Source organism: Rutidosis leptorrhynchoides, chromosome 6, assembly GCF_046630445.1.
Source record: "Rutidosis leptorrhynchoides isolate AG116_Rl617_1_P2 chromosome 6, CSIRO_AGI_Rlap_v1, whole genome shotgun sequence".
NCBI lineage: Eukaryota > Viridiplantae > Streptophyta > Magnoliopsida > Asterales > Asteraceae > Rutidosis > Rutidosis leptorrhynchoides.
Window position 1 is genome coordinate 166,699,478 of NC_092338.1, and position 72,089 is coordinate 166,771,566.

At 34.0% G+C, this 72,089-nt stretch overlaps 1 non-coding gene across 1 annotated transcript; it reads left to right on the forward strand.

Moving 5' to 3' along the window:
* The first annotated feature begins 23,459 nt into the window (after nucleotides 1-23,459).
* LOC139856509 (small nucleolar RNA R71) lies at nucleotides 23,460-23,566 on the forward strand. Its single transcript, XR_011761986.1, has one exon. It is a non-coding gene; the product is annotated as a small nucleolar RNA R71 (small nucleolar RNA).
* The last annotated feature ends 48,523 nt before the right edge of the window (nucleotides 23,567-72,089 follow it).

Sequence of the window (72,089 nt, forward strand, 5' to 3'; positions counted from 1 at the left end):
ATTCTATTATTATTAGCTTCATATTTATATCTAAAATTATTATTGGATATGAATGATGTATAATAATTATTAAAAATTAATACAATTTATTATTATTATCAGTAATAATATACTTATTATAATTATTAATATCATTATAAATTATTATTATTATAATTATTATTATTAATTATAGAATTATAAATTATTTAGATTTATTATAAAATTATAATAGAAGCAAACAATTCGTACAATTTGTTATATGTAACGATCAAACTGTTGTTGATTGATAAATCTGACTCTAACTCAGTACCAATCAAGAACAATAACATCCAAAATCAGTTAAGAATCGTAATCGACTTTTAATTTGTTTTTTTATTTTATTCCCTGTTCGCATAGTATTTTCTATCTACTGTAAATCAATATAAAATTGATCAATTCACATAGTATGACATCTATTCGAATTTCCTTTCATTACCACTATCAATTACAACAAACCATTATTGTTAAATTAGTTATTTTAATTGAAATTTTTTAAAAACAGGAGCCGATGCCCTGTTCTTCAACTTTTGGGCCAACTCATGATTCTGCATCACATTTAAAAATCTGTAAATGTACGATTGTTATAAGTCCTTCATTCAAACTACCTGGAAAATCTCAGGTCTCAATTTTATCTATCGAGTAAGAATTTTGAAGTCAAAGATATTATTCAAAAAGTTAAACGTTTGGTTCATCCAAAAATTTGAATTCTGTGTGTTGTATTTGGATAAATTGGGAGTTCATAAAGTTTCTTTGGATGATTTAAAACCTTTTTCATGAAGGAATCATAGTCCATAATAGTATCTAAGATTGAGTTTGATTTTAAGTTCAAACGTTTTTCTTTCTTTTCTGTTACAGCAGGTTTATTTAAATTTCTTGTTGTTTAAATTAATGTAATTAATCCCTAATAGTTATGAGTCGTTTGCAAATCCTAAAAACTAAAACGTTATTAGTTAGGAGTGATTTTTGGTCGACTTCAGTGTAAAGGGAAGGAGATGAATGTATAATAAAAACAAAACGGGTTAAATAAATTAGAATGGAGGTTAAATCAGAAAAGGTAAACTGGTTCGATTGGTTATGGGTGTTAGCGAGTATCCGGGAGGTCATGGGTTCGAGTCCGTTTTCGGGCATTTATTTTTTCAAGCTAGCCATTAAGGTAGTTTTCATTTTCAAATTTATTATTATTATTTTTATTATTATTATGATTACAATTATTATTGGTATTATTGGTATTATTAAGTATTATTATTAGTACTATCATAATTATAAGTATTATAACCATTATTATTATTATTAGCCTTATAAGTATTATTAATATATTTATTATTATTAATTTTATCATTTAAGTATTATTATTATTATTATTATTATTATATTATTATTATTATTGTTATTATTATTATTATTATTATTATTATTATTATTATTATTATTATTATTATTATTATTATTACACTAATCATTATTGTTATTGTTATTATCATTAAGTATTAGAATTATTATTATTAGTATTATTATTAGTAAGCATTATGAATATTAGTTATTACTGTTATTATTACTAATATAAGTATTAGTTACCAATTATTATTATTGTTATTATAGCCCTAGTTACAATTATAATAATTATTATTATTATTTTTATTATTAATATTATTATCAATATAAGTATTATTATTAAGTAATATGATTATTAATATTATCATTATTAATATCAAAAACTACCTTTTTAAACAGATAAATATTTTGTATATACAATATATTTGTTACATATACTATAATTATATTAAAATTTCATATAACTAAATATATCAAACCTATTAATATTACTTATATAAATATATATATAAATAACAAACTATCGATTTTTAAATATAACATTAAACAAATATGCATATAAATATGGATATATTAATATAACTATATAAATACTAAACCATTATGAATATATACACAAATTAAACATACATAATATATAAATTTAAGATATAATAACTAAATTATTCAGTTAAGATTATATGTTTTAATATATATACAAATGTTATAGGTTCGTTAATCCGAGGCCAACCCGGCATTTTTCAGTTGTTCAATGTCGTCATATGTATTTTTACTACATAATACAATATAGTGAGTTCACTTGATTCCCTTTTACTCTTTACATTTTTGGGACTGAGAATACATGCGCTGTTTTTACAACTGCTTTATTAAATGCTTTTGAAATATATTTGAACTGTGAATACATGAAATGCTTTTATAAATGTTTGACAAGATAGACACAAGCAAAACATTCCTCGAATGAATTATTATGCAGACAGAAGTTCTGCGATTATTATTGAATTATGTGGACATGATAATTGCCACCGTTGAATTATGTGGACATGATAATTGTCACCATTGAATTATGTGGACATGATAATTGCCACCGTTGAATTATGTGGACATGATAATTGTCACCGTTGAATTATGTGGACATGATAATTTCCACCATTGAATTATGTGGACATGATAATTGCCACTAATTGATGAGAATGTTATGTATTGAGAGAATGATTTTTATACACAGGTTATGTGTATTAGTTTTTGTGCACGAGATATGTGTACGGTTACTAAGATTTATGAAAAATGGAATGCATACACGAGAAAGGTGTACTGTATTTAAAAGATATCGCATGTACATTACAGGTGGGTGTAGGATTTGGGCCCATTTGTACCATGCATCATTTAAATCTTGTGGTCTATCAAAATGATGAATTTTATTGTTTTAAGATAAACCTATGAACTCACCAACCTTTTGGTTGACACTTGAAAGCATGTTTATTCTCATGTATTAAGGAAATCTTCCGCTGTGCATTTGCTCATTTTAAAGATATTACTTGGAGTCATTCTTGGCATATTTCAAAAGACGTTGCATTCGAGTCATTAAGTTCATCAAAATTAATAAGAATCCGTTGATAGATTGATATATTAGGAAATGGTATGCATGCCTGTTTAACTTTCGATGAAATGAAAGTTTGTCTTTTAAAAAAGAATGCAATGTCTGTAAAATGTATCATATAGAGATCAAATACCTCGCGATGTAACCAAATGTAATGTATTCATCCAGATGGATTCGGACGGGTCCTTCAGACGGCGAGAACCCAATTTGATTCGATTTGGGTGATAGTTGATCGGTTGACGAAGAGTGCCTTGTTCATCAAGAAAGTGATATCAAGGCATGGGGTTCCTATATCTATTATTTCGGATCGAGATACTCGTTTTACATCTCGGTTTTGGGAAACGTTTCATGAAGATATGGGTACACAATTGAAATTGAGCACGGCGTACCATCCTCAAACGGACGGTCAAAACGAACGTACGAATCAAACATTGGAGGATATGTTACGGCCGTGTATTATCAATTTCGGTGGTAGTTGGGATGAGAACTTACCGTTGGTGGAATTCTCGTACAATAATAGTTATCATACTAGTATTGGAATGCCACCGTACGAGATGCTTTATGGGCATAGGTGTCGAACCCTTATTTGTTGGGGTGAGGTGGGTCAAAGAGAAAACGGGAGTACCGATTTGGTTTTAGAGATGAATAGCAAGATCGATATGATTCGGGCTCATTTGAAAAAGGCTCAAGATAGACAAAAGTCGTATGCCGACAAACGAAGGCGACCGATTGAGTTTCTAGAAGGCGACATGGTGATGCTTAAAGTTTCGCCATGGAAGGGTGTTATTCGGTTTCGAAAACGAGGAAAGTTAGCTCCTCAGTTTATTGGTCAGTTTAAGATTTTAGCTCGTGTTGGTGAAGTTGCGTATCTTTTGAAATTACCCGAAGAGCATGCGGGAATCCATAATACATTTTATGTTTCCCATCTTCCTAAGTGTCTTACAGATGATTCTTCATGGGTACCATTAGACGAGATCGAACTAAACAACAAGTTAGAGTATGTTGAGAAGCCGATTGCTATACTCGATGAGAAGGTAAAGAGGTTGAGGAATAAAGAGGTGAGGAGTTTTAAAGTTCAATGGAGTCGTAGTAAGGGTTTTGAGTTTACGTGGGAACCCGAAGAGTTTGTATTGGTGTATCTTCCGGCTAGTCATGCGGCTTGGATCGCGAGGACGCGCTCTGATTCAAGTGGGGGAGAGTTGTAACATCCCGTTTTCTTCATACGTGTCTTAAGGTACTTATTTAATCGTTAGAACGTTTATATTTCGGTTGTTTATGTGATTAAACGATTTAAAGTGTTAACTTGATGTAAACGAGATATATTCATATATTACGTTTGAGATTGGATGCATGTATAAGTATATGCATAGGTTTTGATAGTGTTAAGTCATGTGAGACTTAAAGACGAAGTTTAAACGAATATAGGAAAGCGTGAACGAGGTGTACAAGTCGAATAAATCATTGTTGATTTAAAATAGTCGAAATGGTCAGTTACAGGCCATTGCCGCGTCGCGAGGCTCTTGGGCGCGCCATGACCAGTAACACAAATCAAAGTCAGTAGGGGAAACAAGCAGCTCAAATTTTATGTGCATTGCCGGTCGTGACATATGGGGTCGCGCCGCGACCCACTGGGTGAACTGGTTCCGGTTTTAGCTTTTAAAAAGAGTGAATCAAGGGTATTTTCATCTTTTCGCGTGTAGATCTGATGGAGACTTTAAGTCTCAGCCACTTATCTCACTTATTCATTTTCTTTTCTCTTTTCTTCTTCTATTTACTCTCAAAACATAAAACCCATTTAAATTAAAAGTAAGATTCGAAGGTGAAGACTTGTGATTCGATCTTTAGAGCAAATAGGAAATTTGTTCTCCTCGTTCTTAGCGACGACTTGATAGTGTTGGTAAGTCTTAACTCCATGTTTTGAGTTTTAGTAATTTATGGCTAGGGTTTGGGTCATTTGAGGCTTGTAAGACCCATTTGGGGGTTAAATGGGTGAATTTGGGTAATATTGATGTAAGAAAACCCTAATAGCTATAATATAGGGTTTGGTCATGTAAATCGAGATTGTAAGTGTTAAGTTGTGTTGGTAGTCACTAATGCACTTGTAAATTGATGAAAGACTTTCTAATGGGTTCGTGTTTGACCAACTTTCGAGTCTAAGTGTTAAAATGGGTCAAAGGGGGTAATGTTGACCTAGTTGGGCAAAGATGGGTATGAAAATACCCTAAAAGGTGGTAGTTACTGTTATTAGACTATAATCACTAGTTTTTAGTGATTTATGATGAGTCTTGGCCATTAATAGGCGGTTTTGGAGTAAATGGGTCATTTAATGCAAATGGGTCATTAAATGCTTAAGTGATAAATGTTGGTGTCAAGTCCAACTAGTTTGGTGTATTGAAATTGTACTTATCGTATTAGGTACTTCACTTTGAAGCTTGCGGAGTTGTTAATTCATCGCCTAGTCTATAAGGTGAGTGGGGTAATTATACGTATGCATATATGACGTATTTATTTGTGAATGTTATGGTATGAACCATCGAGCCGGTAGTGCCATAACATGTACGTGACAAGTGTCGAAGTGTGAACCATCGAGCTGGTAGCACTATAAAATAAGGCGTGAACCATCGAGCCGGTAGCGCCGAAGTGTGAACCAAAGAGCCGGTAGCACTATAAAATCATGATGTGAACCATCGAGCCGGTAGCATCAAGTGTGAACCATCGAGCCGGTAGCACTATAAAACAAAGTGTGAACCACGAGCCGGTAGCACTATAAAATAGTATGACTCAAATGCGTATGGTGTGAACCATCGAGCTGGTAGCACCATAGCATTTATGGTTAACCATATGGGGGTTTGTTGATTGTTTAGCATATTATATATAGATTGTGTTGAGTATATGCTAATGCGGTTTTGTGATATTGTACAACTTGTTAGTATTACGAGTATGATGACATGCTATTTGAGTTAAAAGTTTGTATATGATATTGTGTAAGTGGTTGCAAGTAAGTAGGTTATATATGTATATGTATAACTATTGCACTCACTAAGCGTTAGCTTACCCTCTCGTTGTTTACATTTTTAGGTGCGAACACGAAGAAAGTAAAAGGGGTTATTGGGCATTAGATTCCCATGATGCTTGCTAGTTAAAGCTTTTGGAAGATGACCTAATGCTTTTGGGTAGTTTAGCCCCAAACCATGCTTGGGTGTAGTTTGGATTAAAACTATCATTTCCAATGGGTCGAACTTGTATTACATTTGATTAATGGCCTTAGTGCCTTTTGTAAACATTAAACTTGTTGTACGTTTTAATGGGTTGTATGGAATGGTTTAAATCATTCTAATGGCACGATAATGATCGTTACTATAAACAAAAATTTATCCGATTGAATACGGGTTGGGTTATTTCATGAGGGACGTGGACTATTGTTATGAGGGACGTTTCTCGACAGGGGATTCCTCTCGAAATCAATTTCAAGATCAACAACAAGAGGAGGCGATCCGTATTTACAAGAATTATTCTCAAACTTTATGAGAAACCATTTCGACCACATCGAGGCTATACGTCAAGAAGGACAAGATCTAAAAGAAATTTTAGCTAGTCAATAAGAAACCATCCAAAGTTAGAGAAGGTCGTGAGTTCCTTACTCCCATTGGTCGAAGACTTTGTATCCACCACCATTTCACCACCACCACACACGTAGTCTCCACTTCTCAGTCACAAAATTGGATCTTTTATGATGATGATGTAAGCTTTTATGCCAAGGCTGAATTGGTGGAGAGTACACAAGTACCCATATATTTGATAACCAATGGTGAAGAGAAGGATGAAGATGATGATAAAGATGATGGTAGTGATGAGGAAGATGATGAAGTGAGTGAAACTTTGCCAACACCTGAGGTTTTTAAAATCTAAGATAATCCACTTAGTGATGGCGATAGTGATGATGATTGTGAGAATGATAGTAATGATGAGGTTAAAGATAGCATAGCCGAAACTTTTAAATTGTACAACAATCCACTCGGGTATGGTAATGATGATATTGAGGAGGTTTTGCAACCCGAGGTTGATGTGAGTGAGTCACCAAAGGTCATTGAGAATCAGGCGATTGATATTGTGAAACCACTTGAGGTGTCACCTTCTCATGTGGAAATTGTATGTCCTCACAAGTTTAACATGTGTGATATGATGTATGATGATCCGTTTTGGTACGAGCCGATCAAGAAGATAAACCTTTTGTTTAAAACCGTATTTGGAAGAGAGTCTTTCATTGACTCTCGGGTTAGTTTAATCTTCTTCATCAAGAAGATTGTTCTTGCTTTCTTATACATCACCCGAGGGATTAATGATTGGCTCACTTTGTTAATTCGTGGAACTTTTTTCCACCGATTTCACATGCCGTCCAATAAAGTATGGAGGAGAACCACCCCGATGAGGAAATTGCGAAAACGGGGTCGAGTCAAGATAAAGACTCGATAATCAAATTCAAGAAGAAAGTTTGGCAATGCGGATATGTCAAGAGAATTTCATGCAATTTGACGAATACTTGTGAAAATGGCCTTTGTTCTCGGGTATCTTTGATTGTCCTATTTTTTTTTATTTTTTTTCCTCTCAAATTTATTATTTTATTTCAATTTCATGTAATGAGGGCATTATATGATCTCAAGTGTGGGGGGAGAGATAAATTCTCGTGGTCTAATTTTCATACAAAATTATGACCTAATTTTGAAATTTTTCCAAGTAAATTGTTGAATTGTTGAAAAGTTTAGATTATCATTAAGCCATAACTTACCTTGTTTTGATTGGTTAAAATTCCATTCAAGTGTGGGGGAAGTAAAGTCTTCCTCGTTTTAAAAATTGGGTGGTTAAAGTTCATCCTCTTATGTCTTTAAAGCAAACTCGAATGGTTAATTCACTAGGTGTAGAAGACTTCTTAATCTACACCATTTTACATTTAGCTATGCTAAGTGTTGAGGAAAGAGGAGTCTTGAGCTTCACAAAGTGTTGTCTTCTTTAGGAAGAGCAATGGCTTCGTGCTAGTGTTGCCTAGACAACACACGTCGTTGTCAAAAGCCATGGTATCCTTTTAAAATATGGAAATGTAGTATCTACTTCCTACATTTTCTCAAAAATAGCATAAAAGCTAGATGCGTGGGAAGTGGGGTCCAAGGACCTTAAATAAAACAAACCATGTGCTTGGAATTAAAATCTTCTAAGTTAAGTCGAGAATCAAATAGGCAAAAGCTTGAAAATAAAGTCTTTCAAGTGTCATGCACTAGACCCCCTGAAAAAATTCACACCCAAGGTAGTTGCTTTCCCATCGCTATCGAATCGGATAGTTTGCTACAGGATTGGCAATTACCCGTGCAGTTGTCCCAAAACCGGGATGGCTTTGAAAGCACATAGCCTTTTAAACTTAAATTTTCGAAAAACTAGTTTTGTGTAAAAACTTAACTTTTTTTCCCCGTTTTTAAAATGCAAAAATGGTTTTCTAAAGGTCTTATTTTTCCTAAGGCCAAATTTGTTTTCTTGGTTCCGCACATGGTTGTTCTTGATTCAGGGTATGAAGTTTTTGGGTAATCACAAATTTGAATGTTTGGAGGATTGAGTTCTATTGAAGGCTTGAACCTTGCACATGCTTGTTAAAGATTACACATTTGCGGTTACTCATGGTTGTATTAATGGTGTATCTTGTTTCTTATTATTGTTGAAGACGTTCCGGGTATGTTTACTCTTGCATTGGATTTTATTATTTTGGAGATAAGCTTACTTGAGGACAAGCAATGTTCAAGTGTAGGGGAATTTGATATTGCTTAAATATATATATTTTCAATCGCAATATCAGTTCCTACCATTGTGATTTCAAGTGGTTTTGAAGATCATTTGGTACGTATTTGATTAAAGTGACGATTTGGGAAAAAAAATTATGGTCGCAATAGTTTCAGCATCGCGATCACGAGTAGTTTTTTTTCAGTCGCAAGAGATGAAGAAAGTAAAGTAGTTATTAAACTAAATTGGGCTCGCCGTGTCAAAAGAAAAGTGTGGTTTCGTTGGTCGTAAATGTGTGAAGCTAAGATATTTTTCGAGCGCTTTCGTGAAGTTTTGTTGCGGTTAAGAGCGTATAACGACCCGGCCAAAACGTCATTGACGGCGTCGTTAACTTAGGTCCCCTTACGTGGTCATAGTCCCTATATGAGATGCGTTTGACCAAACTTATGTCGTATTCATTTGAAACGTACAAGACTTACAAAGTTTAGTTTACCGACGGTTTGGCATCAAGTTTAAGTTTACAAAAGTTATAAGGTATAATTGAAATAACTTGAGACATAATTAGTTTAAAATCACGGTTGCTATAAATAGCGTAAGTATGTATGCTTTAAGTTTGAATCCAAAGGTGCTATCACTAGCGTATGTATGTATGCTTGACTCCAAGCAAGTAATCAAAGTGTGCGGAAGCATGTATCAAGTAGCCAAGTATGAACCTGATAAACATATAGAAAACTGTCAACGAAAAACATTGGTGAAATCATAGGTGTATTTGTAAACGTTATTTTTGAGCCACAAGATTTTGTATTTCCATAAAGTTGATTATCCAAATCATTTGCATTCCAAAAGTTGTTATTCGCGAGCACCCAATTACCAAGGCTTAACATTTCTTTTACCCCATACACATAGTGTTAGAACCTACACTGTTTCTCAAAAATATATTTCATCCGCATAACGGTAGCGAACCGTCCGAATGAGGGTTTGTCAAACCCGTATGGCCACACAACATAAGTTCTCGCTTACACCCTGCAAGTGTAACTAATGATAATCGAATTGAGGCTTTTTGTTCTAACTCGCACGTGGAATGTTTGTTTTCGTACTTGTGTTCAAAGTATAAAAGTAAGTAGTACAAGATGTAAACAAGGTGTATGTTTCTCAGCCCACGATTTAAAAGAATAAAAGTTGTTGAAAAGGTAGGACTATGATCTCACCTCGAGTGCATGAGTATAAAGATACTTCACAAAGTAAATGTGTGCATGAAATTTGTTTAGCCTTGACCTAAACAAGTAAGTTGTATCAATACCGGGTAAGACACAAGGTCGGTCGAAATGCGTTCAATAAGTCCTATGGCTCGTTACGACTCGATTATGTAGCATGTGATTCACGTTGTCAAGTTTCATGCAAGATATAAGTGTAAACGAAAGGTGTAGTGACCCGAACTTTTCCATGTTTATATATATATTAAATCAAATTGTTATTTATATGATTAAGTATTTCCAGCATGTTAAGCAATCAAACTTGTTAAGACTTGATTAATTGAAATAGGTTTCATATAGACAATTGACCACCCAAGTTGACCGGTGATTCACGAACGTTAAAACTTGTAAAAACTATACGATGGCATATATATGGTTATATATATTGTTAACATGATTTTATTATAAGTATGTATCTCATTAGGCATTTTAACAATGAGTTATATACATAAAAATGAGACTATTAATTTAAGAAACTCGAAAACGATATATATAACGATTATCGTTATAACAACGTCTTACTAGGTACATATGAACCATATTAAGATATTGATACACTTGGTTAATTATGTTAAATGATAAGTAAATATATTATTAAGTGTATTAACAATGAAATACATATGTAAAAATAAGACTACTAACTTAATGATTTCGAAACGAGACATATATGTAACGATTATCGTTGTAACGACATTTAACTGTATATACATCATATTAAGATATATTATATATCATAATATCATAATAATATAATAATTTAACATCTCATTTGTTATAATAAACAATGGGTTAACAACATTCAACAAGATCGTTAACCTAAAGGTTTCAAAACAACATTTACATGTAACGACTAACGATGACTTAACGACTCAGTTAAAATGTATATACATGTAGTGTTTTAATATGTATTCAAACACTTTTGAAAGACTTCAAGACACTTATCAAAATAATTCTACATAACAAAAATGCTTACAATTACATCCTCGTTCAGTTTCATCAACAATTCTACTCGTATGCACCCGTATTCGTACTCGTACAATACACAGCTTTTAGATGTATGTACTATTGGTATATACACCGCAATGATTAGCTCTTAGCAGCCCATGTGAGTCACCTAACACATGTGGAACCATCATTTGGCAACTAGCATGAAATATCTCATAAAATTACAAAAATATGAGTAATCATTCATGACTTATTTACATGAAAACAAAATTACATATCCTTTATATCTAATCCATACACCAACGACCAAAAACACCTACAAACACTTTCATTCTTCAATTTTATTCATCTAATTGATCTCTCTCAAGTTCTATCTTCAAGTTCTAAGTGTTCTTCATAAATTCCAAAAGTTCTAGTTTCATAAAATCAAGAATACTTCCAAGATTGCAAGTTTACTTCCAAGTTTTCTAAATCCATTCCAAGTAATCATCCAAGATCAAGAAACCTTTGTTACTTACAGTAGGTTATCTTTCTAATACAAGGTAATAATCATATTCAAACTTTAATTCAATTTCTATAACTATAACAATCTTATTTCGAGTGGAAATCTTACTTGAAATTGTTTTCGTGTCATGATTCTACTTCAAGAACTTTCAAGCCATCCAAGGATCCTTTGAAGCTAGACCTATTTTTCTCATTTCCAGTAGGTTTATCCAAGGAACTTGAGGTAGTAATGATGTTCATAACATCATTCGATTCATACATATAAAGCTATCTTATTCGAAGGTTTAAACTTGTAATCACTAGAACATAGTTTAGTTAATTCTAAACTTGTTCGCAAATAAAAGTTAATCCTTCTAAATTGACTTTTAAAATCAACTAAACACATGTTCTATATCTATATGATATGCTAACTTAATGATTTAAAACCTGGAAACACGAAAAACACCGTAAAACCGGATTTACGCCGTCGTAGTAACACCGCGGGCTGTTTTGGGTTAGTTAATTAAAAACTATGATAAACTTTGATTTAAAAGTTGTTATTCTGAGAAAATGATTTTTATTATGAACATGAAACTATATCCAAAAATTATGGTTAAACTCAAAGTGGAAGTATGTTTTCTAAAATGGTCATCTAGACGTCGTTCTTTCGACTGAAATGACTACCTTTACAAAAATAACTTGTAACTTATTTTTCCCACTATAAACCTATACTTTTTCTGTTTAGATTCATAAAATAGAGTTCAATATGAAACCATAGCAATTTGATTCACTCAAAACGGATTTAAAATGAAGAAGTTATGGGTAAAACAAGATTGGATAATTTTTCTCATTTTAGCTACGTGAAAATTGGTAACAAATCTATTCCAACCATAACTTAATCAACTTGTATTGTATATTATGTAATCTTGAGATACCATAGACACGTATACAATGTTTCGACCTATCATGTCGACACATCTATATATATTTCGGAACAACCATAGACACTCTATATGTGAATGTTGGAGTTAGCTACACAGGGTTGAGGTTGATTCCAAAATATATATAGTTTGAGTTGTGATCAATACTGAGATACGTATACACTGGGTCGTGGATTGATTCAAGATAATATTTTTCGATTTATTTCTGTACATCTAACTGTGGACAGCTAGTTGTAGGTTACTAACGAGGACAGCTGACTTAATAAACTTAAAACATCAAAATATATTAAAAGTATTGTAAATATATTTTGAACATACTTTGATATATATGTATATATTGTTATAGGTTCGTGAATCAACCAGTGGCCAAGTCTTACTTCCCGACGAAGTAAAAATCTGTGAAAGTGAGTTATAGTCCCACTTTTAAAATCTAATATTTTTGGGATGAGAATACATGCAGGTTTTATAAATGATTTACAAAATAGACACAAGTACGTGAAACTACATTCTATGGTTGAATTATCGAAATCGAATATGCCCCTTTTTATTAAGTCTGGTAATCTAAGAATTAGGGAACAGACACCCTAATTGACACGAATCCTAAAGATAGATCTATTGGGCCTAACAAACCCCATCCAAAGTATCGGATGCTTTAGTACTTCGAAATTTATATCATATCCGAAGGGTGTCCTGAAATGATGGGGATATTCTTATATATGCATCTTGTTAATGTCGGTTACCAGGTGTTCACCATATGAATGATTTTTATCTCTATGTATGGGATGTGTATTGAAATATGAAATCTTGTGGTCTATTGTTACGATTTGATATATATAGGTTTAACCTATAACTCACCAACATTTTTGTTGACGTTTAAAGCATGTTTATTCTCAGGTGAATACTAAGAGCTTCCGCTGTTGCATACTAAAATAAGGACAAGATTTGGAGTCCATGTTTGTATGATATTGTGTAAAAACTGCATTCAAGAAACTGATTTCGATGTAACATATTTGTATTGTAAACCATTATGTAATGGTCGTGTGTAAACATGATATTTTAGATTATCATTATTTGATAATCTACGTAAAGTTTTTTAAACCTTTATTTATGAAATAAAGGTTATGGTTTGTTTTAAAAATGAATGCAGTCTTTGAAAAACGTCTCATATAGAGGTCAAAACCTCGCAACGAAATCAATTAATATGGAACATTTTTAATCAATAAGAACGGGACATTTAAGTTGGTATCCGAGCGTTGGTCTTAGAGAACTAGAAAATTTGCATTAGTGTGTCTTATCGAGTTTGTTAGGATGCATTAGTGAGTCTGGACTTCGACCGTGTTTTCTTTAAAAATGATTGCTTAAGATTTTTGTTGGAAACCATATATTATTAACATGTATATATTATGTGATATATTAATCTCTTAACATGTTTGATATTGTGTGATAGATGTCTACCTCTAGCACAAATCCCATTGACTCACCTAATAATAACGAAGAGTCGAATATATATTGGACTGATTCACAAGTTCCCGAAGAGGAACCGGAAGAAGAATCAGAACCAGAAGAAGAATCAGAACCGGAAGAGGAGGAACCGGAGGAGGAAATAGAACCGGTGGGGGAAATAATAAAACGGTTAGGTAAAAGAAAATCCTCAACCAACCGACCAAGGTTAATTATGGTCAATGGTGTTTTCGCCAAGGAAGCAAAATATTGGGAGGAATACCAATTCTCCGATGAATCGGATTCCGACGAGAATTCCGATGATGTTATAGAAATTACCCCAACTGAATTTAAAAAAGCAAAAGAAAATAATAAGGGAAAGGGCATAAAAATAGAGAAATCTAATTCTAACCCCGATGAACTTTATATGTATCGTCAACCCCCAAAGTCCTTAAGTTGTAACAATGACCCGGGAACCTCTAAACCACCAGGTTTTTCTAAACCGTTGTGGAAAACGACAGCTAGTATTAGGGGAACATCATATATCCCTAGAAACTTGGCAAAATGAACCAAAACCGAAGAAGAAGAAATGAGCGATTCGGAATAAGTGATGTAATGAAGATCGTGTCTTTTTATTTTGAACGGATTTAGATTGAATTTATTACACGAATTGGTTGTAATTATATGGCGTTTTTATGATTTCGGATTGATTTCACTCATATAGGCAACTTTGTCCTATCCGTATATTAATAGTTTATTTGGTAAATCCGGTTCGTTCCACAGGGAGGTTGAGTTTTCAAGGTTTTAATCGCTAAAAGATAAACTAATTAAAAGGGGAATTTTGAATTAGGGTTTACTACTTAATTGAATGGAATTTAAATTTAACTAAAACTAAATAACTAAATTAACGACAATAAAAATACAATTTAAACTAATTTATCAAAATAGAAGAAATAAGGTTTTTCATGGAAATATAGCAAAATAGCAAAAAATAATTAAAGTTTACGATATGGCAATAAGTGAAATTGAAGAGATTTAAAATAAGGTAAAGTAGTGGCTACTAAAATATGTCCCCTCTGGATTTATGGATTGTTTTTAAGTCCGATTATGATGTGTTAATATATATCCTTATATTTAATCTTCCGATTTATAAAGATTTAACTAACTAAAATTAAATCTAACTTTCGTTTCGATCTCGTTCTAGCGAATTAAATTATACCCCGACTATTCAAATTAAGATTTAATCCAGTTTTAATTTTCGTTAAAACCAAAATTATAACGGTCTTACCCTTTTTATAATTACACGATTATATAAATTATAATATTACCCAAACCACCGAATCACACTTCTAAATTGTTGTCAATAATTTGTCCATATGTCCGTCTAGGTCACTGAGGTGTTGAAGCATAATTTATGTAAATTTAATGCACTTTCGTTTATTAATTTAATAAATTATGTGATAGGGGTGAAAATATTAAATTATATAACAATGGGTCGGTGATTAAACTTAATATTAAAAATAGTTAAAGTTACATCATAACATTATAATATGGTTCAATCCATTTGTCCAGAGGTTCTACATTTTAATTACCACTATGAGTATTTAGTTGGACATTATAACGGCGTAAAAATATAAATTATATAAAATGGACATGGTAACAATAATAATAATAATAATAAACGATAACAATAATAAATAATAAATAACGATAATAACGACGATAATAATAAATATTACGATAACAATAATAAATAATAATAATAATGATAGTAATAACAACGATAATAATGATACGCGAAAATAAAGTTGGGACGTGGAGACTTACAGCGAGTTGGAACAGTAAAAAGTGATATAATTAGCGTAGTGGTACCCGGACAGAACTTCGACTAAAAACCCGTAAATTAAACGTTACAATAACCTTATTATTAAAATAAACTTAAATTAAAATTATAATTAAAATTATATATAAGTATTACAGAGGAAAAGAAAATATTGTACCTATAAAGCTCGAGCAAACTGGCTTTTTATAGATATTTGGCCTGCTACAGTAACCCATGCGATCGCATGGGTTTTATGCCTATTTCGCATGCGATCGCATGGCCGCCAGATCTAGCTCACAATTTTTTGGATTTTTACTTGTCGACATATTATAAAAATATATATAATATATAAATAATTTATATAATTATTTAAATATTATATTATATTCTTGTGCATAGTTGACTCATAATTTTGGCTCCGATGTCTCGTACATTTACGCCCGGTTTATGTCTCAGTCCCAGTTTCTCGAACGTCTTTTCGTACAATTTAATATCGTGTAATTTGCATTCCGCGACTTGCATTCTTGTCAATCTTTAGACATTTTTCTTCGATAATTTAAACCACTTGGAGTGTAACTTGTACGTTTGAGCATTTTGGACGTTTTCGCCTTTTAAATCTTCATTTTTGAGCGATCTTCGTCTTTCGTCTTCGCACTTATTTATTTAAACAATTACAACTAAAAATAAGGAAATTACAATTAAAAACATTACATTCTGGAATGATATTGCGACTAAATATTTGTTCGTTTGGAGCAATATCAATTATCCCTACACTTGAACGTTGCTTGTCCTCAAGCAATACCAAACTTGAAATAAACTTCACTCAAATCACTTCTTTATTCTCACACTTTATACATCAGTGATTTTGATATGGCAGTATGAACAATGATAGTAACGATGTGGTTTACAGTCCCACATGACTATGAAAATTTAGATCCTTAAGGAAATTGGATCTTTATGAAAACTTTTGATCTTTTGAAAATTCAAGCTAGATTTTACCCTAGACAAGTTTTTTGATTTAACCCTTTATCGGAGTTGCAAAATGTTTTTGTGGGTTTTGTGGGTTTCAGATTTTTAAATTTTAGCTCAAAACTTGCGGTTTTGTGTCACCCACTTGCTAACCTTGTATTAGGAAAGCACACATCCAGTATACTTGTCCCGTATATTACCTTTCAGTAAACTACCGTCCGGTTGTAAAGGAAAGCGATGAACAAGCAACTGTTAAGGCAATGTCTAATGACATGCATTTGATTATGGTCCACAACGTGTCGGATGCAATTACTATCCTTTGTAGGAGAAATAGTAAAGATCACCCTATAATTTTTTGGTCTGGCACAAGGTCCTGTCTTCGACCATGCTATGCAACCACCGTTCTTACGGTTGACACCCGATTTGGTTCAGGTGACCTAATGAATTCTTGATGAATTCTCAGGATTTTACGTTCAATGGTAATGAACGCATTGAAAATAGGTTTTCAGAAAACAAATCGGTTTTAATTTGATCAAAATATTTTCTCGTTCAAGCTCGAGTTTAGATATCATTGAATTCCATGAGTTTGTAATTCTCAATCTTTAAGGTCAATCTCAAGGATTGAGTAATATCAGGCTTAAAAGCTGATTTTTAATCTTTAAGGAGATTATCCTTTCTGGGGGTCTGACTCATTAGTCTTATCAAGCTAATTTGCACGGCGCCCTCCCCATTTTACAAGACAGATCCTCTCATGGTTAGGATAAGTCTGACCATATGGCGACCCTGTTTGATGTTGAGGTCCGTGGATTTTCAGCTGATTTTCGAGAAAACTTTTCAAGGTTTTTCGTAGACTCTACAACTGGTCTGGACGACAACTTCCTGACCTAAATCAAGAAGCGCGTTTCTTTTTCTGAAGACTTTACTTCATTTTAATGATAGAATTGATTCATCGTGTAGATCCATCTTTTCTTTCATTTATATTAAAATTTAATGGGTAAAACAAATTTATACAGCCCAAAACAAAAGTACCTGCAATAAACTTCGCACTAACATGTGATAACAGTTCATATATATTGACAAATCTCCCTACACTTGGCTTTTTTCATGCGTCTTTTTTAAAAAAAATTAAAAAATAAATTCAAGCGTTTTAGCTGTTTCTCAATTTATGTCATTTTTTTAGGGTAACAATAATTTCGGTACCCGCACCTAGTTTTATCGTTCATAAACATATTAAACAAGATTTAAATTCATTTAGTTAAAAATTTTTAAAATTTTTCACAAAATTTAGAAAATAAGCCTAGTGTAAATCCGAGAGAATTTATAATCCCTCCCCACACTTGAGATCATGCAATGCCCTCATTTGCAATGAAATCAAACAAGATTAAATTCACCAGGGCAATTATAATAGAAAGGGAGTTAAAACCTCTTTAGCTCAATAGCCTTAACTTGCGGGATTTCTGTTAATTCTGTTGATGTTGATTTGTCCGTCATTCGAAAATTTCCGTCATCTTTTCACATGTTTTGCCAAAAATTGGTTGCTTTTGCTGAACTTAATTTCAGTCTTTGAAAATGCGCCTTTTACCCTTGTTAGTACATAAAATAAAATACAAACATATATACATATTTTTGAAGTTGGGTATATTACCCCATATTCATATAATATTTTTGGCATACTTTAGATCAATAATATAAAAATAATGATAACAAAATTTTTCGCCCCTTCCTTGGGTAAAGTAATTTTGGTTCTACGACCTAGTTTTCAACTCACGACGAATTTTAGAAATCATTTTTTAAAACTTAATGAAATAAAGTAAATTTTGTTTTTAAATTCATACAAAATTTAAATTTAAAAAGCATATTAATTTCATACAAAACTAAAAAAATTCAGAATGGAGGGAGAAGACTAGTTCTTTAGTGTCTGCTAGTGGAAAAGACCAATCAGGCTCCACTCTTGAAATAATTTGAAATGTTTTAAGAAGGCGAGTGGTTAGCTAATATTACCCTGAATTTATTTGTCCTTAGGGTAGAATGTGATGTCATCTCTTTCAGTGTTGTTGAACCCTTCATAATAGAATTTAAGTCTGTGACCATTCACATTGAAAATACCACCATTCTTGTCATATAACTCTACGTATCCAGATGGAAATGCTTGTTTTACTTCATACGGTCCCCTCCATCGGGACTTAAGTTTCCCAGGTGAAAACTTAAAACGTGATTGAAAAACTAGAACTTTGTCTCCTGGTTCAAATGCTTTCTTCTCTTTTAAGCGAGCATCGTGCCATTTCTTAGTTCTCTCTTTGTAAGATCTCGAGTTTTCATATGCTTGAAGTCTTAGTTCATCTAATTCATGCAATTGTAAGAATCGATTTTCTCCGGCTTCCACAAGGTCTGTATTACATTCTTTTAGTGCCCAATACGCCTTGTGTTCAACTTCGACAGGTAGATGACACGCCTTACCATATATTAATCGGAAAGGAGTGGTACCAATGGGCGTTTTGAATGCAGTTCTAAATGCCCACAACGCATCATCAAGCTTTCGATGCCAGATTTTTGGAGTATTCTTAACCGTTCTTTCTAAAATTCGTTTAAGACCTCGATTTGTGTTTTTAACTTGGCCACTCGTTTGAGGGTGGTAAGAAGTTGAGAAACGATGATTAACTCCATACTTTTTAAGTACTTTCTCGAGTAATTGATTTGTAAAATGAGTTCCACGATCACTGATTAATGCCTTTGGAAGCCCGAATCGTGAGAATAGGTTTTTAAGAAAGCTGACAACAACTCGAGCATCGTTAGTGGGTAAAGCTTTTGCTTCAGCCCATTTAGAAACATAATCGACTGCTACGAGAATGTATTTGCATTTGTTAGAGGCGGGGAATGGACCCATGAAGTCAATACCCCAAATGTCAAATACTTCGCATACTAGGATGCTTTGTTGTGGCATTTCGTCTCTCTTGGAGATATTTCCAGATCTTTGACAAGCATCACAGGTTTTCACCATGTTGTAAGAATCTTTGAAAATAGTAGGCCAGTAAAAACCTGAGTCAAAGACCTTCTTAGCTGTATAGCTTGGTCCGAAATGTCCACCAGCTGGTCCTTGATGACAGTGCTCTAGAATTTGTTGAGCTTCTTTACCGTATACACATCGACGAATAACTTGATCTGCTCCTATACGAAAGAGATTAGGGCTTTCCCAGAAGTAAAACTTTAGATCAGCGAAAAATTTCTTCTTTTGCTGGTAAGTTTGATTTTTAACAAGAATTCCTGCGGCTAGATAATTGGCAAAGTCCGCAAACCATGGAATTTCTTCTTCCGTTTTAATTTTCATTAGGAACTCGTCTGGAAAAGTATCGTGAATAACAGATTCGTCGAGTGATTCTAAGTTAGGATTTTCAAGACGGGACAAGTGATCTGCAGCGAGATTTTCAGCACCCTTTTTATCCTTGATTTCAATGTCGAATTCTTGTAGGAGAAGAATCCAACGAATTAGTCTAGGCTTAGCATCTTGCTTCTTGAATAAGTACTTTAGGGCTGAATGATCGGTATAAACCATTGTTTTAGATAACACTAGGTAAGATCTAAACTTATCGAAAGCAAAAACTACTGCAAGAAGCTCCTTCTCAGTGGTTGTGTAATTCAACTGAGCTCTTGTAAGTGTTTTACTTGCGTAGTAGATTGGTTGAAATTTGTTATCTTGACGTTGACCTAAAACAGCTCCCAGCGCGAAATCACTTGCATCACACATTAGCTCGAAAGGTTTGGACCAGTCGGGTGATACCATAATGGGTGCATTCGTAAGTTTCTCTTTCAGAATGGAGAAAGCATTTAGACACTCTTCGTTGAAATCGAATGTACTGTCTTTCTCAAGAAGTTTAGTCATGGGTCGAGCGATTTTGGAAAAGTCCTTTATGAATCGCCGATAGAATCCCGCATGACCAAGGAAACTACGAATTCCTTTAACATTGGTTGGAGGAGGAAGTTTTGAAATAACGTCGACCTTAGCTTTGTCTACTTCCATTCCAGCTCGAGAAATATTGTGTCCTAAAACAATGCCTTCCTTCACCATGAAGTGGCATTTTTCCCAGTTTAAAACAAGATTTGATTCTTCACAACGAATTAGCATTCGTTCAAGGTTTGAGAGACATGAGTTGAAGGAGTCTCCAAAAACAGAGAAATCATCCATAAAGACTTCTATACTTTCTTCAATCATGTCATGAAAAATTGCCATCATACACCTTTGGAAGGTGCCTGGTGCGTTACATAATCCGAATGGCATTCGTCGGTAAGCAAAAGTACCAAATGGACAAGTAAATGTGGTCTTGTCTTGGTCTTTTGGATCAATTGGAATTTGAAAATAACCGGAGAATCCATCAAGGAAACAGTAGTAATCTTTTCCCGCCAAACGTTCTAGCATTTGGTCGATATATGGTAGCGGGAAATGATCTTTCCTTGTAGCGTCGTTTAGACGACGATAGTCTATACAGACTCTCCACCCAGTGACTGTTCTTGTAGGAACGAGTTCGTTCTTATCATTTAGAATAACAGTCGTACCTCCTTTCTTGGGTACTACTTGTACAGGACTTACCCACGGGCTATCGGATATAGGGTAAATTAACCCGGCATCAAGTAATTTGATAACCTCCTTTTTACCAACTTCTTTCATGTTAGGGTTTAACCTCCGTTGCCTTTGTACCACGGGTTTAAAATCTTCTTCCATTAGAATTTTGTGGGTACAATAAGCAGGGTTATTCCCTGGAATATCAGTTGTTTTCCAAGCAATTGCCTTTTTGTGGGTTTTTAAAATAGACATTAACCTACCCTTTTCGTCATCGGAAAGTTTTGATGAAATTATGATGGGTAATTGTGACGTTCCTTGGAGATAAGCATACTCTAAATGTTCCGGGAGTTCTTTAAGTTCCAAGGTGGGTGGTTCTTCCAAGGAAGATTTTATCCGGAACCTATTACCATCGGTAATTTCTTCAAAAGGTTCATCTTCCCCAGGAATTTCTTCTTCTACGTATTCTTCATTAGTGACTACCTTCAACATCTTGTCTAACTCTATATCGACATCAAAATCTTCACCTTCACCCATCGGGGTGAAATCTGAGGTGTCGACATTTAATAGTTCTTGTAGTTCCTTCTCAATACAACAATCAATAATGTCTATTTGGAAACATTCGTCATCAGGAGACATAGGGTGTTTCATAGCCTTATCTATGTTTAATATAATTCCATCCTCACCCACACCTAAGCTGAGATTTTTCTCTTTTACGCGCACAATTGCGTCAGCAGTATTTAGAAAGGGACGCCCTAGAATTAGGGGAACCTTACTATCTTCTTCCATTTCAAGAACAACGAAATCAGCAGGAAAGATTAAGTGATTTACTTTAACCGGTAGGTTTTCAGCAATGCCAATAGGATAGTTGTAAGTTCTATCAGCTAATCGTATACACATCCTAGTTGGTTTTAAATCACCTAAGTTCAATTTTAAGTACAAGGAGTGAGGCATAAGGTTAATGCTTGCTCCTAAATCAGCTAATGCATCGTACATTACTGAATCTCCCATCAGACAAGGAATGATGAAACTTCCAGGATCTCCAAGTTTTGGTGGCAAATTTTGCTTTTGTAAAATTGCCGAGCATTCCTCATTAAGGAATGTGGTTGAAACTTCTGCATATTTTCCTTTGTCTGCTATAAGATCCTTGATAAACCTTCCATAATTCGGCATACCCGCAAGAACATCTACAAGCGGTACATTTATACAAATTTGCTTAATCATGTCAGCAAACTTGTTGTATTGTGCTTGTAATTTATCTTTCTTCAAACGTTGCGGATATGGAATCAGAGGTTTGTATACCTTCAATGGTGGTTGATTTTGAGTCTTTGGTGCACTTGTGGTTGGCATCGTACTTTCTTCCACCACAGGTTCATTTTCTTGTGAAACATGAATAGGAGTGAGAGGCTTTGGAATCTCTGGGTTAATGGTTAACCCAGTTCGTGTAGTGATTGAATTAACTTGCGAAATATTACTTGAATTTTGAGTTTCCTTACCCTTAGGGTTTGGTTGCGTGTTGGATGGTAAAGTGCCCGATTGCCTTTCAGCAAGCAATTGGGATATTCTTCCCATATCTCTTTCAAGGTTTTGAATTGACGCTTGATGATTCCTTTGTACTTGCTCGTTTTCTGTTTGGGATTGATGAAGTTGTCTCTTCACTTGCTCATTCGTTTCTGATTGACTTTTGACAAAATTCATCATAACTTCTTCAAAGTTAGATTTCTTCTCTACTGGTTGCGTGTTATGATTTTGTTGTTGATATGGTAATTGAGGTAACGGTTGTTGTTGGAAATTTTGTTGAGGTGGAAATGGAGGTTGGTTTCTATTGAAAAAGCCAGGTGGTCCATTTCTTTGAAAAGCAAAATTCTTCGGGTTTTGATATCCTGGGTTTGCAGGTTGATAATTAGAATTTCCTCCTTGAAAATTTCCTTGTCTTTGATTGGCCATAAAATTAACTTGTGCTACTGAGTTCATTGGCCGATCATTGATATCACAATCTTTCGTGAAATGTGGTTGTCCACAGATTTCACAGCCTACTTGCAATGCTAAAACTGTTGAATTTAGTTTCTCTATTTCTCTTCCAAACTTTTTGAATTGATTCGACAGTGAAGCTATGGTTGTATTATTGTCTTCATTTTCTTCAAGGCTTGCCACCGTCCTTCTAGGTAGTTGATCTCTAGACGGTGTCCATTCAAAAGTATGAACTGACATGTCTTCTAACATGTCATACGATTGATTTGGTGATTTGTACATAAATACTCCTCCAGCGGAGGAATCTAATATACCACGAGTATGTTCATCAATACCACGATAAAAAGTTTGTACTATTTGCCCTTTTTGCAATCCGTGTTGCGGACAATTTCGTAACATTCTTTTTAATCTTTCCCATGCATCATAAAGAGTTTCGTCCGACTTTTGTTTAAAAGTGGTGATTTCAGTTCTAAGTCTTTCAGCTTTTGCCGGTGGGAAAAATCTGGTAATGAATTTTTCTCTTAATTCATTAAAAGTTGTGATAGAATCAGGTTTTGATGCTTTCAACCATGCTTTTGCGTCTCCAATTAACGAATACGGAAAAGTTCTTAACTTAAATGCATCTGAAGAAACATCTTTGTTTTTGTACAGTTCACATAAATCTTCAAAAGCTTCTAAATGTTCTATCGGATTGTTATTAAGTCTTCCGTCGAATTGGTTTTCACGAACCATGTGCATAAACTGCCCCTTGACTTCCCAGTTTTCAGCCTCAATTTCAGGTCTTCTTATAGATGAAAGAGCGAGAGGGGGAACAGTTTGTCTGGTATTCCACATCGGTAGATCATTTGGATCAGGTGTTACTTCAGCCATTTCTTCTTTAATGACGATGGTTTCTGGTTTAGTTTTGATTTCTGGTTGACCACTAGTGTTTCCTACTTGTTTATCTTTTTTGTTGTTTTTCGGTGTACTAGTACCACCTAATTTTTTTTGTTTTTCTTGTTTTAATCTTTTGTTCAAGTTTCTCTCAGGCTCTGGATTAAGTGCAACGAGTTTAGGATTTCCTGAACGGGTCATACAATTACAAAATTGTATGTAGTCTTGAAGGATTTATTCACTAAGTGTATGAACATTGAATTTTCTTGAAAATGAATTTTCACGAAAGGATCGAATAACTAAAAACGATGATAAAAACCTTTAAACAAACAGATTTTCCTTCTGATTTTGCCCACGTTTCGAATAGCCAAAAGATGCAGCAGAGGGGCAGGATTCGTTTGGTCTCAATATAATTGAGTACTGTTTGGCTCCAATAACCCAGTCCACGTACAAATCCAACTATTACTACGAATCAGAAAAATTATCTATTTATTTAACTGCCAACTTTCCCCGGCAGCGGCGCCAAAAAGTTGATGTAATGAAGATCGTGTCTTTTTATTTTGAACGGATTTAGATTGAATTTATTACACGAATTGGTTGTAATTATATGGCGTTTTTTTTTATTTCGGATTGATTTCACTCATATAGGCAACTTTGTCCTATCCGTATAGTAATAGTTTATTTGGTAAATCCGGTTCGTTCCACAGGGAGGTTGAGTTTTCAAGGTTTTAATCGCTAAAAGATAAACTAATTAAAAGGGGAATTTTGAATTAGGGTTTACTACTTAATTGAATGGAATTTAAATTTAACTAAAAATAAATAACTAAATTAACGACAATAAAAATACAATTTAAACTAATTTATCAAAATAGAAGAAATAAGGTTTTTCATGGAAATATAGCAAAATAGCAAAAAAATAATTAAAGTTTACGATATGGCAATAAGTGAAATTGAAGAGATTTAAAATAAGGTAAAGTAGTGGCTACTAAAATATGTCCCCTCTGGATTTATGGATTGTTTTTAAGTCCGATTATGATGTGTTAATATATATCCTTATATTTAATCTTCCGATTTATAAAGATTTAACTAACTAAAATTAAATCTAACTTTCGTTTCGATCTCGTTCTAGCGAATTAAATTATACCCCGACTATTCAAATTAAGATTTAATCCAGTTTTTACTTTCGTTAAAACCAAAATTATAACGGTCTTACCCTTTTTATAATTACACGATTATATAAATTATAATATTACCCAAACCACCGAATCACACTTCTAAATTGTTGTCAATAATTTGTCCATATGTCCGTCTAGGTTACTGAGGTGTTGAAGCATAATTTATGTAAATTTAATGCACTTTCGTTTATTAATTTAATAAATTATGTGATAGGGGTGAAAATATTAAATTATATAACAATGGGTCGGTGATTAAACTTAATATTAAAAATAGTCAAAGTTACATCATAACATTATAATATGGTTCAATCCATTTGTCCAGAGGTTCTACATTTTAATTACCACTATGAGTATTTAGTTGGACATTATAACGGCGTAAAAATATAAATTATATAAAATGGACATGGTAACAATAATAATAATAATAATAAACGATAACAATAATAAATAATAAATAACGATAATAATGACGATAATAATAAATATTACGATAACAATAATAAATAATAATAATAATGATAGTAATAACAACGATAATAATGATACGCGAAAATAAAGTTGGGACGTGGAGACTTACAGCGAGTTGGAATAGTAAAAAGTGATATAATTAGCGTAGTGGTACCCGGACAGAACTTCGACTAAAAACCCGTAAATTAAACGTTACAATAACCTTATTATTAAAATAAACTTAAATTAAAATTATAATTAAAATTATATATAAGTATTACAGAGGAAAAGAAAATATTGTACCTATAAAGCTCGAGCAAACTGGCTTTTTATAGATATTTGGCCTGCTACAGTAACCCATGCGATCGCATGAGTTTTATGCCTATTTCCCATGCGATCGCATGGCCGCCAGATCCAGCTCACAATTTTTTGGATTTTTACTTGTCGACATATTATAAAAATATATATAATATATAAATAATTTATATAATTATTTAAATATTATATTATATTCTTGTGCATAGTTGACTCATAATTTTGGCTCCGATGTCTCGTACATTTAAGCCCGGTTTATGTCTCAGTCCCAGTTTCTCGAACGTCTTTTCGTACAATTTAATATCGTGTAATTTGCGTTCCGCGACTTGCATTCTTGTCAATCTTTAGACATTTTTCTTCGATAATTTAAACCACTTGGAGTGTAACTTGTACGTTTGAGCATTTTGGACGTTTTCGCCTTTTAAATCTTCATTTTTGAGCGATCTTCGTCTTTTGTCTTCGCACTTATTTATTTAAACAATTACAACTAAAAATAAGGAAATTACAATTAAAAACATTACATTCTGGAATGATATTGCGACTAAATATTTGTTCGTTTGGAGCAATATCAATAAGATAGTTGTATTCATGTGGTGTAATATATGTAATATAGTGTGCTTATGCTTTATGATATATGTAAACATTGCTTGTATTAATAAGTATTTTTTATGAATCTAACTCTTGTCTATTTTATAGTTTAAAAACACAAAATGGATAGACAACCCAATATTTTAAGAAACCTACCCGGAGACATGATTAATGAAATCTTGTCTAGAGTCGGTCAGAATTCCTCGGCACAACTATTTAAGGCGAGATCAGTTTGTAAGACATTCGAAGAACGTTCCAAGAATGTCTTGGTTTATAAGAGACTTTCGTTTGAAAGATGGGGGATATTGTAGTGACCCGAACTTTTCCATGTATATATATATATTAATTGAGATTGATATTTACATGATTAAATGTTTCCAACATGTTAAGCAATCAAACTTGTTAAGACTTGATTAATTGAAATATGTTTCATATAGACAATTGACCACCCAAGTTGACCGGTGATTCACGAACGTTAAAACTTGTAAAAACTATATGATGACATATATATGGATATATATATAGTTAACATGATACTATGATAAGTAAACATATCATTAAGTATATTAACAATGAACTACATATGTAAAAACAAGACTATTAACTTAATGATTTTTAAACGAGACATATATGTAACGATTATCGTTGTAAAGACATTTAATGTATATATATCATATTAAGAGATATTCATACATGATAATATCATGATAATATAATAATTTAAAATCTCATGTGATATTATAAACATTGGGTTAACAACATTTAACAAGATCGTTAACCTAAAGGTTTCAAAACAACACTTACATGTAACGACTAACGATGACTTAACGACTCAGTTAAAATGTATATACATGTAGTGTTTTAATATGTATTTATACACTTTTGAAAGACTTCAATACACTTATCAAAATACTTCTACTTAACAAAAATGCTTACAATTACATCCTCATTCAGTTTCATCAACAATTCTACTCGTATGCACCCGTATTCGTACTCGTACAATACACAGCTTTTAGATGTATGTACTATTGGTATATACACTCCAATTATCAGCTCTTAGCAGCCCATGTGAGTCACCTTACACATGTGGGAACCATCCTTTGGCAACTAGCATGAAATATCTCATAAAATTACAAAAATATGAGTAATCATTCATGACTTATTTACATGAAAACAAAATTACATATCCTTTATATCTAATCGATACACCAACGACCAAAAACACCTACAAACACTTTCATTCTTCAATTTTCTTCATCTAATTGATCTCTCTCAAGTTCTATCTTCAAGTTCTAAGTGTTCTTCATATATTCTACAAGTTCTAGTTACATAAAATCAAGAATACTTTCAAGTTTGCTAGCTCACTTCCAATCTTGTAAGGTGATCATCCAACCTCAAGAAATCTTTGTTTCTTACAGTAGGTTATCATTCTAATACAAGGTAATAATCATATTCAAACTTTGGTTCAATTTATATAACTATAACAATCTTATTTCAAGTGATGATCTTACTTGAACTTGTTTTCGTGTCATGATTCTGCTTCAAGAACTTCGAGCCATCCAAGGATCCGTTGAAGCTAGATCCATTTTTCTCTTTTACAGTAGGTTTATCCAAGGAACTTAAGGTAGTAATGATGTTCATAACATCATTCGATTCATACATATAAAGCTATCTTATTCGAAGGTTTAAACTTGTAATCACTAGAACATAGTTTAGTTAATTCTAAACTTGTTCGCAAACAAAAGTTAATCCTTCTAACTTGACTTTTAAAATCAACTAAACACATGTTCTATATCTATATGATATGCTAACTTAATGATTTAAAACCTGGAAACACGAAAAACACCGTAAAACCGGATTTACGCCGTCGTAGTAACACCGCGGGCTGTTTTGGGTTAGTTAATTAAAAACTATGATAAACTTTGATTTAAAAGTTGTTATTCTGAGAAAATAATTTTTATTATGAACATGAAACTATATCCAAAAATTATGGTTAAACTCAAAGTGGAAGTATGTTTTCTAAAATAGTCATCTAGACGTCGTTCTTTCGACTAAAATGACTACCTTTACAAAAACGACTTTTAACTTATTTTTCCGACTATAAACCTATAATTTTTCTGTTTAGATTCATAAAATAGAGTTCAATATGAAACCATAGCAATTTGATTCACTCAAAACGGATTTAAAATGAAGAAGTTATGGGTAAAACAAAATTGGATAATTTTTCTCATTTTAGCTACGTGAAAATTGGTAACAAATCTATTCCAACCATAACTTAATCAACTTGTATTGTATATTATGTAATCTTGAGATACCATAGACACGTATACAATGTTTCGACCTATCATGTCGACACATCTATATATATTTCGGAACAACCATAGACACTCTATATGTGAATGTTGGAGTTAGCTATACAGGGTTGAGGTTGATTCCAAAATATATATAGTTTGAGTTGTGATCAATACTGAGATACGTATACACTGGGTCGTGGATTGATTCAAGATAATATTTATCGATTTATTTCTGTACATCTAACTGTGGACAACTAGTTGTAGGTTACTAACGAGGACAGCTGACTTAATAAACTTAAAACATCAAAATATATTAAAAGTGTTGTAAATATATTTTGAACATACTTTGATATATATGTATATATTGTTATAGGTTCGTGAATCAACCAGTGGCCAAGTCTTACTTCCCGACGAAGTAAAAATCTGTGAAAGTGAGTTATAGTCCCACTTTTAAAATCTAATATTTTTGGGATGAGAATACATGCAGGTTTTATAAATGATTTACAAAATAGACACAAGTACGTGAAACTACATTCTATGGTTGAATTATCGAAATCGAATATGCCCCTTTTTATTAAGTCTGGTAATCTAAGAATTAGGGAACAGACACCCTAATTGACGCGAATCCAAAAGATAGATCTATTGGGCCTAACAAACCCCATCCAAAGTACCAGATGCTTTAGTACTTCGAAATTTATATCATATCCGAAGGGTGTCCCGGAATGATGGGGATATTCTTATATATGCATCTTGTTAATGTCGGTTACCAGGTGTTCACCATATGAATGATTTTTATCTCTATGTATGGGATGTGTATTGAAATATGAAATCTTGTGGTCTATTATTATGATTTGATATATATAGGTTAAACCTATAACTCACCAACATTTTTGTTGACGTTTTAAGCATGTTTATTCTCAGGTGATTATTAAGAGCTTCCGCTGTCGCATACTTAAATAAGGACGAGATTTGGAGTCCATGCTTGTATGATATTGTGTAAAAACTGCATTCAAGAAACTTATTTTGTTGTAACATATTTGTATTGTAAACCATTATGTAATGGTCGTGTGTAAACAGGATATTTTAGATTATCATTATTTGATAACCTACGTAAAGCTTTTTAAACCTTTATTGATGAAATAAAGGTTATGGTTTGTTTTAAAATGAATGCAGTCTTTGAAAAACGTCTCATATAGAGGTCAAAACCTCGCAACGAAATCAATTAATATGGAACGTTTTTAATCAATAAGAACGGGACATTTCAGTTGGTATCCGAGCATTGGTCTTAGAGAACCAGAATTTTGCATTAGTGTGTCTTATCGAGTTTGTTAGGATGCATTAGTGAGTCTGGACTTCGACCGTGATTACTTGAAAAATGATTGCTTAACAAATTTTGTTGGAAACTATATATTTTTAACATGTGAATATTATGTGATATATTAATCTCTTAACGCGTTTGATATTATGTGATAGATGTCTACCTCTAGAACAAGTCCCATTGACTCACCTAGTAATAATGAAGAGTCAAATGTAAATTGGAATGATTCGTGGACTGATTCACAAGTTCCCGAAGAGGAACCGGAAGAAGAGTCGGAACCGGAAGAAGAATCAGAACCGGAAGAAGAATCGGAACTGGATGAAGAAATAGAACCGGCGGGGGAAATTAAAATGGTTAAGTAAAAGAAAATCCTCAACCAACTGACCTAGGTTAATTATGGTCAATGGTGTTTCCGCCAAGGAAGCAAAATATTGGGAGGATTACCAATTCTCTGATGAATCGGATTCCGACGAGAATTCCAATGATGTTAAAGAAATTACCCCAACTGAATTTAAAAAGGCAAAAGAAAATAATAAGGGAAAGGGCATAAAAATAGAGAAATCTAATTCCAACCCCGATGAACTTTATATGTATCGTCAACCCCCGAAGTCCTTAAGTTGTAACAATGACCCGGGAACCTCTAAACCGCCAGGTTTTTCTAAACCAATGTGGAAAACGACGGCTCGTATTAGGGGAACATCATATATCCCTAGAAACTTGGCAAAACGAACCAAAACCGAAGAAGAAGAAACAAGCGAGTCGGAATAAGATAGTTGTATTCGTGTGGTGTAATATATGTAATATAGTGTGCTTATGCTTTATGATATATGTAAAAATTGCTTGTATTAATAAGTATTTTTTTTATGAATCTAACTCTTGTCTATTTTACAGTATAAAAACACAAAATGGATAGACAACCCAATATTTTAAGAGACCTACCCGGAGACATGATTGATGAAATCTTGTCTAGAGTCGGTCAGAATTCTTCGGCATAACTATTTAAGGCGAGATCAGTTTGTAAGACATTCGAAGAACGTTCCAAGAATGCCTTGGTTTATAAAAGGCTTTCGTTCGAAAGATGGGGGATATCACATTGGGAAATCCATAAGTTACGATGTGTTTACTTTGACGCATATATTGCGGGGAACCCAAATGCTATTTTACCCAATGGGTTAAGGAATTATTTTGACTCAATATATCCGAATATTGGACTTCGTGATTTAGAAAAAGCGGCTAACATGCAACATAAAGAAGCATGTTATGCTTACGGATTAGTAATGTTCGCTTCTCACCAAAGTGAGAACAAGAACATCGGGCTACAACTATTAAACAAAACGTTCCCACAAGTGACGGAGTCGGTAATTGGGGTAAGAAATGAGGTTTTTAGATTGTTACGGGACTGTTGGACATTACGTAACCCTCGTCCCTTTGATGACGTTACAACACGCTGTCTTATCAACGGCCATAACGATTATGTTCCACAAGACCAAGGATGGGAAGTAATCCTAGTAAAACCAGAATGCATGACTTGTTTCTGGACGTATGAATTACGTATCTTTATTGCCTTTGCTGAACGACTTGTGTACTAGCTAGAATTATCTTCACAACCATCTTGTATCAAATTTATTGTGTGCTATATTTCATGCTATATGTAAATAAGCGGTATTGTAAGTTTGTAAAATATTGTGAAAAAGTTTGAATGCAAAATATTATTATAATCAGTTTTTCATATAGAATTGTAGTAGTTGAATTGTATATTAGCTACTAAGTATGAAATTAACGGGTAGGTACTACCCGAATTTAAACTTATAAAACGCTAATATGAAGAAAAAGCTTTTATAAATGAGTTCATATTATGCTACGAAATACTATTAACTACTCTTAATATTCTGTATGATTAACTTGTTCCATTTGACTATTTTGAAGGAAATGGCACCGACTACTCGACACACCATGAATATGAATGAAGAGGAATTCCGTACTTTTCTAGCTTCAAACATAGCCGCAGTACAGGCTGCGCTACATACCAACAATAACCTTGGATCTGGCAGTACAGGAAATCGTGTAGGATGCACCTACAAAGAATTCACTGCCTGCAAACCTTTGGAATTTGATGGAACCGAAGGACCGATCGGATTGAAACGGTGGACCGAGAAGGTCGAATCGGTGTTTGCCATAAGTAAGTGTACTGAAGAGGACAAAGTGAAGTACGCTACGCATACCTTCACAGGTTCTGCGTTAACATGATGGAATACCTATCTAGAGCAAGTGGGACAAGACGATGCGTACGCACTACCGTGGTCAGCATTCAAGCACTTGATGAACGAGAAGTACCGTCCCAGAACCGAGGTCAATAAGCTCAAGACAGAACTTAGAGGGTTACGAACCCAAGGATTTGATATTACCACGTACGAAAGACGATTCACAGAATTGTGCCTATTGTGTCCGGGAGCATTCGAAGATGAGGAAGAGAAGATCGACACGTTTGTGAAAGGATTACCGGAAACAATCCAAGAAGATATAAGTTCACACGAGCCCGCCTCCATACAACAGGCATGTAGAATGGCTCACAAACTAGTGAACCAGATTGAAGAAAGAATTAAAGAACAGACTGCTAAAGAGGCCAATGTGAAGCAAGTCAAAAGAAAGTGGGAGGAAAACGGTGATAAGAATCACCAATACAACAACAACAGCAATTACAACAGTAATCGCAACAATTATCCCAACAATCGCAACATCAATCGCAACTACAACAAACGGCCCAACAACAACAACAACAACAACAACAACAACAACAACAACAACAACAACAACAACAACAACAACAACAACAACAACAACAACAACTACAACAATCATCCCAACAACAATAATAACCGCAACAACAACAACAACAACAATCAGAAGCAGCTATGCCAAAGGTGTGAAAAGTATCACTCGGGGTTCTGCACCAAATTTTGCAACAAGTGTAAAAGAAATGGTCATAGCGCGGCTAAGTGTGAGGTCTACGGACCAGGGGTTAATAAAACGAAAGGAACAAATAGTATCGGAACGAGTAATGGCGGAGCAAGTAGTGTCGGAGCAAGTTATGCCAATGTAGTTTGTTATAAATGTGGAAAACCGGGCCACATTATTAGAAATTGCCCGAACCAGGAGAACACGAATGGACAAGGCCGCAGAAGAGTTTTCAATATTAATGCGGCAGAGGCACAGGAAGACCCGGAGCTTGTTACGGGTACGTTTCTTATTGACAATAAATCTGCTTACGTTTTATTTGATTCGGGTACGGATAGAAGCTATATGAGTAGAGATTTTTGTGCTAAACTAAGTTGTCCATTGACACCTTTGGATAGTAAATTTTTACTCGAATTAGCAAATGGTAAATTAATTTCAGCAGATAATATATGTCGGAATCGAGAAATTAAACTGGTTAGCGAAACATTTAAGATTGATTTGATACCAGTAGAGTTAGGGAGTTTTGATGTGATAATCGGTATGGACTGGTTGAAAGAAGTGAAAGCAGAGATCGTTTGTTACAAAAATGCAATTCGCATTATACGAGAAAAAGGAAAACCCTTAATGGTGTACGGAGAAAAGGGCAACACGAAGCTACATCTTATTAGTAATTTGAAGGCACAAAAACTAATAAGAAAAGGTTGCTATGCTGTTCTAGCACACGTCGAGAAAGTACAAACTGAAGAAAAGAGCATCAATGATGTTCCCATTGCAAAAGAATTTTCCGATGTATTTCCGAAAGAATTACCGGGATTACCCCCACATCGATCCGTTGAATTTCAAATAGATCTTGTACCAGGAGCTGCACCAATAGCTCGTGCTCCTTACAGACTCGCACCCAGCGAGATGAAAGAACTGCAAAGCCAATTACAAGAACTTTTAGAGGGTGGTTTCATTCGACCAAGCACATCACCGTGGGGAGCTCCTGTTTTGTTTGTCAAGAAGAAAGATGGTACATTCAGGTTGTGTATCGACTACCGAGAGTTGAACAAACTTACCATCAAGAACCGCTACCCACTACCAAGAATCGACGACTTATTTGATCAACTACAAGGCTCGTCTGTTTATTCAAAGATTGACTTACGTTCTGGGTATCATCAAATGCGGGTGAAAGAAGATGATATTCCAAAGACTGCTTTCAGAACACGTTACGGTCATTACGAGTTTATGGTCATGCCGTTTGGTTTAACTAATGCACCAGCTGTGTTCATGGACCTTATGAACCGAGTGTGTGGACCAAACCTTGACAAGTTTGTCATTGTTTTCATTGATGACATACTTATTTACTTAAAGAATGACCAAGAACACGGTGAACATTTGAGAAAGGTGTTAGAAGTATTGAGGAAGGAAGAATTGTACGCTAAGTTTTCAAAGTGTGCATTTTGGTTGGAAGAAGTTCAATTCCTCGGTCACATAGTGAACAAAGAAGGTATTAAGGTGGATCCGGCAAAGATAGAAACTGTTGAAAAGTGGGAAACCCCGAAAACTCCGAAACACATACGCCAGTTTTTAGGACTAGCTGGTTACTACAGAAGGTTCATCCAAGACTTTTCCAGAATAGCAAAACCCTTGACTGCATTAACGCATAAAGGGAAGAAATTTGAATGGAATGATGAACAAGAGAAAGCGTTTCAGTTATTGAAGAAAAAGCTAACTACGGCACCTATATTGTCATTGCCTGAAGGGAATGATGATTTTGTGATTTATTGTGACGCATCAAAGCAAGGTCTCGGTTGTGTATTAATGCAACGAACGAAGGTGATTGCTTATGCGTCTAGACAATTGAAGATTCACGAACAAAATTATTCGACGCACGGTTTGGAATTAGGCGCGGTTGTTTTTGCATTAAAGACTTGGAGGCACTACTTATATGGGGTCAAAAGTATTATATATACTGACCACAAAAGTCTTCAACACATATTTAATCAGAAACAACTGAATATGAGGCAGCGTAGGTGGATTGAATTGTTGAATGATTACGACTTTGAGATTCGTTACCACCTGGGGAAGGCAAATGTGGTAGCCGATGCCTTGAGCAGGAAGGACAGAGAACCCATTCGAGTAAAATCTATGAATATAATGATTCATAATAACCTTACTACTCAAATAAAGGAGGCGCAACAAGGAGTTTTAAAAGAGGGAAATTTAAAGGATGAAATACCCAAAGGATCGGAGAAGTATCTTAATATTCGGGAAGACGGAACCCGGTATAGGGCTGAAAGGATTTGGGTACCAAAATTTGGAGATATGAGAGAAATGGTACTTAGAGAAGCTCATAAAACCAGATACTCAATACATCCTGGAATGGGGAAGATGTACAAGGATCTCAAGAAACATTTTTGGTGGTCGGGTATGAAAGCCGATGTTGCTAAATATGTAGGAGAATGTTTGACGTGTTCTAAGGTCAAAGCTGAGCATCAGAAACCATCAGGTCTACTTCAACAACCCGAAATCCCGGAATGGAAATGGGAAAACATTACCATGGATTTCATCACTAAATTGCCAAGGACTGCAAGTGGTCTTGATACTATTTGGGTAATAGTTGATCGTCTCACCAAATCAGCACACTTCCTACCAATAAGAGAAGATGACAAGATGGAGAAGTTAGCACGACTGTATTTGAAGGAAGTCGTCTCCAGACATGGAATACCAATCTCTATTATCTCTGATAGGGATGGCAGATTTATTTCAAGATTCTGGCAGACATTACAGCAAGCATTAGGAACTCGTCTAGACATGAGTACTGCCTATCATCCACAAACTGATGGGTAGAGCGAAAGGACGATACAAACGCTTGAAGACATGCTACGAGCATGTGTTATTGATTTCGGAAACAGTTGGGATCGACATCTACCGTTAGCAGAATTTTCCTACAACAACAGCTACCATTCAAGCATTGAGATGGCGCCGTTTGAAGCACTTTATGGTAGAAAGTGCAGGTCTCCGATTTTTTAGAGTGAAGTGGGGGATAGACAGATTACGGGTCCGGAGATTATACAAGAAACTACCGAGAAGATCATCCAAATTCAACAACGGTTGAAAACCGCCCAAAGTCGACAAAAGAGCTACGCTGACATTAAAAGAAAAGATATAGAATTTGAAATTGGAGAGATGGTCATGCTTAAAGTTGCACCTTGGAAAGGCGTTGTTCGATTTGGTAAACGAGGGAAATTAAATCCAAGGTATATTGGACCATTCAAGATTATTGATCGTGTCGGACCAGTAGCTTACCGACTTGAGTTACCTCAACAACTCCCGACTGTACATAACACTTTCCACGTCTCGAATTTGAAGAAATGTTTTGCTAAAGAAGATTTCACTATTCTGTTAGATGAAATCCAATTCAACGAAAAACTTCAATTCATCGAAGAACCCGTCGAAATAATGGATCGTGAGGTTAAAAGACTTAAGCAAAACAAGATACCAATTGTTAAGGTTCGATGGAATGCTCATAGAGGACCCGAGTTCACCTGGGAGCGTGAAGATCAGATGAAGAAGAAATACCCGCATCTATTTCCAGAAGATTCGTCAACACCTTCAACAGCTTAAAATTTCGGGACGAAATTTATTTAACGGGTAGGTACTGTAGTGACCCGAACTTTTCCATGTATATATATATATATTAATTGAGATTGATATTTACATGATTAAATGTTTCCAACATGTTAAGCAATCAAACTTGTTAAGACTTGATTAATTGAAATATGTTTCATATAGACAATTGACCACCCAAGTTGACCGGTGATTCACGAACGTTAAAACTTGTAAAAACTATATGATGACATATATATGGATATTTATATATAGTTAACATGATACTATGATAAGTAAACATATCATTAAGTATATTAACAATGAACTACATATGTAAAAATAAGACTACTAACTTAATGATTTTTAAACGAGACATATATGTAACGATTATCGTTGTAAAGACATTTAATGTATATATATCATATTAAGAGATATTCATACATGATAATATCATGATAATATAATAATTTAAAATCTCATTTGATATTATAAACATTGGGTTAACAACATTTAACAAGATCGTTAACCTAAAGGTTTCAAAACAACACTTACATGTAACGACTAACGATGACTTAACGACTCAGTTAAAATGTATATACATGTAGTGTTTTAATATGTATTTATACACTTTTGAAAGACTTCAATACACTTATCAAAATACTTCTACTTAACAAAAATGCTTACAATTACATCCTCATTCAGTTTCATCAACAATTCTACTCGTATGCACCCGTATTCGTACTCGTACAATACACAGCTTTTAGATGTATGTACTATTGGTATATACACTCCAATTATCAGCTCTTAGCAGCCCATGTGAGTCACCTTACACATGTGGGAACCATCCTTTGGCAACTAGCATGAAATATCTCATAAAATTACAAAAATATGAGTAATCATTCATGACTTATTTACATGAAAACAAAATTACATATCCTTTATATCTAATCGATACACCAACGACCAAAAACACCTACAAACACTTTCATTCTTCAATTTTCTTCATCTAATTGATCTCTCTCAAGTTCTATCTTCAAGTTCTAAGTGTTCTTCATATATTCTACAAGTTCTAGTTACATAAAATCAAGAATACTTTCAAGTTTGCTAGCTCACTTCCAATCTTGTAAGGTGATCATCCAACCTCAAGAAATCTTTGTTTCTTACAGTAGGTTATCATTCTAATACAAGGTAATAATCATATTCAAACTTTGGTTCAATTTATATAACTATAACAATCTTATTTCAAGTGATGATCTTACTTGAACTTGTTTTCGTGTCATGATTCTGCTTCAAGAACTTCGAGCCATCCAAGGATCCGTTGAAGCTAGATCCATTTTTCTCTTTTACAGTAGGTTTATCCAAGGAACTTAAGGTAGTAATGATGTTCATAACATCATTCGATTCATACATATAAAGCTATCTTATTCGAAGGTTTAAACTTGTAATCACTAGAACATAGTTTAGTTAATTCTAAACTTGTTCGCAAACAAAAGTTAATCCTTCTAACTTGACTTTTAAAATCAACTAAACACATGTTCTATATCTATATGATATGCTAACTTAATGATTTAAAACCTGGAAACACGAAAAACACCGTAAAACCGGATTTACGCCGTCGTAGTAACACCGCGGGCTGTTTTGGGTTAGTTAATTAAAAACTATGATAAACTTTGATTTAAAAGTTGTTATTCTGAGAAAATAATTTTTATTATGAACATGAAACTATATCCAAAAATTATGGTTAAACTCAAAGTGGAAGTATGTTTTCTAAAATAGTCATCTAGACGTCGTTCTTTCGACTAAAATGACTACCTTTACAAAAACGACTTTTAACTTATTTTTCCGACTATAAACCTATAATTTTTCTGTTTAGATTCATAAAATAGAGTTCAATATGAAACCATAGCAATTTGATTCACTCAAAACGGATTTAAAATGAAGAAGTTATGGGTAAAACAAAATTGGATAATTTTTCTCATTTTAGCTACGTGAAAATTGGTAACAAATCTATTCCAACCATAACTTAATCAACTTGTATTGTATATTATGTAATCTTGAGATACCATAGACACGTATACAATGTTTCGACCTATCATGTCGACACATCTATATATATTTCGGAACAACCATAGACACTCTATATGTGAATGTTGGAGTTAGCTATACAGGGTTGAGGTTGATTCCAAAATATATATAGTTTGAGTTGTGATCAATACTGAGATACGTATACACTGGGTCGTGGATTGATTCAAGATAATATTTATCGATTTATTTCTGTACATCTAACTGTGGACAACTAGTTGTAGGTTACTAACGAGGACAGCTGACTTAATAAACTTAAAACATCAAAATATATTAAAAGTGTTGTAAATATATTTTGAACATACTTTGATATATATGTATATATTGTTATAGGTTCGTGAATCAACCAGTGGCCAAGTCTTACTTCCCGACGAAGTAAAAATCTGTGAAAGTGAGTTATAGTCCCACTTTTAAAATCTAATATTTTTGGGATGAGAATACATGCAGGTTTTATAAACGATTTACAAAATAGACACAAGTACGTGAAACTACATTCTATGGTTGAATTATCGAAATCGAATATGCCCCTTTTTATTAAGTCTGGTAATCTAAGAATTAGGGAACACACACCCTAATTGAGCGAATCCTAAAGATAGATCTATTGGGCCTAACAAACCCCATCCAAAGTACCGGATGCTTTAGTACTTCGAAATTTATATCATATCCGAAGGGTGTCCTGGAATGATGGGGATATTCTTATATATGCATCTTGTTAATGTCGGTTACCAGGTGTTCACCATATGAATGATTTTTATCTCTATGTATGGGATGTGTATTGAAATATGAAATCTTGTGGTCTATTATTATGATTTGATATATATAGGTTAAACCTATAACTCACCAACATTTTTGTTGACGTTTTAAGCATGTTTATTCTCAGGTGATTATTAAGAGCTTCCGCTGTCGCATACTTAAATAAGGACGAGATTTGGAGTCCATGCTTGTATGATATTGTGTAAAAACTGCATTCAAGAAACTTATTTTATTGTAACATATTTGTATTGTAAACCATTATGTAATGGTCGTGTGTAAACAGGATATTTTAGATTATCATTATTTGATAATCTACGTAAAGCTTTTTAAACCTTTATTGATGAAATAAAGGTTATGGTTTGTTTTAAAATGAATGCAGTCTTTGAAAAACGTCTCATATAGAGGTCAAAACCTCGCAACGAAATCAATTAACATGGAACGTTTTTAATCAATAAGAACGGGACATTTCAGATATCACATTGGGAAACCCATAAGTTACGATGTGTTTACTTTGACGCATATATTGCGGGGAACCCAAATGCTATTTTACGCAACGGGTTAAGAAATTATTTTGACTCAATGTATCCGAATATAGGACTTCATGATTTAGAAAAAGCGGTTAACATGCAACATAAAGAAGCATGCTATGCTTACGGGTTAGTAATGTTCGCTTCTCACCAAAGTGAGAAAAAGAACATCAGACTACAGCTACTAAACAAAACGTTCCCACAAGTGACGGAGTCGGTAATTGGGATAAGAAATGAGGTTTTTAGGTTATTACGAGACTGTTGGTCATTACGTAACCCTCGTCCCTTTGACGATGTTACAACACGCTGTCTTATCAACGGCCATAACGGTTATGTTCCACAAGACCAAGGATGGGAAGTAGTCCTAGTAAAACTAGAATGCATGACTTATTTCTGTACGTATGAATTACGTGTCTTTATTGCCTTTGCTGAACGACTTGTGTACTAGCTAGAATTATCTTCACAACTATCTTGTATCAAAGTTATTGTGTGCTATATTTCACGCTTTATGTAAAATAAGCGGTATTGTAAGTTTGGAAAATATTGTATAAAAGTTTGAACGCGAAATATTATTATAATCAATTTTTCATATAGAATTGTAGTAGTTGAATTGTATATTAGCTACTAAGTATGAACTTAACGGGTAGGTACTACCCGAATTTAAACTTATAAAACGCTAATATGAAGAAAAAGCTTTTATAAATGAGTTCATATTATGCTACGAAATACTATTAACTACTCTTAATATTCTGTATGTTTAACTTGTTCCATTTGACTATTTTGAAGGAAATGGAACCGACTACTCGACACACCGTGAATATGAATGAAGAGGAATTCCGTACTTTTCTAGCTTCAATAATAGCCGCAGTACAGGCTGCGCTACATACCAACAATAACCTTGGATCTAGCAGTACAGGAAATCGTGTAGGATGCACCTACAAAGAATTCACTGCCTGCAAACCTTTGGAATTTGATGGAACCGAAGGACCGATCGGATTGAAACGGTGGACCGAGAAGGTCGAATCGGTGTTTGCCATAAGTAAGTGTACTGAAGAGGACAAAGTGAAGTACGCTACGCATACCTTCACAGGTTTTGCGTTAACATGGTGGAATACCTATCTAGAGCAAGTGGGACAAGACGATGCGTACACACTACCGTGGTCAGCATTCAAGCACTTGATGAACGAGAAGTACCGTCCCAGAACTGAGGTCAATAAGCTCAAGACAGAACTTAGAGGGTTACGAACCCAAGGATTTGATATTACCACGTACGAAAGATGATTCACAGAATTGTGCCTATTGTATTCGGGAGCATTCGAAGATGAGGAAGAGAAGATCGACACGTTTGTGAAAGGATTACCGGAAAGAATCCAAGAAGATATAAGTTCACACGAGCCCGCCTCCATACAACAGGCATGTAGAATGGCTCACAAACTAGTGAACCAGATTGAAGAAAGAATTAAAGAACAGACTGCTGAAGAGGCCAATGTGAAGCAAGTCAAAAGAAAGTGGGAGGAAAATGGTGATAAGAATCACCAATACAACAACAATAGCAATTACAACAATAATCGCAACAATTATCCCAACAATCGCAACATCAATCGTAACTACAACAAACAGCCCAACAACAACAACAACAACAACAACAACAACAACAACAACAACAACAACAACAGCAACTACAACAATCGTCCCAACAACAATAACAATCACAACAACAACAATCAGAAGCAGCTATGCCATAGGTGTGAAAAGTATCACTCGGGGTTCTGCACCAAATTTTGCAACAAGTGTAAAAGAAATGGTCATAGCGCGGCAAAGTGTGAGGTTTACGGACCAGGGGTTAACAGAACGAAAGGAACAAATGGTGTCGGAACGAGTAATGGCCGAGAAAGTAGTGTCGGAGCAAGTTATGCCAATGTAGTTTGTTATAAATGTGAAAAACCGGGCCACATTATTAGAAATTGCCCGAACCAGGAGAACACGAATGGACAAGGCCGCGGAAGAGTTTTCAATATTAATGCGGCAGAGGCACAGGAAGACCCGGAGCTTGTTACGGGTACGTTTCTTATTGACAATAAATCTGCTTACGTTTTATTTGATTCGGGTGCAGATAGAAGCTATATGAGTAGAGATTTTTGTGCTAAATTAAGTTGTCCATTGACGCCGTTGGATAGTAAATTTTTACTCGAATTAGCAAATGGTAAATTAATTTCAGCAGATAATATATGTCGGAATCGAGAAATTAAACTGGTTAGCGAAACATTTAAGATTGACTTGATACCAGTAGAGTTAGGGAGTTTTGATGTGATAATTGGTATGGACTGGTTGAAAGAAGTGAAAGCAGAGATCGTTTGTTACAAAAATGCAATTCGCATTATACGAGAAAAAGGAAAACCCTTAATGGTGTACGGAGAAAAGTGCAACACGAAGCTACATCTTATTAGTAATTTGAAGGCACAAAAACTAATAAGAAAAGGTTGCTATGCTGTTCTAGCACACGTCGAGAAAGTACAAACTGAAGAAAAGAGCATCAATGATGTTCCCGTCGCAAAAGAATTTCCCGATGTATTTTCGAAAGAATTACCGGGATTACCCCCACATCGATCCGTTGAATTTCAAATAGATCTTGTACCAGGAGCTGCACCAATAGCTCGTGCTCCTTACAGACTCGCACCCAGCGAGATGAAAGAACTGCAAAGCTAATTACAAGAACTTTTAGAGCGTGGTTTCATTCGACCAAGCACATCACCGTGGGGAGCTCCTGTTTTGTTTGTCAAGAAGAAAGATGGTACATTCAGGTTGTGTATCGACTACAGAGAGTTGAACAAACTTACCATCAAGAACCGCTACCCACTATCGAGAATCGACGACTTATTTGATCAACTACAAGGCTCGTCTGTTTATTCAAAGATTGACTTATGTTCCGGGTATCATCAAATGCGGTTGAAAGAAGATGATATTCCAAAGACTGCTTTCAGAACACGTTACGATCATGCCGTTTAGTTTAACTAATGCACCAGCTGTGTTCATGGACCTTATGAACCGAGTGTGTGGACCATACTGATGTCGAACGAGGTGTATATAAAATAGCTTATATTTTACTAGGAAAAACTATTAAATACGATACAATTTTACACAAGATATTTATTTATTTATAGAATGGATATACTTAAACCTTGCTACAACACTTTATAGGCAGTGTACCTAATCGTACAGTAGTGTAGTTTTTAGTAAGTCCGGTTCGTTCCACAGGGAAATCTTTAAACAAAGCTCAACGCTATATTAGTTTATTTTTATAAAAATACAAATATATATATAGGTAATATTATTATTATAAAGGGGGGTTTTTTACCGTTTAATGACCGGTTTGTCGATTTTAAAACTTTAGTCGCAGTTAAAACCTAATGTAAAATATAAAATAAATACAAGACTTAAATTAAAGCGTAAAGTAAATAACGATAATGAAATTGCGAATAATAAAAATGCGATAAAATAAAATTGCGATAATTAAAAAGTACGATAATTAAAAGTGCGATTAAATAACAATAAATAAAAGTGCGATAATTAGAAGTGCAATTAAATATAAAATAAAGGAAATTAAATATGAAATAAAAGAATTATGCTTATTTAAACTTCCGTAATCATGATGTTTGACGTGTTGATTTTAGTTTTATGCCCATGGGTTAATTGTCCTTTGTCCTGGATTATTCAATATGTCCGTCTGGTTTTTGTCCATAACAGTCCATCAGTCATAAATATAAATTGCAAGTGTCCTTGTCAAATTATTATTATACCCGAAGATAAATATTCCAACTAATTGGGGATTCGAATTGTAACAAGGTTTTAATACTTTGTTTAATGAATACACCAGGTTATCGACTGCGTGTAAACCAAGGTTTTACCACTTTGTTAACAATTACACCAATTACCCTTGAATGTAATTTCACCCCTGTTTTGATTATTCTAGTGGCTATTAATCCATTCCCTTGTCCGGTTAAATGAACGATTATTCGTACAAATAAATACCCCGCCCATCGTGTCCGATCGAGTGTATATGGTAATTTATAGGGACGCCCAATTGTAAATCTTTATATTAACATTAACAAACTTTCATTTAGTTAAACAAATATAAAGCCCATTAATAGCCCATAGTCTAGTTTCCACAAGTGTCGTTCTTTTATCCAAACCCCAATTATGGTACAAAGCCCAATTACCCAATTTTAGTAATTAGCCCAACATCATGATTACTTCGTTTTAAATAAGCATAATAATAACTTAGCTACGAGACATTAATGTAAAAAGGTTGAACATAACTTACAATGATTAAAAATAGCGTAGCGTTACACGGACAGAATTTCAACTTACACCCTTACAACATTCGCTAACATACCCTTATTATTAGAATTATAATTAAAATTAAAATATAAATTATAAATATAAATATATTTACGTATGAAGAGGAAGAGAAAAAGATGATAGATTTTGATCAGAATTCGGTTGGCTTTATAGCCAGACTTGAAATTTGGGGCTCCGCGACTCGCGGCAAAATGCCCTTAAAACTCCGCGAGTCGCGGAGAGGTATTTACAGCTCACACCCTTGGAGTTTCTTGCTGCCGACGGTTTTTATTATATATATATAATATATATATATAATTAATATAATTAATTATATATTATATTATATTTATATACATAGTTAACTTGTAATTTTTAGTCCGTTGCGTCGAGCGTTAAGAGTTGACTCTAGTCCCGGTTCCGGATTTTCGAACGTCCTCGCGTACAATTTAATATCTTGTACTTTGCGTTTTGAATCTTGTACTCTTGTGATTTCGAGACGTTTCTTATCAATAATTGGAACCTTTTTGATTGTCTTTTGTACTTTTGAGCTTTTTGGTCATTTGCGTCTTCAATTCGTCGAATCTGTCTTTTGTCTTCACCTTTTATTATTTAAACGAATATCTCTTGTAAATAGAACAATTGTAACTAAAAGCTTGTCTTTCTTGAGGAATAATGCTATGAAATATATGTTCGTTTTTAGCATTATCAAATATTCCCACACTTGAGCGTTGCTTGTCCTCAAGCAATATTGTCTTGAAATACTAGAATCACTTTTTTATTCTTCGCACTTTGTACATCAGTGATTTCTATACGGCTGTATAAACAATGGTAGTAACGATATGGTTTACAGTCCCACATGACTATAAAAATTTAGATCCATTAAGGAAATTGGATCTTTATGAAAACATTTGATCTTTTGAAAATTAAATCTAGTTTTTACCCTAGATAAGTTTTTCGGAATAACCCTTTACCAGTGTTTGCAAAATATTTTTGTGGGTTTGGTGGGTTTCAGATTTGAAAATTTTAGCTCAAAACTTGCGGTTTTGTGTCACCCACTTGCTAACCTTGTATTTGGAAAGCAACACGTCCAGTTTACTTGTTCCGTATATTACCTTTCGGCAAACTACCGTCCGGTTGTAAAGGAAAGCGTTGAACAAGCAACTGTTAAGGCAATGTCCCGTGACATGCTTTTGATTATGGTCTATAACGCGTCGGACGCAATTACTATCCTTGGTAGGAGCAATAGTAAAGCTCACCCTTATAATTTTTCCGGTCTGGCACAAGGTCATGTCTTTGACCACTATGCAACCACCGTTCTTACGGTTGACACCCGATTTAGTTCAGGTGACCTAATGAATTCCAGGTGAATTCCTAGGATTTTACGTTCAATGGTAATGAACGCATTGAAATTAGGGTTTTCAGAAAACAAATCGGTTTGTAATTTTGATCAAAATATTTTCTCGTTTAAGCTCGAGTTTAGATATCATTGAATTCCATGAGTTTGTAATTCTCAATCTTTAAGGTCAATCTCAAGGATTGAGTAATATCAGGCTTAAAAGCTGATTTTTGATCTTTAAGGAGATTATCCTTTCTGGGGATCTGATTCATTAGTCTTATCAAGCTAATTTGCACGGTGCCCCCCCATTGTACGAGATAAATCCTTCTCATGGTTAGGATAAATCTGACCACTTGGCGACCCTGTTTGATGCTGAGGTCCGTGGATTTCCTGCTGATTTTAGTGATGACTTTTCTAGATTTTTCGTCAACCTACAGCTGGTCTGGACGACAACTTCATGACCTAAATCAAGAAGCGCGTTTCTTTTTCGGAAGACTTTACTTCCTTTTAATGATGGAATTGATTCATCGTGTAGATCCATCTCTTCTTTTCTTTCATCGGGTAAAACAGTTTAGTTTAGTCCAAAGCAAAAGTATTTTCAGTTATTTGTTACAGATATATGTGACATATGTTTAAGATAACTTGGTAAATTTTCCCACACTTGGCTTTTTATTTTTCTTTTTATCGTCCTCTATTCCATTTTAAATGAATTTTAACATTTTAGTTTGTTTCTCAATTTATGTCCTTTCTGAGGTAACAATAATTTCGGTGTTAAAACCTAGTTTTATCGTTCATAAATATGTATAAACATGATTTTAATTCATTTAATTGAAAATTTTGAAAAATTTTACTAGAATTGGGTAGTCAGTATATAAGACTAGGGCTGTTCTTTTTTTATCAGAGAGCACTAGATTCTAATACAACTACTGCTTTACTAGTATTTTTAATGGTAACCAAGTGTATAAAGTAAAAATTTTTAAAATCCGAAAGAATTTAACCCCTTCCCACACTTAAGATCTTGCAATGCCCTCATTTGCAAGAAATCAGTAACAATTTAAATTATTGAGGGTGATTTGTGTGAAAATGATTAAATTTTTACCAAAGTTTCCAAATATATTGTCGTTTGTTTGCTGAATGATAAATGGTGCACATCATTTGTTCATTCCGTCTTGTTGTTATTTCACATATATTTTGCATCTTGTCGTCAAAATTACTTGCTTTTGCTGAACTTAATGCCAGTCTTTGAAAATGCGTTGTTTTACCCTGTTGTATACATAAGATAAACTGCAAACATATATACATATTTTTGAAGTTTGGTTTATTACCCCACATTCAAAAATTTTTAAAATCTAAGAATAAAAGTTAGAAATTATAAAAATGATTACAATATTAACAAAAATATTAAATGTATAAATAATTACAAATTACAAAATAATAAAAAATAATAAGTAAACTAAGGATGATATTGGTACCAATAGGGGTTCCACGCATATCCATAAGTGCTATAGAATGCTTCGGCAGGGTCATACGTAGGATATGGTGGCTGCATCTCTATCGACCAAGGAGGGAAGACGGGTTTCGGTGTAGGAATATAGTTTCTACCTATATGTTGGCAATGCGCTATGATCTGGTTCTGATGAACTTGCCAATCTTCAAATGCTCTCTGTCTAGCATTTTCGTATTCCTGAGAAGCTATAAACCTATGCATTTCTTGCATCTCATTCCCCCCTCCTACATTACCTTGTTCCTGGTTTCTCTCTACCTGTGGATGTCTACCATTGTATCGTACTGCGGCGTTATTTCGCCGCTTCAAAACTTTCGCACCATGGTATACATTTAAACCTATAGTGTCGCGGGGTTCCGGCTCTTCTACTAATAATCCCCCCCGACTTATATCCACACCGAGATATTCACCAATCAAAGTAATAAAAATACCACCTCCTATTATGCTATGTGGACGCATCCCTCGAACCATAGCTGATAAATAATAACCCACACAATATGGTATACTTACAGCGCTGTGTGGGTCTCGAATACACATATGGTAAAACAAATCTTGTTCATTTACCTTTTCTTTGTTTTTACCCCTTTGTGTAATCGAATTAGCTAAAAACCTATGTATTACTCTTAATTCGGCTCTATCTATATCCAAATAAGAGTAGTTTCCCCCTTTGAAACGGTGATGGCTTGTCATTTGACTCCACACACCGTGTGTATCAAAATTTTCATCTATTTTCCTACCGTTTAGTATCAATCCTCTACAATCGGCAGACGCTAATTCCTCAGGCGTATATATACGTAAAGCCTGAGCCATGTCCAGTAAAGACATGTGGCGCATCGAACCGCCTAACAAAAATCTAATAAAAGAACGATCGGTTAAACTAGCTACCCGATCATTCAACTCTATACTACATAACAACTCTTCACACCATACTTTATATACAGGTCTGCGTATGGTGAATAAACATATCCAGTCATTAAAAGAAGAATTACCATACCTCTGTACCAGTAATTCCCTAATTGGCCCGGCCAATTCTACAGCTTCCAAGGGTCCCCACTCTATGACCCTTGGTACCTCAACAACCTTGGAATGAAGAGTATGCAAACCCCGTTGATATTTTGGATAATCTATCCAAAGTCTGTCAAATCTCAGGTTCGGGTGCAACTGTTCCAAGTGCATATCTGAAAAGGTCATGACTGGATGAGGTACATCCTGCTTGTAGTAGTTATCTACCTCCTGTTGTTCCAAGTTCTCAGCAGGAGCATGGCGGGCTTGGGATGAAGATTCACCCCTTTCATTCTGCAAAACACATCAAACACAAATTTTGTGCATCCAAATATGCATTAGTGTCAGCAAAATCATCAATCAAAATAATTACAATGACATTATCAATTTATATCAAACTTAAGCTTATTTTCACATTTTTATCAAATCTACACTTTTTCAAATAAGCATATACGAAAATTTTCGCCAAGTTCATAAGCATTCAACTCAAATAACATGTCAAAATAATCATTACTAGCAAATAAACAAGTCTCAAATGGCATTATCTTTCAAAAATCAAGTTCATGAATTTTGGACTTGAAAAAGTCCACTTTAATTCTCAAAATCATGTTTAGGCTCAAAGTTTGGATCATTTAACTACCTAGACATGTTACACTACTCAATTTAGCAACAATTCATGACAAAAATCGGCCATAACCTGTTTATATCAAAAAGCCCCAAATTGCTCAAGAACACAAACCCTAGATTATTCAAAATTTGAAGTTTAAGGCTTCTAATCATGTTAAACAGCATCAATCTAGGTTATACAAGCATAATACATAAACAATTTAAGTCTAATTACACTAAAAAGCATCAAAATCAAATTGGGTAAAAAATAGCTCAAGAACACTAAAATTCGAATTAAATGGTGTTTAGGTGTAGAAATTTACCGTTTTTCTTGAGTAGTTCTTAGATATCATCCTTCTCAACATGATTTTAGCAAAAAATTTGGTGATTAACGGTTAAAAATTGGGATTTTTGGGGGTGATTTTCGGGTTTTTTCGGGTTCTTTTTCGCAGTATTTTTCTGTGTTTTTGTTTGTGGGAGTGAACTGATCGTTTCAGCTGTTTTATTTTTTTTTCTGTAATTTGGTCCCTCCGCGAGTCGCGGAGGTTTGCACTGCAAACTCCGCGAGTCGCGGAGTTTACCCTTTTTTTTTTTTTTTTTTTTATAATTTTTAACTTATAAAACAATTAAGAAATTAATTTTAAAATTTTGTTTCCCTTGTTATTTAGGACGAGGTCGTTTCGGATCGATGTCCTAGTCCGTCCCTCGACAAAATTTTAAAATTTGTCTTTTTGTAGCGATTGTTTTAAAAGCTAAGATTTTTGGGTTTTTTAATGTTTTTGGCATACTTTAAATCAATAAGATTAAAAATAATGATAATAAAAGTTCTCGTCCCTCCCTCGGGTAAAGCAATTTCGGTTCAAAGACCTAGTCTTCAACTTACGACGAATTTTAAAAATCATATTTTTAACTTAATGAGATAAAGTAAATTTTTGTTTTTAAATTCACACAACATAAATATAAAATTCAAAATTAATATTAAAAATTCACACCAAACTCAAAATTTAAAATGCATAAAATTAAAAATTAATATTTTAAAAATTAAAAATTCACACCAAACTTAATTTAAAAATTTATAAATTCATATCAAACTTATATTAATTTTTCAAATATTTATAATTTTAAATATATTGTTTTTACAAAGTTTACAATATTAATTTAAGATTTAAATATTAATTTTAAAAACATGGTAAAAATAAAATTAAAAATCTTTTTGTCTTTTTATCCCACTTTAATCAATCAAATATTATCAAAAATATGCGCCCCTCTTTTCGGTAAAGTAATTTCGGTTCCAAGACCTAATTTAACTCATGACGAATTTTTGAAATATTTTGGGTTGATTGATTAAAGATATTTATACCTTAAGAATAAACGTTAAATTTCGCAGTGATGTAATAAATTTTTGAATGATATCAATAATTTCGGTCGCCAAACCTAATTTTATTTAATACCAATTTAATACTCTTTAGCGAACAAATTAGCGTTTATTATCAAAAGGTTAAAAATAAAAATAAAAACTAAAAACTGTACAGACATACCTGTGAAATAGATTTCTTAGTTATATGATCTATTATATTCATAAGATAGTCGGTTTAATTGATTTTCCATGGCTCCAAAGGCGTAACCTCGAGCATTCATTGTCTTTTCTTCTAAACATATGAACGGTCCGTCTCTGCATAAAGTAACAAATTCGGTATTTGAATAGGTTTGATTATTTAAACATTTACCTCCATGTGACCATTTTCCGCATTTGTGACATCGTTCTAGGTGTCGTGCTCTTCTTTTCGCTGCGGATTTTGATTTTCCTTTACCAAATTGTAACTTATTATCTTCGCATCTGGATCCTTTTCTAACTCCGTCCATTCTTTCTCTGATTACTGATACTAATTCACTCGGTAGTATGTCATTATTTCTTTTAGTGATCAAAGCGTGTAGCATTAGACCATGGTTTAATTCACAGGCAGTCTTCATTTCGTAAAAACCTAAAAAAAATAAAAATTCAGAATGGGGGGAGAAGACTAGTTCTTTAGGGTCTGCTAGGGAAAGACCATACGTGTTCCATTTTCGAGAACTACACGAAAACAGACAATCTAACTCTAACAGAAATACATATTATCCTTTAAAGACTTGATTCTCCCCACACTTAGTTAGCTGTGGTGTCGAAATTGTGATTAACTTCGTTGTCGACTTCCACCGGACCATGTATGTAATGTTTAACTCTGTGACCATTAACTTTAAATTCAATCCCATTTGAATTTATTAATTCTATCGTTCCGTATGGGAAAACTCTTTTGACTATGAATGGTCCAGACCATCTTGATTTCAATTTTCCAGGAAATAGCTTGAATCGTGAATTGAAAAGAAGAACTCTGTCTCCTTCTTTGAATTCTTTTGAACTTCTGATTCTTTTATCATGCCATTTCTTCGTTCTTTCTTTATAGATTAACGAATTTTCGTATGCTTCATGTCTTAATTCTTCTAATTCGTTTAGTTGACTTAATCGTAGACGTCCAGCTTCATGTAAATCAAGATTACATGTCTTCAAAGCCCAAAATGCTTTGTGTTCAATTTCTACTGGAAGATGACATGCTTTTCCATACACAAGTCTAAAAGGTGTGGTTCCAATTGGAGTTTTGTAGGCTGTTCTGAAAGCCCAGAGTGCATCCTCCAATTTAATGGACCATTCCTTCGGATTTGATCCTACGGTTTTCTCTAGAATACGTTTTAAAGCTCGGTTGGTATTTTCAACTTGTCCACTTGTTTGTGGATGATATGCGGTGGAGATTTTATGAGTTACTCCATATCTTTTAAGAACTTTCTCAAGTTGATTATTACAGAAATGAGTACCCCGATCACTTATTAAAGCTTTCGGTGTTCCAAACCTTGCAAAAAGACGTTTTAAAAAGTTGACTACAACTCGTGCATCGTTAGTTGGGAGAGCTTGTGCTTCCGCCCATTTAGATACATAATCAATGGCTACGAGTATATATAGATTATTATGAGATTTTGGAAATGGACCCATAAAGTCAATACCCCAAATGTCAAATACTTCACATACTTGGATGACATTTTGTGGCATTTCATCACGTTGACTTATTTTTCCGGTCCTTTGACATGCATCACAGGATTTGCAAAGAAGGTGTGCGTCTTTGTAAATTGTAGGCCAATAGAATCCAGCTTCATAAACTTTTCTTGCTGTTAGTTGAGGCCCATAATGCCCTCCTGTTGGTCCTGTGTGACAATGGTTTAAAATTTTACTAGCTTCATCTCCAAATACACATCGGCGTATTATTCCATCGGGACAACTTTTAAACAGATGTGGATCTTCCCAGAAATAGTGTTTTATATCACTGAAGAATTTCTTTCGTCTTTGGTACGATAATCCTTTTTCAAGGAATCCACAAACTAAGTAGTTTGCATAGTCTGCAAACCATGGGATTTCTTTATAATCTATTTTCAATAGATATTCATCAGGAAAGTTGTCTTGTATGGCCGATTCATTCAGAACTTCTAATTCGGGATTTTCAAGACGAGAAAGATGATCAGCGGCGAGATTTTCTGCTCCTTTTTTATCTCGGATTTCAATATCAAACTCTTGTAAGAGTAAGATCCAACGGATTAATCTTGGTTTAGCATCTTGTTTTGAAAATAGGTATCTAAGAGCAGAATGGTCGGTATAGACCACCGTTTTTGCTAGAACGAGATATGATCGAAATTTGTCAAAAGCAAAGACAATAGCAAGGAGTTCTTTTTCAGTAGTTGTATAGTTTGTTTGTGCTCCTTGTAACGTCTTACTAGCATAATATATAGGTTGAAATCGTTTTTCAATCCTTTGTCCTAAAACGGCTCCCATTGCAAAATCACTTGCATCGCACATTAGTTCAAATGGTAGATTCCAATTTGGTGTTATCATGATCGGTGCATTAGTGAGTTTTTCTTTAAGAATATTAAAAGATTTGATACATTCATCTGAAAAGATGAATGGCGCATCCTTTTCTAGGAGTTTATTCATAGGAGTGGCAATTTTAGAAAAATCTTTTATGAAACGTCGGTAAAAACCGGCATGCCCTAGAAAACTCCTAACTCCTCTAACATTTGTGGGATGTGGAAGTTTAGCAATTACATCTACTTTAGCTCTATCCACTTCAATTCCTTCTTTTGAAATTTTATGTCCAAGAACGATGCCTTCTTTAACCATGAAATGGCATTTCTCCCAATTAAGTACTAGATTTGATTTTTCGCATCTAATTAGCATTCGTTCCAGATTAACTAGACATGATTTAAATGTATCACCGAAGACTGAAAAGTCATCCATGAATACTTCCATGCATTCTTCTATCATGTCATGAAAAATCGCCATCATACACCTTTGAAAGGTTGCAGGGGCGTTACAAAGTCCAAATGGCATGCGTTTGTAAGCAAAAGTACCATAAGGGCACGTGAATGTGGTTTTCTCTTGATCTTCGGGTGCTATTGGAATTTGAAAATATCCGGAAAATCCATCTAGAAAACAATAGTAACTATTTCCGGCTAATCTTTCCAACATTTGATCTATGAAAGGTAAGGGAAAGTGATCTTTTCTGGTGGCGTCATTTAATTTTCTATAATCAATACATACACGCCATCCTGTTACAGTCCTAGTAGGAATAAGCTCATTTTTCTCATTTGTGATGACAGTCATGCCACCCTTCTTAGGCACGCATTGAACTGGGCTTACCCATGGACTATCAGAGATTGGATAAATCAAACCTGCATCTAGCAGTTTAATAATCTCTTTCTTAACTACATCTTGCATATTAGGATTTAGTCTTCGTTGACGTTGCACATACGTTTTATGACCTTCTTCCATAAGGATTTTATGTGTGCAATACGAAGGACTTATTCCTTTAATATCATGAATCTTCCATGCAATGGCTGGTTTATGAGCTTTCAACACAGAAATGAGTTGTGATTTCTCATTTTCAGTAAGAGAAGACGATATTATTACAGGTAATTCAGATTCACCATGTAAATAAGCGTATTCCAAATGGTTTGGAAGTGGCTTTAACTCTAATTTCGGAGGTTCTTCTATCGATGATTTATATCGATATCTGTCTTCTTCTTTTAGCATTTGAATTTCTTCTGTTGTTGGTTCATATCCATTAGCTATAAGTGTAGCTAACATTTCAGCTTCATCAATTGGTTCATTACCTTCTCCTAAAGAACATTCTCCTGTTCCTTGTAATTCTGGAAATTCTTCTAATAATTCTGCATGTGCATCTATAGTTTGAATATAATAACATGTATCATCTGCAGATTGTGGTTGTTGCATTGCTCTATCAACTGAAAAGGTAACACTCTCATCCTCTATACTTAGGGTCAGTTTCTTACCGAACACGTCTATCATTGCTTTAGCCGTGTTTAAGAATGGTCTTCCTAATATGAGAGGAACTTGAGAATCTTCTTCCATGTCTAGAACAACAAAATCTACTGGGAATACTAAAGTACCAACTTTAACTAGCATGTTCTCCATTATCCCTCTAGGATATTTTATTGATCTATCGGCTAGTTGTATGCTTATTCTGGTTGGTTTCAATTCTCCAAGGTCTAGTTTAGCGTATAGTGAATACGGCATTAGATTTATACTAGCACCTAAATCTGCTAATGCTTCTATTGAACTAAGACTACCTAGAAAACATGGAATTGTGAAACTTCCTGGATCAGATAATTTTTCTGGTATCTTATTCAACAGCACTGCTGAACAATTAGCATTCATAGTAACAGCCGAAAGTTCTTCCATTTTCTTTCTATTTGTGATCAGATCTTTCAAGAATTTAGCATATCTAGGCATTCCTGAAATTACATCAATGAAAGGAAGATTTACATTTATCTGTTTAAACATATCCAAGAATTTGGATTGCTCGGCTTCAAGTTTTTCCTTCTTCATTTTACTCGGGTAAGGAAGTGGTGGTTGGTATGGTTTAACATAAGGTTTATCCTTAACTGTATTATCTTCATTAACCTTTTCAACTACCGGTTCTTTTTCCTTATCTTGATCAGGTTGTGGTTCTTGTGGAGTAGGAATAGTTTCATCAGAAGTTACAGGTATTTCAGGTGGTTTAAGTGTTGTACCACTTCTTGTGGTAATAGCTTTAGCTGTTTCATTCCGGGGGTTAGCATTTGTATCACTAGGTAAACTTCCCGGTTTTCTTTCCCCTATTAACCTTGCTAGGTTACTTACTTCTTGTTCCAGATTTTGAATAGAAGCTTGTTGATTTCTAAATGCTTGAGCATTTTGTTCATTGGTTTGTTTTTGAGATGTGAAAAACTGCGTTTGAGTTTCAACTAGCTTCGTCATCATATCTTCTAAATTCGGCTTTTTATCATCGGTTTGTTGTGGTGGTTTGTTTTGAAAATTCGGTCTTTGCTGATTGTAAGTATTATTGGATACTTGTTGATTGCTAGGACCTTAATTGGTTGTTGTATGGAATATTTCGGTTATAATTCTGGTTTTGATTGTAAATCGGTCTTGGCGGTTGATAATTATTCTGATAATTATTTCCAGGCCTTTGGTTTATGTATGAAATATTCTCTCTTTGTTCCATTGTTAATTCAATACTTAGACAATCTTTTGTCAAATGTGGTCCTCCACACTGCTCACAACTAATTCGTATTGAGTGAATATCCTTAGTCATCTTTTCCATTCGTCTCTCGAAAGCATCTATCTTTGCCGAAATGGAATCTAAGTCATGGCTAGAATCGGCTCTAGCTGCTTTAGATGATCTAATGATATCTTTTTCTTGGTGCCACTCATGTGAGTGGGAAGCAGTGGTATCAATAATTTTGTAAGCATCAGTTTCGGTTTTCTTCATAATAGAACCACCAGCTGCTATATCTATGTCTTTTCTTGTAGTGATGTCGCATCCTTGGTAGAATATTTGTACTATTTGACAGGTGTCTAAACCATGTTGCGGACATCCTCTTAACAACTTTCCATATCTTGTCCACGCCTCATATAGAGTTTCATTTGGCTTCTGTGTGAACGTAACAATTTCTGCTTGAAGTCTTACGGCTTTAGATGCAGGAAAGAATTGTTTAAGAAATTTGTCAACTAAAACGTCCCATGTATCGATCGCCCCTTCAGGTAACGATTCCAACCAATCTTTGGCTTCTCCCTTTAAAGTCCAGGGAAATAACATGAGATATATCTGTTCATCCTCCACTTCTCGGATTTTAAATAGTGTGCAGATCCTATTAAAGGTACGTAGATGTTCATTTGGATCTTCCTTCGGCGCACCACTAAATTGGCATTGATTAGTCACCATGTGTAGAATTTGTCCTTTGATTTCATAATATGGCGCATTAATGTCTGGATGAGTAATTGCGTGACCTTGGCCAGTGCGTTTAGCTCTCATTCGGTCTTCCATACTTAAAGGTTCCAGATTCTCCATAATTGAATTTGTTGAATCGGTATCACTAAATGATTCTGATTTAATAGTTCGTTCCTCAACAATCTCTGTTTGAATGATTGGTGGTTCCGGAGGAAAGTTTAATGGTTCAGGATCTACGAACCGTTCCTGAATATTTTCTGGATTCTCAATTGTGAGGTTGGGTTCAAAAAATGGATTATCGGAAATTTGAACTGAAGTACTTGGTTGACTGGATGACGATTCTAAAGAAAAATCAACGGCGGTTATATTTGTTAAACGATGTCTTGATCGAGTTACAGGTGGTGAACGTACAAAAGGTGATGAACGTTTTGCTCGGTGCATTCACTGAATATCCTATTAGTTTTTAAAAGGAAAGAAAAATTATAATAAGTTATTCAATCAATAGACTTTTCTGATTTTGCCCACGTTTCGAATAGCCAAAAGATGCAGCAGAGGGGCAGGATTCGTTTGGTCTCAATATAATTGAGGACTGTTTGGCTCCAATAACCCGGTCCACGTACAAATCCAACTATTACTACGAACCAGAAAATTTTGATGTCTATCAATTTAACCACTTAAAATAAATTTTCGTAATTTTAAGAAATTTAGATAAGAAGTAGAATAAAATTCTAAGTCCTAAAAACTAGAATGGCGAGAAATAAGAAAGACAAAGAGTTCGTCGCAAAAGGTCGAAAAAGAAAAATGGTTGAAAAATAAAAGGTGACGGAAAAATAAAAGAAACTTATAAAAACTTAAAAATACTTAACTAATTTAACCTTATTACTACAACTAACTTAAAATTATAATCGCAAATTGAGATTACTAATTGAAATGATAATTGATACATAGTAAAAGGTGTCTAAAAATATTAAGGCTTACAGGAAAAACTAAATCCCAAATGGAAATAACTTAAAAAGTAACTAAAACTTAAAAAGGGCGTCGCAAAATTCTAAAGCACCTAAATCTTAGTCTAAAGAAAAAGCACTTAAGGAATTCTACGGCAAAGCCTAAAAATCTAGGAGTAAAAATAATTGTAGCAAAAACTAAGTTTAAAATTAAATATGAGCTAAAAAAAAATACAAATTTTACGCTACAACGATTAAAAAGGTACAAAATATAAAAATATACAAAAAGTTGTAAAAAGTACAATTTTTATAAAAATATTATTTTTATATTATTTATTTTATAAAACTATTAATTTTACAATTTTATAAAACTAATTTAACTAAAATATATAAATAAAAAGTAAAAGTAAAATTAAAACTAATAATAATAATAATAATAATAATAATTAGGTTTTAATAATAATAATTAAAAATACCCGTAATCAATGCTTGATTAGGGTTTTGTCCGTGTGTCAGAAGCCCTCCGCGAGTCGCGGCAAAGAGAGAAGAAAACCCCGCGAGTCGCGGGGATCCGCAATTCAGTTGACAGGTTTTACTTTTTACGCGTTTTTCTTTATTTTTTTTTTTTCTTTTTTATTTTTTTATGTTTTCTGTTTTTAATTTAAATAAACGATTTTAAAATAAAACTTATATTTTTATAAACTAAAATAGAAATAAAGAAACTTATAAAACTTAAATATTTACAAAATCTTAAAAATACATATATTTTTGTTTTTCTTTTTATATTTTTCGAATATTTAAAACGTATTTTTACAAAACGAATTTTAATAAAAGTAACTAAAAATCTTTTTTTTTTTTTTCTTTTAGCGTTGCGCTTCCGGTTTTTAAGATGGATCCCCGGCAGCGGCGCCAAAAATACTTGATGTCGAACGAGGTGTATATAAAATAGCTTATATTTTACTAGGAAAAACTATTAAATACGATACAATTTTACACAAGATATTTATTTATTTATAGAATGGATATACTTAAACCTTGCTACAACACTTTATAGGCAGTGTACCTAATCGTACAGTAGTGTAGTTTTTAGTAAGTCCGGTTCGTTCCACAGGGAAATCTTTAAACAAAGCTCAACGCTATATTAGTTTATTTTTATAAAAATACAAATATATATATAGGTAATATTATTATTATAAAGGGGGGTTTTTTACCGTTTAATGACCGGTTTGTCGATTTTAAAACTTTAGTCGCAGTTAAAACCTAATGTAAAATATAAAATAAATACAAGACTTAAATTAAAGCGTAAAGTAAATAACGATAATGAAATTGCGAATAATAAAAATGCGATAAAATAAAATTGCGATAATTAAAAAGTACGATAATTAAAAGTGCGATTAAATAACAATAAATAAAAGTGCGATAATTAGAAGTGCAATTAAATATAAAATAAAGGAAATTAAATATGAAATAAAAGAATTATGCTTATTTAAACTTCCGTAATCATGATGTTTGACGTGTTGATTTTAGTTTTATGCCCATGGGTTAATTGTCCTTTGTCCTGGATTATTCAATATGTCCGTCTGGTTTTTGTCCATAACAGTCCATCAGTCATAAATATAAATTGCAAGTGTCCTTGTCAAATTATTATTATACCCGAAGATAAATATTCCAACTAATTGGGGATTCGAATTGTAACAAGGTTTTAATACTTTGTTTAATGAATACACCAGGTTATCGACTGCGTGTAAACCAAGGTTTTACCACTTTGTTAACAATTACACCAATTACCCTTGAATGTAATTTCACCCCTGTTTTGATTATTCTAGTGGCTATTAATCCATTCCCGTGTCCGGTTAAATGAACGATTATTCGTACAAATAAATACCCCGCCCATCGTGTCCGATCGAGTGTATATGGTAATTTATAGGGACGCCCAATTGTAAATCTTTATATTAACATTAACAAACTTTCATTTAGTTAAACAAATATAAAGCCCATTAATAGCCCATAGTCTAGTTTCCACAAGTGTCGTTCTTTTATCCAAACCCCAATTATGGTACAAAGCCCAATTACCCAATTTTAGTAATTAGCCCAACATCATGATTACTTCGTTTTAAATAAGCATAATAATAACTTAGCTACGAGACATTAATGTAAAAAGGTTGAACATAACTTACAATGATTAAAAATAGCGTAGCGTTACACGGACAGAATTTCAACTTACACCCTTACAACATTCGCTAACATACCCTTATTATTAGAATTATAATTAAAATTAAAATATAAATTATAAATATAAATATATTTACGTATGAAGAGGAAGAGAAAAAGATGATAGATTTTGATCAGAATTCGGTTGGCTTTATAGCCAGACTTGAAATTTGGGGCTCCGCGACTCGCGGCAAAATGCCCTTAAAACTCCGCGAGTCGCGGAGAGGTATTTACAGCTCACACCCTTGGAGTTTCTTGCTGCCGACGGTTTTTATTATATATATATAATATATATATAATTAATTATATATTATATTATATTTATATACATAGTTAACTTGTAATTTTTAGTCCGTTGCGTCGAGCGTTAAGAGTTGACTCTAGTCCCGGTTCCGGATTTTCGAACGTCCTCGCGTACAATTTAATATCTTGTACTTTGCGTTTTGAATCTTGTACTCTTGTGATTTCGAGACGTTTCTTATCAATAATTGGAACCTTTTTGATTGTCTTTTGTACTTTTGAGCTTTTTGGTCGTTTGCGTCTTCAATTCGTCGAATCTGTCTTTTGTCTTCACCTTTTATTATTTAAACGAATATCTCTTGTAAATAGAACAATTGTAACTAAAAGCTTGTCTTTCTTGAGGAATAATGCTATGAAATATATGTTCGTTTTTAGCATTATCACATACCTTGACAAGTTTGTCATTGTTTTCATTGATGACATACTTATTTACTCAAAGAATGACCAAGAACACGGTGAACATTTGAGAAAAGTGTTAGAAGTATTAAGGAAGGAAGAATTGTACGCTAAACTTTCAAAGTGTGCATTTTGGTTGGAAGAAGTTCAATTCCTAGGTCACATAGTGAACAAAAAAGGTATTAAGGTGGATCCGGCAAAGATAGAAACTGTTGAAAAGTGGGAAACCCCGAAAACTCCGAAACACATATGCCAGTTTTTAGGACTAGCTGGTTACTACAGAAGGTTCATCCAAGACTTTTCCAGAATAGCAAAACCCTTGACTGCATTAACGCATAAAGGGAAGAAATTTGAATGGAAGGATGAACAAGAGAAAGCGTTTCAGTTATTGAAGAAAAAGCTAACTACAGCACCTATATTGTCATTGCCTGAATGGAATGATGATTTTGTGATTTATTGTGATGCATCAAAGCAAGGTCTCGGTTGTGCATTAATGCAACGAACGAAGGTGATTGCTTATGCGTCTAGACAATTGAAGATTCACGAGCAAAATTATACGACGCATGATTTGGAATTAGGGGCGGTTGTTTTTGCATTAAAGACTTGGAGGCACTACTTATATGGGGTCAAAAGTATTATATATACCGACCACAAAAGTCTTCAACACATATTTAATCAGAAACAACTGAATATGAGGCAGCGTAGGTGGATTGAATTGTTGAATGATTATGACTTTGAGATTCGTTACCACCCGAGGAAGGCAAATGTGGTAGCCGACGCCTTGAGCAGGAAGGACAGAGAACCCATTCGAGTAAAATCTATGAATATAATGATTCACAATAACCTTACTACTCAAATAAAGGAGGCGCAACAAGGAGTTTTAAAAGAGGGAAATTTAAAGGATGAAATACCCAAAGGATCGGAGAAGCATCTTAATATTCGAGAAGACGGAACCCGGTATAGGGCTGAAAGGATTTGGGTACCAAAATTTGGAGATATGAGAGAAATGGTACTTAGAGAAGCTCATAAAACCAGATACTCAATACATCCTGGAACGGGGAAGATGTACAAGGATCTCAAGAAACATTTTTGGTGGCCGGGTATGAAAGCCGATGTTGCTAAATACGTAGGAGAATATTTGACGTGTTCTAAGGTCAAAGCTGAGCATCAGAAACCATCAGGTCTACTTCAACAACCCGAAATCCCGGAATGGAAATGGGAAAACATTACCATGGATTTCATCACTAAATTGCCAAGGACTGCAAGTGGTTTTGATACTATTTGGGTAATAGTTGATCGTCTCACCAAATCAGCACACTTCCTGCCAATAAGAGAAGATGACAAGATGGAGAAGTTAGCATGACTGTATTTGAAGGAAGTCATCTCCAGACATGGAATACCAATCTCTATTATCTCTGATTGGGATGGCAGATTTATTTCAAGATTCTGGCAGACATTACAGCAAGCATTAGGAACTCGTCTAGACATGAGTACTGCCTATCATCCACAAACTGATGGGCAGAGCGAAAGGACAATACAAATACTTGAAGACATGCTACGAGCATGTGTTATTGATTTCGGAAACAGTTGGGATCGACATCTACCGTTAGCAGAATTTTCCTACAACAACAGCTACCATTCAAGCATTGAGATGGTGCCGTTTGAAGCACTTTATGGTAGAAAGTGCAGGTCTCCGATTTGTTGGAGTGAAGTGGGGGATAGACAGATTACGGGTCCATAGATAATACAAGAAACTACCGAGAAGATCATCCAAATTCAACAACGGTTGAAAACCGCCTAAAGTCGACAAAAGAGCTATGCTGACATTAAAAGAAAAGATATAGAATTTGAAATTGGAGAGATGGTCATGCTTAAAGTTGCACCTTGGAAAGGCGTTGTTCGATTTGGTAAACGATGGAAATTAAATCCAAGGTATATTGGACCATTCAAGATTATTGATCGTGTCGGACCAGTAGCTTACCGACTTGAGTTACCTCAACAACTCGCGGCTGTACTTTCCACGTCTCGAATTTGAAGAAATATTTTGCTAAAAAAGATCTCACTATTCCGTTAGATGAAATCCAAATCAACGAAAAACTTCAATTTATCGAAGAACCCGTCGAAATAATGGATCGTGAGGTTAAAAGACTTAAGCAAAACAAGATACCAATTGTTAAGGTTCGATGGAATACTCGTAGAGGACCCGAGTTCACCTAGGAACGAGAAGATCAGATGAAGAAGAAATACCCGTATTTATTTCCAGAAGATACGTCAACACCTCCAACTGCTTAAAATTTCGGGACGAAATTTATTTAACGGGTAGGTACTGTAGTTACCCGAACTTTTCCATGTTTATATATGTATTAAATGAAATTGTTATTTACATGAATAAGTGTTTCCAACATGTTAAGCAATCAAACTTGTTAAGACTTGATTAATTGAAATAGGTTTCATATAGACAATTGACCACCCAAGTTGACCGGTGATTCACGAACGTTAAAACTTGTAAAAACTATACGATGGCATATATATGGTTATATATATAGTTAACATGATTTTATTATAAGTATGTATCTCATTAGGTATTTTAACAATGAGTTATATACATAAAAATGAGACTATTAATTTAAGAAACTCTAAAACGATATATATAACGATTATCGTTATAACAACGTCTTACTTGGTACATATGAATCATATTAAGATATTGATACACTTGGTTAATTATGTTAAATGATAAGTAAATATATTATTAAGTGTATTAACAATGAAATACATATGTAAAAATAAGACTACTAACTTAATGATTTCGAAACGAGACATATATGTAACGATTATCGTTGTAACGACATTTAACTGTATATACATCATATTAAGATATATTATATATCATAATATCATGATAATATAACAATTTAACATCTCATTTGTTATAATAAACAATGGGTTAACAACATTCAACAAGATCGTTAACCTAATGGTTTCAAAACAACATTTACATGTAACGACTAACGATGACTTAACGACTCAGTTAAAATGTATATACATGTAGTGTTTTAATATGTATTCATACACTTTTGAAAGACTTCAAGACACTTATCAAAATACTTCTACTTAACAAAAATGCTTACAATTACATCCTCGTTCAGTTTCATCAACAATTCTACTCGTATGCACCTGTATTCGTACTCGTACAATACACAGCTTTTAGATGTATGTACTATTGGTATATACACTCCAATGATCAGCTCTTAGCAGCCCATGTGAGTCACCTAACACATGTGGGAACCATAATTTGGCAACTAGCATGAAATATCTCATAAAATTACAAAAATATGAGTAATCATTCATGACTTATTTACATGAAAACAAAATTACATATCCTTTATATCTAATCCATACACCAACGACCAAAAACACCTACAAACACTTTCATTCTTCAATTTTCTTCATCTAATTGATCTCTCTCAATTTATATCTTCAAGTTCTAAGTGTTCTTCATAAATTCCAAAAATTCTAGTTTCATAAAATCAAGAATACTTCCAAGATTGCAAGTTTACTTCCAAGTTTTCTAAATCCATTCCAAGTAATCATCCAAGATCAAGAAACCTTTATTACTTACAGTAGGTTATCTTTCTAATACAAGGTAATAATCATATTCAAACTTTAATTCAATTTCTATAACTATAACAATCTTATTTCGAGTGAATATCTTACTTGAAATTGTTTTCGTGTCATGATTCTGCTTCAAGAACTTTCAAGCCATCCAAGGATCCTTTGAAGCTAGATCTATTTTTCTCATTTCCAGTAGGTTTATCCAAGGAACTTGAGGTAGTAATGATGTTCATAACATCATTCGATTCATACATATAAAGCTATCTTATTCGAAGATTTAAACTTGTAATCACTAGAACATAGTTTAGTTAATTCTAAACTTGTTCGCAAATAAAAGTTAATCCTTCTAACTTGACTTTTAAAATCAACTAAACACATGTTCTATATCTATATGATATGCTAACTTAATGATTTAAAATCTGAAAACACGAAAAACACCGTAAAACCGGATTTACGCCGTCGTAGTAACACCGCGGGCTGTTTTGGGTTAGTTAATTAAAAACTATGATAAACTTTGATTTAAAAGTTGTTATTCAGAGAAAATGATTTTTATTATGAACATGAAACTATATATAAAAATTATGGTTAAACTCAAAGTGGAAGTATGTTTTCTAAAATGGTCATCTAGACGTCGTTCTTTCAACTAAAATGACTACCTTTACAAAAACGACTTGTAACTTATTTTTCCGACTATAAACCTATACTTTTTCTGTTTAAATTCATAAAATAGTGTTCAATATGAAACCATAGCAATTTGATTCACTCAAAACGGATTTAAAATGAAGAAGTTATGGGTAAAACAAGATTGGATAAATTTTCTCATTTTAGCTACGTGAAAATTGGTAACAAATCTATTCCAACCATAACTTAATCAACTTGTATTGTATATTATGTAATCTTGAGATACCATAGACACGTATACAATGTTTCAACCTATCATGTCGACACATCTATATATATTTCGGAACAACCATAGACACTCTATATGTGAATGTTGGAGTTAGCTATACAGGGTTGAGGTTGGTTCCAAAATATATATAGTTTGAGTTGTGATCAATACTGAGATACGTATACACTGGGTCGTAGATTGATTCAAGATAATATTTATCGATTTATTTCTGTACATCTAACTGTGGAGAACTAGTTGTAGGTTACTAACGAGGACAACTGACTTAATAAACTTAAAACATCAAAATATATTAAAAGTATTGTAAATATATTTTGAACATACTTTGATATATATGTATATATTGTTATAGGTTCGTGAATCAACCAGTGGCCAAGTCTTACTTCCCGACGAAGTAAAAATCTGTGAAAGTGAGTTATAGTCTCACTTTTAAAATCTAATATTTTGGGGATGAGAATACATGCAGGTTTTATAAATGATTTACAAAATAGACACAAGTACGTGAAACTACATTCTATGGTTGAATTATCGAAATCGAATATGCCCCTTTTTATTAAGTCTGGTAATCTAAGAATTAGGGAACAGACACCCTAATTGACGCGAATCCTAAAGATAGATCTATTGGGCCTAACAAACCCCATCCAAAGTACCGAATGCTTTAGTACTTCGAAATTTATATCAAATCTGAAGGGTGTCCCGGAATGATGGGGATATTCTTATATATGCATCTTGTTAATGTCGGTTACCAGGTGTTCACCATATGAATGATTTTTATCTCTATGTATGGGATGTGTATTGAAATATGAAATCTTGTGGTCTATTGTTACGATTTGATATATATAGGTTAAACCTATAACTCACCAACATTTTTGTTGACGTTTAAAGCATGTTTATTCTCAGGTGAATACTAAGAGCTTCCGCTGTTGCATACTAAAATAAGGACAAGATTTGGAGTCCATGTTTGTATGATATTGTGTAAAAACTGCATTCAAGAAACTGATTTCGATGTAACATATTTGTATTGTAAAAAATTATGTAATGGTCGTGTGTAAACAGGATATTTTAGATTATCATTATTTGATAATCTACGTAAAGCTTTTTAAACCTTTATTTATGAAATAAAGGTTATGGTTTGTTTTAAAAATGAATGCAGTCTTTGAAAAACGTCTCATATAGAGGTCAAAACCTCGCAACGAAATCAATTAATATGGAACGTTTTTAATCAATAAGAACGGGACATTTCAAAAGGTTATAACGATTAAACAAAGTATTGGTTAAGTTTGAATAAAAGACAACTTTGGCCCAAGTCAAAGTCAACAAAAAGTCAACACGTTCAGGTCGGGTCTCGAACTATTTTTCTAAGTTTCATAATCATATATGGGCATCCTAGAACAAGTTTCATGTCAATCGGAGTTGCGTAGCATAGTTAGAATTAAACGAAAATTGACAATTTTGGACAGCCCCATTTTCATGCTTTAAGCAGCGCCGTGGCTAGGGGAGCCGCGCCGCGGCTTAACACTTGGTCAGAATTCTGGGCTGTTTCATGTGTAGGCTCGAACCAAACTTCAAACAAACGTAACTTATGAACCGTAAATATTGAAAACACGTATCTTATATCGTTGGAAAGGTAATTTATCGAGGAATACAACTAAACACATATCATCAATCAAATTCATCATTAATAATAACGAAAACCTTGTCGAATGATCATTATTTAACGTTTCAAGCTCAAAAATGCAAATGGTGATTCGGGAATCTAATTTACACATACGATATGCTGCTTCAAAGGTAATTAAACATACATTGCAACTAAACACTTACTAACAACATCTCATAGCATTCAATGCATCAAAATTCATATTCAAGGTTACTAAACCCTAACCAAAAATCATGAATTCAACAATTATGTTTATGAAGTTTTTCTAAGTCAACCAACATACCAAAACGAAGCTAATGATGCTAGTAACACATTTAATACATGAAATTTAACATAACAACAACATTTAATCAATCAAAACTCAAGATTAAGTACACTCATTTTCAAGTTCATGTTAGTTACACCAAAATAACAAGATCGAGCAAACGAATCACATATTCATGTTAGACTTGAACCATAGACACTAATTAACACACTTTTAAGTTTAAAGGTCTAATTTATGAAAATTAGAGATTTTGAAAAGCTTACCCCAAGCTATGAAATTGGTACCAAATTGAAGAGGATGATGCAAGGATGACAAATATGTTATTTGTTTTGTAGTAAGCTTCCTAGATTTGAAATAGATGATGAATTAGTGGAGAAGATGAAAATGGTGTTCTTGAACTAGAGAGAAAAAGAAGAGATGAGAGGTGAAGTGAATGAGTGGTGGTGGTGGGGTTTGACTAGTTGACCTAGTCGGCTAGTTTGGCCCTTTGGCAACTTCGGTTCCTCAAGTCTAAAAGTGGGTGTATGAATTAACCAAACGAATTAATTTAAATACGCGAGAGTAAACGGGAGATGTTATAATCGAATAACGGAATTATTAAAAACGTAGTTAACGAAAGGTACGAATTTAGATAATGAAAGATATTATCTAAAAAAAAGACGGGCGTTAAAATGAATTAACGGGAAAATGTGGGATGTTACATTACCTACACCTTAAAAGAAATTTTGTCCTGAAATTTAGTTGGAAGTAGTAGTCGTTGTTTCTTCCTCAAAATCTTGTGTTGCCAATTCTATGATTAGGTGATTTTTCGTTGTTTTAGAGTTTGGTTCCACGATTCATAATTTCAATCGGTTTTCCCATAAAGTGGAGTTTATCATCGATAGTAATCTCATCGAAACGAATAACAAGTTCTTGTTCGGCAAGACAACTCTTTAAGTTTGATACATGGAATGTAGGATGAACGGAATTCGATTGAGTTGGGAGTTCGAAATGGTAAGCAACGGGTCCAATACGCTCCAAGATTTCAAAAGGATTAAAATATCGCGGATTTAGCTTTCTACGTTTCCCGAAATGGATTACACCATTCTAAGGTGTGACTTTAAAAATTACGCGGTTACCCACGTGGAATTCGAGAGGTTTACATCTAACATCGGCATAGCTCTTTTTGCGACTACCGGCCGTCTTGAGCCTTTCTTGGATTTGAACGATCTTAACGGTTATTTCATGAATGAGTTCGGATCCGGTGGTTTGCTTGTCACCTACTTCGGCCCAACAAGTAAGAGAACGACATTTGCGGCCATATAAAGTTTCAAAAAGGTGCGGCGTTAATACTCGAATGATAACTATCATTGTAAGCAGAATCAATTAAAGGCAACAATACAAGTTCATAATACGTCTTCCAAGGTTTGAATTGTACGTTTGCTTTGTCCGTCGGTTTGTGGATGATACGCGGTACTCATGAATAATATGGTTCCCAAAGTTTCTTGTAAGGCACCCCAAAATCTAGAAGTGAATCGAGTATCTCGATCCGAAATGAGGTACATTTCTTTAAGATATTGTTAGGACCCCGAAGTTGTATAGTGTTAATGTGAAAATAAGCTTAAATGAAGGTTCCTTAGAAGAGGGCTATATAAGGAACCTAAGTAGTCCTAATTAGATAGCCATTGCATTGTAACTGAGTTCTAGAAGCTGTGGAATGTAATTGTACTGATTCTCTCTAATACCGAGTCTCATTCCTATCTATCGAATCTCTCTTTATCTTATCATTTCTCTCAATCTCAACATGATCTGACCTATCATTTGGTATCAGAGCTTCCAGGAAGTGATTCTACATCACTATATCGATCCAGAGATTGAAGATTACAGAATCTGATTACTCTCGGTATTTTGAATCACATTCGGTATCATCGAATTTGATAATCTGACGTTCAGATTCTTGTGATAAGTTCAGCAAAGGTGCATTAGGTATTTTAGAAAGAGTTTCGATCATCATTACAGCTTTTTAACTTCAATTATGGAGAATCAAGTTGATTTTTAGAGTTTGTGGCTAAAACTCTCGGTATTGCTTAATTCAAGCTTGATTCTGGATTTTTGTGAAGATTTAAGGATTCAGTTGTGTTCGTGAGGTGTTAAATCACATTTCTGACGGTTCAATTTCTTCAATTCATTAAGTTTTGAAGATTTAATCAACACTCGGTATCGTAACTGTTATACCGAGTCTGCTTCATTACTTAAATTCATCTTAAGTGTTGCAGATTGTGGTGTGATTGTGATTCTATCACATTCGGTTTGATCATACGCAGCTAATTGGTGTGGTTTGAGAAAGGATTCTGTCATATTTCTAAGTTTTAAACTTAGACTCGGTATTGTCAACTGCTACAGTTGACATTCGATATCCTATACTTTCGGTATCTTTGATATTTTGTGTGATACTAACGTGTTTCCTTGTGCAGCAAGGTTACAGAATCAAATTCAAAAGCATTGAATTGAGATTGAACTTCAAATTCTTACAGAATCTGACTACCGAATCATATACAGAATCTGAGTTTCTGTATCACTTAATTCATTGTTTTAAGTGGTTACAGGCTACAATTCTTGTAGTTACCGAATCTATACTGAATCTGGGTGTGTCTCTTGTATTTCTGATCAGTTTCTTTTACAGAATCTGATATACAGAATCTTTACCGAATTTGCTACTTTACCGAATCTGCTACAGTACCGAATCTGTTACAGAATCTGACATTCCGATCAGATTGTTGTGATTTTTCATCTGAGATTTGTGTAATACAGAATCTTTACCGAATCTACCTCATTTTCAAGATGTCTACTCAAGATACTTTGATCATTGGATCAGATTCCCGTCCACCAGTGTTGTTTGATGGCAAGTACACCCAGTGGCTTCACCATATCACTCAGTACATAGACTATAAGGGTGAGAAAGCAAAGTACATTTGGGCTTCTCTGAGAGATGGTCCAGTTGTTGATTATCATCCAGATACTGGTATGCCAATTCCAGTCTATGAACTTTCTGGTGATAAGAGTGAGAGAGCTCAGGGTGACATAGAGGCAAAGAATATTGTTATGCAAGCTATCCCGTATGAATTGTTTGAAAATGTTGATAGCAACACAACAGCAAAAGATATATGGGATGAGATCAAACGACAGCAAGAAGGTTATGACATGTCAGATGTTACTAAATTGAATAAGGCTCTGGGATTCTATGAAGATTTCAAGCAGGAAACTGATGAACCACTCAAGGATACCTATCGTTGTTTCAATGGTGTTCTCAATGAGTTGAAAAGGTGCAAGATCATAAAAGTAAATGCTGAAGTCAACATGAAGTTTCTCAAAAAGCTCAATGCTGATTGGCTTCCTTATGGAACCATTGTTCGATCTACTAAAGAGATTGACAAGTTGACTATTCATGAGCTTGTTGGAGTTCTTATGCATTACCAACCTGAAGTGTCTAAACTTCAAGAAGGAAGGAAACAGTCTTCTCCGGGCGATCCACTTGCCCTAATTGCTAAAAAGAAGAGCAAATCGTTGACGTCTTCCAAAGGCTTGTCCAAGAAAGTGCTTGTTGAAGAATCAACTGATTCAGAAGATTTAAATCTTTCTGATTTTGATGATTCTCACCTTGAATTAGTCAAGATGGCAGCCATGTTCACAAAAGCCTTGAACAAACACAAGTTTAAAGGCAAATCAAGCAATCAACGCAAAAACTCATCATCTTCCTCGTACTACAAGAAAGCTGATCAATCTAAACAACAACGTGCTGATGATTCCAAGAAGGAAGATTCAATTTGTTTCAATTGTGGCAAAGCTGGTCATTACTCTCGTGAGTGCAAGATGCCTAAGAAGAAGGACGCAGCTTACTACAAGAAGAAAATGTTGATGGCTAAGATTGTAGAAACTGGGGGAGAGCTAAAACTGGTTCATGATACTTGGTTTAACTGGACTGACGATTCAGATTCATAAGTGGAACATGCAAATGTTTGCAAGGTGACAAAGCTCATCAAAGCTAAGGAAGCAATGGAGAATTCTGACTCAACATCCGATGATGATGAGGTACAATCATCTGAAATCTCACCTGATTTTATCAAAATGCAAAATGACTTGATGAAGAATCTGGTCTCAATGTCAAAAGAAGTCAAAGACTTAAAATCTGAAAACAAGGTTTTAAAAGATAAAATCAAAATGAATGAGACCAGACCTTCCTCATCTAAATTGCAAACGGATGTGCAACAATTGACTCTCCAACTCAACTCTACGGAAACTGAGTTGGAAGATCTAAAAAAGACAATTCATCCAATTAAAGTTGAAAGAACTGATTATCGTTTAAAATCGGAACGACTTGCCGAAAAATTTCAATTTTTAGAAAAAAATCTTTCTGATTTGAAAAACCAACATGAACCCACACTTTCAAAACTAAACAAGAAAATCGTTCAATTGGAAAACACCATAATTGAAAAGAACACTGAAATTTCTTTATTGTCAAAAGAATCTTTTCAAATGAAAGCACAACTTGCTCGATATGAGGAAAAACTCTATCGAACAGAGCAATCCAAAGCTATCATGGATATGGAACTTTCAAAACAAAAGATTTTCATGAATAGACCAAAAACGATTCATGGTGAAAAGTGGGGGTTGAGTTATGAAGATCCGAAAATTTTGGAAAATGCTTCCAAAAAGATTCTAGGATTATATCATTCTGATTATTTTCAAGCTGGTTTACCATCGCATTTTGTACATGCTTCTGATGCTGATTTTGATGATATTATTGAAAATCGTAAATCTAGGAAATACCATCAAATTAGCTTAATGTATGAAAAAATCAATGCTACGATAGGTAAATCGAATCCTGATTTCTTGAAAAATCTTGTTGAAACTGAAAAGAACATGCAACGTGAAGATTATGTGCCTAAGCGTAGACTGGTTTATATCCCAACAATGATGCTAGAGAAATACATTTTAGTGCTTGAGAATGAAGTGTTTAACAAACCTAGTTCTAGCATTACTGCAATAGATGAGGTGTTTGATGAACCAATTTTTGATGTGAAACCAATTCTACCAACTTTACCTGCATGTCCAGATGATGTTTTCCGTGAAGACCTAGCACATGAACTAACTGTCTTCTTTGAGACAGATTCTCTAGGTCAAAATTCTTTAGATGAAAAAGTAGAACCTCAGGATGCACCGAACATTGAACCTTTGATATATTTTGAAAGTCAACTTCATCCTTTGCATGATTATTACTTGCATTTACCTGCTGTACATAATTTGAATCGTATAGTAGCTCAACTTGAAAAGGAGAATATTGACTTGCAACTTAAGTGCCAATCATTAGAACAAATGCTTGCAATGTGTAATAAATTGCCTTCACTGCCTAAGAAAGAATGTACTTATGCTTTTAAGGAGGGTGAAGTGATAGTTTCTGCTGAAGAATTATGTCTTGAGATTAAAAGCTTAAAACAAAAGACAATTCAAATGAAACAGGCTAACACACTTAAGTGAACGTCTAATGTTGCAACCAATGTGCTTGAATGTACTGATGGGATTACTAAGAAGGGGAAGGGAACAACAAGATCTAAGGATGTAAAACCCATTACTATTCTTAAAAATCCTCTACGTTCTCAATTTGGCAATCATGGTTCGAAAGTTGTTTCTACAACTCAATATTTTGTT